The 60,948-nt window shown below is 41.2% G+C and overlaps 3 protein-coding genes across 4 annotated transcripts in view; all 3 read left to right on the top strand.

Annotated features, from left to right (window-relative positions):
- The first annotated feature begins 10,498 nt into the window (after positions 1–10,498).
- Positions 10,499–34,608, top strand: LOC106653644 (trichohyalin). 2 transcript variants are annotated; one of them, XM_014373167.2, is made up of 15 exons: positions 10,499–10,988; positions 15,507–15,656; positions 16,573–16,669; positions 17,049–17,104; positions 23,040–23,207; positions 23,326–23,493; positions 23,560–23,823; positions 23,947–24,660; positions 24,740–24,892; positions 25,070–25,258; positions 25,346–26,547; positions 26,612–27,866; positions 27,944–28,131; positions 28,216–28,267; positions 28,347–34,608. In XM_014373167.2, exons 1-15 carry the CDS (start codon positions 10,536–10,538, stop codon positions 28,380–28,382), a joined length of 5,145 nt encoding a protein of 1,714 aa, XP_014228653.1. In that variant the 5' UTR covers positions 10,499–10,535; the 3' UTR covers positions 28,383–34,608. The 2 variants fall into 2 exon arrangements, with proteins under 2 accessions (XP_014228653.1, XP_014228652.1); XM_014373166.2 differs by having other exon boundaries at positions 22,863–23,207.
- Positions 20,004–22,864, top strand: LOC106653645. The gene has a single exon (XM_014373168.2). It carries the CDS (start codon positions 21,366–21,368, stop codon positions 21,780–21,782), a length of 417 nt encoding a protein of 138 aa, XP_014228654.1. The 5' UTR covers positions 20,004–21,365; the 3' UTR covers positions 21,783–22,864.
- An 11,554-nt stretch (positions 34,609–46,162) lies between the features above and the next one.
- Positions 46,163–60,948, top strand: part of LOC106653571 (MDS1 and EVI1 complex locus protein EVI1-like) — a 23,055-nt gene continuing 8,269 nt past the window's right edge. Inside the window, exons 1-3 of the mRNA XM_014373069.2 lie at positions 46,163–46,340; positions 46,398–46,509; positions 46,579–47,334. Coding sequence (XP_014228555.1) covers positions 46,315–46,340; positions 46,398–46,509; positions 46,579–47,334 — 894 coding nt within the window. The 5' untranslated portion in view covers positions 46,163–46,314. The remainder of the gene's footprint in view (positions 46,341–46,397; positions 46,510–46,578; positions 47,335–60,948) is intronic.

The following is a 60,948-nucleotide window of genomic DNA, read 5'->3' as shown; positions in this document are numbered from 1 at the left end:
GCGGCTGGACGGACGTGGCCGAATTTCTGCTGAGCAACGGGGCCGATCCAAATTTGGCCAGCGCCAACGGATCGACTCCTCTGCACGTAATGTGCCAGCAATACCTCGACCGCGATGAAGCGGAGGAGATGTTATTTGACTTCTGCCAGGACAGATATAAGCCGGTGACGTTTGACGCCCGGGATCAATTGGGCAACACGCCACTGCACTTTGCTCTCCGCTACGATTATCAGAAGATGGCTGAACTGCTGCTGAGAAAAGGTGTGGATCCAAATTCAGCCAATGCCAAAGGAGCGACTCTTTTGCATTTTATTTGCTTCGGAGACGACAATGTTGATCTGATTGAGCGGTTCTTCAAGATCAACGATGAGCTTCAGCAGACCGTGCAGGTTGATGCCAGAGACGAGAAAGGCCGGACACCGTTGCAATATGCCGTGGCGAATTTTTGTCCACGCGTGATCGAGTTTCTGTTGGATCATGGTGCTGATCTATCGAGCTTCGTTTTTCCTTCTGAGAGTGACTTCGAGGAGGAATTTGAAGAGCGGAAACATACCGTTTTGGGTGATTTTAAATTGACAGTAGCATCTGGCGCGCTGGCCTGCGTCGAATGTCTAGAGAAAAGAGGATACCAACTGAAACGAAGCGACGCCCTGACAATCATGAATGTATTCGCCAAGCAGAATGTGTTCGAGACGCCAACGGATCTCGACGAATCCTGGTATGATGACGAGAGATTTGCGAGACGAGCGGCAAAGATAGATATACGTAAGAATCTGACGCTCTACGATTTCATCCGATTACGACCCGAAAGGAAGGAAAAGCTACTCACATTTATGGAATACTTCGAGTTAGCACGTGTGAATTACGCTCGAAGAATTCCTGAAAAACCCAGGGAGGCTTGTACTGCGCACCTTTGCGAGATTCTTTCGAAACGATTTTTCCGACGATGGGCTCTGGATCCTCTCATAGAACTGATGTGCCACCGACTGCCGATTCTCTGCTGTGCCATGATCATCCAGCTGTTGATGAACGAAGATTTACGGCGTGTTTGCTTGACGTCTGCTGGCCCAAGCTCGGGATGACTAAATTTCATTTTCGTAAACATTACTTTTAATGACGAAACTATTTTAAACAGTACAATGTAGCTGCTATTGAATGTAATCATAAATATATGGAAACATAAACTTTAATATTATAGTTATTAATACAGGATCAGTTATAACTTTGTAATATTCTTTGTTAACAATATGCCTTACAATCGAAATGAATAAAGAAAATTGAGTTCATTAATTTGTGTAGATTTTCATTTTTTTATTCAAGTTGTCTTCAATAATCTATTCACATTACTTCTTAGATAATCATACATTTGGAGTATTCAAATTTAATACACAATTAAGAATATGTTAACAATTATTGAATGATCAAACATTTGTAATTTTATGTCCTAAGCAAACCAGTATACCTGTAATCTTGAACATTTTCTTCCTTCATTTTAAAACATGATTTTCTTAAATGAATTTTCCATCAGATACATAATGTAGTGGTAATGTAATGGTAACCATCACAACCAATATAATATATTTAGTTGCAAGTTTGCAAAGAATCTTCTTTGCGCCTTAGTGACATACCACAGTCTTTAACTGTGTGTAAAATATGTTTTTTTCGAATTTTTCAGTTTCACAAAAGCCTTGTCTTGCAAGAAATGTAAAAATATAACTTACAATAAAAGCAAAGATGACTCTCTGCACCCTCGCTTTGCTTGAGTTCAAGCAAATCCTTGTTATATAATATACTTCAATGCTCTTGACAAAGAAATCCTTAACATCCTTTCCTAGAAAAAAGGACACAGAAACTTAAAAAATTATATAAAAAAGCATCATTTCAAATCTAAAAATGAAAAAAAATGAAAACACCTTGATGCAGCAAACAGTATCACATGCTTTGACTCTGTTGGTTTGTCACGATATCTACTGCCAGGCATATCCTTAACAAATCCTCGTTTATCAACATCTTGATGATTTTTTCACAGCAGAGAATTGGCAATTTGTAGTAAGTCAGCTCCAAGAATAATTCCAATGCCCATGTCAGTAAAAATTCTCTTGACTCAATCTTGCCTAAGTACTGAGCGAACAGTTTCATGATTGTTAGAGCGTCGCTTCGGTCTAATTCGTATCCTCCTTTTTCAAGACGTTCGACGACGGCCAACGCGCGATTGGAAGCTCGTTCCAAATTCACCTCCTTATGCTCAATTTGTATTTCAAAAATACATAAATACTCGGCGAAGTGGCTTTTTGTGGGGAAAATGAAGTTTGCCAAATCAGCACCACGATCCAACAGGAACTCAACCAATCCTGGAGCAAGACGCATTACAGCATATTGTAGCGGTGTCCGGCCTAACTCGTCCCGGGCGTCAACCTGCACGGTCTGCTGAAGCTCATCGTTGATCTCGAAGAATAGCTCAACAAAGTCCTTGCAGTTGTGTTTCTGGCAAATATAGTGCAAAGGAGTCCGATTCAGAATATCGTCAGTCAAATTCGGATCTGCGCCGCTTCTTAGCAGCAATTCGATGTGTTTCTTTTTGCCAAGGCACAAAGCCATGTGCAGCGCTGTCATTCCGTTGTTCTTGACGTCTACTGGATGATGTTTATCGTTGATGAGCTTGAACACTGTAGTGATAAAGTCGTCTTTGACTCTAGAGATAATCTGGTGCAAAGGTGCTAATCCCTGAACGTTGAGCAAACTTGGATTGGCACCATTTCTCAGCAACAATTCGACCGTCTTCGGGTTGTTGGATACGGTGGCAAGAGCCAAGTGTAACGGTGATTCATCCGTTTCTGGCAAAAGAAGATTAGGATCGTAGCCGAACTCGAGAAATTTCTCGACTGCGTCATGACAATCAAACTTGCAAGCTATGTGAAAATGAGTTAATCCAGATTCATCGGTGTAATTCACGTCAAATCTGTCGTATATTTTAAAAAGATTATCGATGATGTTGTAATAACCCGCGTGTTTAGCCGCCCAGTGCACTGGCGTGCTGCGACGCAACAGTGGCTTGCCGTCTTCATCGAAGTCAGGCTCGTCCTTGTAGACGGTGCGGATCACGAACTCGATGAGCGGACTTCTCCAACCACAGTATTTGCGTGAGTTCTCCGCGTCCTCGGTAAGAAGCCAATCAATTTCTTCGCGACGAAAAATGTCACGCAAGTTAGGAAGTTGACTCTCCCAATTGCTGATTAAAGAATATAGTTGACGAAGAAATTCACCTCGCTCTTCGTTTATCTCCCAACTGAACTTTTCACGCATACTCTTCAATTTATCAGGTTTATCTACAAGTTCGAAATCATTGTCGGGGATTTTGTCGCCTGCGTCACTTCCTCCACCATTCAAAATTTCGTCGAATTCGTCGTTGGACGCCATGTTTATTGTTCGACTGACCCACACACAACACAGACAAAATTAAGTCACTTATGAAATAAAATATTTTCTTTACTTTTGAAAAATCAAGAATTATTCGCTGCAATCAATGCGATCTTTTTTACGTTGTGGCGTGTAACGTGTACTGGAACTATATGTGCACTAAGATCTATCAAGTGTAAACACGTACCGTGAGCTACGTTACGTAACGATTCACTAAGCAGCTTACGCAGGAACACTATACCTACTGCGAAACGCACAGCGCGATGGAGGCCAATACAGCACAGTGACTTTCGGTTAACCTACAGCGCCGACCAACCGCAGCGCTAGAAGTAGACAATATCGAACTCTATTGGGGATTAAACGATAATCAGAGCCCTCTGTAAATGCAATGCGACCATCCCAGAAGAACCTTCGAGCCATCTGAAACTCGACTAAAACCATTTTCGGGTGATATGAAGCGGGCGAACCGACTCTCGAGTCTTGCAGATTCTAAACTTACAAACTTACACGGCACTATGATTATCGCCTGGGCTCGTTTTTGGCAGGCACGACAGCAGCAACGAGTTTCCAATTGACAAAATCGACGAGCACGCGACGTAACGACGATGACGGTGCTGCTATATTTTTTTATATAGTTAAAAAAATCCTGGAAAAGTACGTACATATACATTATTATCAGCTGTCGTCGCATCGCGTTAATAGTCTGTGCAAGTAATTCTCCCGTTTCCTTCATGACCAGCACAGCAACCGTCGCCCGATCCGATCAGTACGTTTAATCCATACGATTACCTATTGCACTTGCTCGTTCATTTTTCACTGGTCAAGTCCTCATACCCAACACGCCCACGAAGAAATTTTATTTCGAAAAAGTATCGTTCAACTACTTACGCCATCATGTTGAACTCCGGCCGTCCAGAATAAAATTGATATGCTATAACGAAGATAATGCAGTTTTAGTTAGCTTGAATTTTGAAAACAGCGTTTTTCGGCATTTTAACAAGCAATAACTTCTTTCACTATAAGTTTACTAAATGAGACATATCTTCAAGTTTTTTATTTTAGTACAGATGCATACTGCATAGTACAGTGGATTATGTCTAATCCAAATTCTCATCACTCAATTACTTGTTTAAAAGTTCTGTAACCGAGAACAAGCTTGTGAAAATTGGAGAATTTGACTTTCACATAAAATGATTAGTTTTTTTATGGCTTGAAAAAAGTACAATAACAAGAAATCATAAATTTTCGATTAAACTTTCCGAAAAAAATAGCAGCTACAAGGTGAAATAAAACAGATAAAATTCTATCAAATTTATGAATTAAATTTTTTAAAAGTTTATTTACTTGACTGATATAGAAAATCTGTTACATTAAATAACAATAGGCATATAAAAATATTGAAAATATGCTGATCAACGTCGAGTAAAATTTGGCTCAATTATTGCTAGTTAATAGCAAAAGAGCATCAAAAAGGAAACTTCGTTAAATAATAATTAAATACATTTTTTGATAATTTCCATAACAAGAATGAAAAAGAACCTTATGATTATACATAATCTTTAAGTTTTTTTGGAGCTCTCTTAGCCCTTACAGGTCTTTCGTTATTACATGTGGTCACATTTGTTTCTTTGTTTACTGTATTGTTGATTACATTTGTTACTTTGTTATGTGCATTGTTGCTTACGTTTGATGCATTTTTTTTATTGTCCTCAAGAGTTTGGAAAAAAGCCGCCAAACAAATATGCCACAAATCTTTGTTAATAAGCTGAGCGATGATTATTTCGCAGCAGAGAATCGGCAGTCGGTAGCGCATCAGCTCCACGAACGAGTCCAGTGCCCATCGTTGGAAGAATCTTCTCGATACTTTCTCGCACAGATGCACACCACAGAGTTGATTAAGCCTATGGGGCAATTTATTCGCGTTCTCAAGCTCGATGTAGTCCTTGTATGCGAGTAGTTTCGCCGACTCTTCGGGTCGTAACCGAACTAAATCGTAGAACGTCAGATTTGGAATTAAGATGATCTCTTTGGCTTCGCGCACAAAATCCTCGTCATCGTACCAACAGTTTTCAAGATCCTCCGACTTTTGGAACAATTCATATTTGGCGAACAGCGACATGATTGTCAGGGCATTGAATCGGTTGAATTGGTATCCTCTTTTTTCTAGATGCTCGACGACGGCCAACGAGCCAGATGCCAGTTTTAATTTCAAACTACCATAAGATCTATAAGGACACGATTCATGTAACTCGTTGAATTGTTTTAAATTAGGAAAAACGAAGTTGGACAAATCGGCGCCATTATCCAATAACAGATCGACTATACTAGGCAAGAATTTCGTCACGGCCCATCGCAGCGGTGTCCAACCCTTCTTGTCGCGGGCATCGACTTGAACAGTTTGCTGTAGGTCATCGTTGATCTTGAAAAATAATTTTACCATTTCATCTTCGTCGTCTTTGCGGCAAATATAGTGCAGGGGAGTCAATCCATCTGCATCGGCCACATTTGGACTGGCGCCTCTTCTCAGCAGTATTTCGGTCACTTTCTTGTATTTCCAGATCACAGCCCAGTGTAGCGGTGTCCGGCCCATACAGTCCACGGCATCGATTTGTAGCGTCTTCTGCGCGTCGTCGCAGGCCTTGAATAAACCTTCCACTTCATCGTAGTCGCTGCATCTCTGGCTAATGAGGTGCAGAGCTGTCATTCCGTTTGCATCGGTCAGATTCGGATCTGCGCCCTTTCTAATCAGCAATTCGGCCACTTCTAATTCTTCATATTGCAGAGCGAAGTGCAGCGGCGGATCTGCAGCTGTTCTTCGCTCGATGCAATTGGGATCCTGGCCGTGTTCGAGGAATTTCTCGACGACGTCGTAGCAGCCAAACTTGCAGGCCACATGAAAATGCGTCATGCCCGACTGGTGGATGTAATTCGCGTCGTATCTGTCGTAAATCTCAAAGAGCTGGGGGAAGAAGTCGACGTCCTTCTTCAATGCATGGAACACTGCGGTGTTTCGATGCAACAACGGTTGGCCGCTTTTGCCGATTTCGGGCTCGTCTTTGTAACCGGTGCGAACTAGGAATTTATAGAATATTAAACCTGAATTACCTTTTGTAATCATGTCATCTATGGCATTCGAAAGAAGACGATCAATTTCTTTTGGAAGAAATAAGTCACGTAGGTTAGGAAGTTTGACTTTCCAATTTTTGATCAACGGAGACAGTTGTTCGAGAAATCGTCTTCGCTTTCCTTCGGTCTTTAAGTTAAACTCCTTACGCATACTTGTCAATTTATCTAATCTGATTTTGCCAAGTTGATTCGCATGCTCGGAATCATCGTCGTCGATTTCGTCACTCGAGCTATGAGAACTTTCATTGGATTCGTCACTCGAGCTATCAGAACTTTCATTGGATTCGTGGTCGGACATGTTTATTGTTCAACGCACTCAAACACACAACACAAAGTCACTTGTTAGAACAACAATTTTTTATTTTTTCGAGAATCAATTAATCACTTTGACTGCAGTCGATGTGATACTTCTTCGATGTTAACGCAGCGGCGTCGTCACGTGTACTGAACAATCAGCAACTGTAAAAATGTGCGCGAGCTACGTATACGTCGACTGTCTACTGTCGATTATCTTAAAGCAATAACACGCAGGAACACGCACGACAGCCCGTAGGCGAGATGAATGCGGCAGGCAATGAGCGCGAGAGAGCAACGTTACATCGACGTATATATTTAAGCGCAGTCATAAACGACGGTTAGCAAGAGACGCCGCAGCAGAAGCGATCGAGTGGACTCTTGGATCTCGCGCTTAAACTAATCGCAGCGCCTGAAACGCTTCGTTTCTGAGAAATCTATATGCTCGCTCCTGCCTCCTCCGACGATGGCACGCCCGTTTACTTTTCGCGGGATGACTCCTTTTTGCAGCGCTTCTAACAGAGACAATTAAATCGCACGGAACTTTTTAATATTGCGTTTCTTTGACGTCAACTGTATCTATCGACAACTTAAACATTTTATTTCGATAGTCACAACGGAATTTTCGACGTATGAAACTGGTGTACCAACATTATTTTAGCGCTATTATATAAAGTTTTTAGTCTTTTATTGGTATGCAGTGTCGTGCAACGAGGATTTTTTTGCAAACAAGTTATAATAAACGAGTTATGACAGTGCCGAAAAACGTTGGTGAATTCACTCGATATATCGATATAATGAAGTTAAGTCGACAATAGTACAGCCTACGCGATGACATCGGACGGATACGCTGAAAAATTCCCTGTAGAATCTCCCCGAAGAAGTTGTACTTCAAAAATAGAACACTTTTTGACGCGCGCAACCAACAAAACTCGACAAAAAAAAAGACTAATGCACAAAGCAGCAGCAGCAGCAACAGCAGAGCATTTGCAAAAAGCTCGTCTCCCCTCTTTTTTGTTTTTGTTTTCATTCCACATATTTTCGATATTATTTTCTCATAGGCGGACGGGCACGCTATACAGTAGCCTCGTGTACAACACACGTAGGAAACAAAACGGACAAAAGCGCAGCACAGGCATGGCAGGCAACAACGAGGCTCCAATTAGCGAAATCGACGAGCGCATGACATGACATGACGACGACGACGACGCGCTGCTCATATATAGACTAGTATGCTGCACGAGAGCTACTGGCGACTTTACGTACGTGGAATTCGAAAACAATCGCCGCGCGCGACAGATAGAAATCTTCGATCGATAATTTGCCATTGTCGAGAGGTTTCGGGTGTGCGACACGACGAAACAAAAATAAAAGAAACAGGAAACGATATTTATTAACGTTGTATCGGCAATAAGATATTCCATTATAGGATCAATCTCGCCGAACGTCGATTACGATAAGCTCGTACGTTATATTGTATTAATTAACGTCCCGAGAAAATCCCTGCTTATAATAAACATCGTCATCGTCGTCGTCATCAGTCAGGGGAGGCGTTATTTGCCTGCGCTCGCGATTGATTCTCTCGTTTCCTGCTACCAGCCAACCAACCAACCAGCCAACCAACGAGCAGCAAACCGTCGAGCGCGCGCGATCCGATCGGTTCGCAATAATATATTTAAACGTGTGTGCACACGGGCGCGCGCATGGGGCGGTAATTGAGACGGTAGCGAAAGAAACTCTCCACCACCCCCCGCCTGTGTCATGCCTGTGCCATGCATGTGTGCTCCGAAGTTGTATGTAATATATATCGAGCTTGACTAATGGTTTTTCGGAAAAAGCCGTGGGCTCCCGGCGTACGTACCCACACACACACACATGCATGTGACATTTTATTATTATTACATGTATGTATGTGTGTGTATGTGGAATGGAAGAGGCGCTCAGCTACGTTCTACCCCCATTGACGATCGACCCACTTATAATATGTATACACACACGTATACACAGAGATATGTAATCCAGCAATTTTCTCTCGTTGCGCTCGCTTGCGACGTCGCGGCAACGACACATGCACTGCTGTGCGCACACACATGCGTGCATAGGTAAGGTGGACTGCCATGCACGATCGAAGGTCGTTTTTCCTTGGCTGGAGAGAGAGAGATCGGACTTTGCACTCGACTGCCTATATACATGTGTATAATAATAAGGTATGCCGCACATATGTGTGTGTGTGTCTGTGCTTGCGTTAGACAATCTCCGTACATACATCTCTCTCTCTCTTTCTCATTACTATATATGTATGTACCGTCGAGGGCAACGAGCGAGCGAGCTTGTGAGCAGCAGCGCAGACACATACTCACGCACACACGTAGACGACGATGGGGCGGCTTTCGCTCGTGGCATACACTCGACACACCACCCACACATACAGACGCGCATGGCACACATCGCCGCCACTATAAGAGGGAGCGAAAAAGACAGACACACACACACAGAGTACGAGTGTACGGCTACGGGCTTTACGGGGGGTTGTAGATAGGTTGCGCGCGCGCGGCGCAAAGCTCTCGCTCCATCTCGCTCGCTCTCTGTCTCGCTCTGCTCGCAACGCCGCTAGATCGATCGCGTTGTTGAAGCGCAGCAGCAAGCAGCAGCAGCAACGCGAGGAAAGAGCGCGCGGCCAGTGCTCTCTTCGGTCTCGAGTCAGAACGGCCACCAACAACACACAAGTACTGTGGAACGGCCGTTCCGTCCTCGCACGGTGTGCATGCATATTATAACAAGCGACGACGAAGACACGCGGGCACGAGAAGGGAGAACTTGCAACGAGAGAAAAGCACACCGCGGAGCTTTTTTTTTTGTATTTTTTGAAGTAATATAGTGTCAATTGTGTGTGAGTGCGTGTATATGGTGGTGCTGGTGCGCGAATGGCGTTTTTGTACGAGGTGTAAAACAAGTGCGGCGACGATGACGCTCGTCGGGTCGTAGTAGATAGTCAAGCTCGCGAGAGAGATAGAGAGGATCGAAAGCTCGCGCGCGCGCTGACCGGAGCGCCTCTTATCCCTCGCGACGCGCGCGATTGATACGCGACGGCCAAAAACAGAAAAGAAGCAGAACAGAGTCTCGGTGTTAATAAGCCCACGTTATTATCGTAGACAAGACGGAGGGCTGGGGGGCCCTTAGTCAGGTGGGAGGGGGGCGGAGGAGGGCAGATGGCCGGCAGAGACGCTTACGGGGGTGCTCGTTCGCCGCGCGCTGGCGGCCGGCGCCTCGGCGAGCTGCCCACCGTCGACCGTAGTCCCTCGCGAGGCGGCTACGGCCAGCAGGCGCCCCAGCACCAGATGGCTGGCTACGGGACTTCGGGCCGCGGCTCGCCCCTGCTGCAGCACATGAGCAGCAACAGCATGATGATGGGCTCGCGCGCCAAGCTCCGGGCCAGCCGCTCGGGCAACAACTCGCCGACGGGCGGCGAGCACGCGCTCTACTACGGCGGTCCGCCGCCGCCGCAGACGCTTATCGGCGGCGGCGGCGGCGGCGGCGGCAGTCCCTACTACGGCCTGTCGTCGACTGGTGGCGTTCGCGGCGCTGGCGGTGGTGTCTGCTTGGACGACGAGCTCGGCAGCCCGGTGCTGCTGCTTGAGGAGCGCGGCCGCAGCATGTCGCAGGGCGCGGGCCAGCACAGATCGCGCTCGAGGCCCCTCATGTCGTCGGCGGGCCCGCGATACTCGAGCCTCGATCGGGCCTCGGTCGGCCTGCTCGATCACGACCGCGAGTTCGTCCCCATAAGGGAACCGTCGTCGCTGTCGCGATCGCGCTACCTCGAAGACGAAGTGCTTTACGGGGCTGGGGCTGGGGCGGGCATGGGCATGCGGCCAGTCATGTCGGCCCGCCAGAGCCCGAATCCGCACCTGCTGCGAGACGGCACCGGCGGCTACATCGGCGAGCTCCAGCACCAGAACAACGATCTGCAGCGCGAGCTGGGCAATCTCAAGAAGGAGCTCGAACTGACGAACCAGAAGCTGGGCAGCTCGATGCACAGCATCAAGACCTTCTGGAGCCCCGAGCTCAAGAAGGAGCGGGCGCTGCGCAAGGAGGAGAGCACCAAGTACAGCCTCATCAACGAGCAGCTCAAGCTGCTCAACTCGGAGAACCAGGTGAGCTTTTTCTCGTGAACCGATGATTGACACAAAAAAGTGATTGTGCCTTTCCAACAAAAAAAAAGCTCTCCCCCGCAAGCTCGAGCATTGTCGTTGGCATTATTTTACGAGCCATCCCACGTGCATTGCCCAGTAAATGTGTGTGTCTCTCTCTCTCCCTGTTCCATCCGTTATATTCAACTCGTCTGCTTTGCAGCTCTCCCACCTACATCCTACATCCATATCTCGCTTTAACTCGCTTGTGCATGTTGTGTGTTGTATGCCAAAAGCTCCTCTCGCCTCGTCCCTCCTTGCCTCTCGTGCTTGCACAGCTTTGATAAACCTGCGCGTCTCTCTCTTTTTGTTTTTATGCCATAGCATAATAATAATCATCTTTTGTTTCATACTATATAATACTTGCTCGCTCATTCGCTTGCTCATCATCGTGTATACGTGTGTACACGCACACATTCCGCGTATATAATAGTATACACACGTACACACATAGCCGTGTGAGTGTGTATTATACACACATGAGGCAGTCGCGCGACGATTCGACGCAAGCGAGAGACGACGACGACGAGTTCATGTAATGCATCTTCTCGTTTCGGATTGGACTATACGCACGCGTACATGTACGAACACATACACACACGGATACAGAGTACAGTTGAAAAAAAAGAGGCAAAGCAGAGAGGAAAAAAGCAGCAGCAGCAGCAGCAACAGCAGAAGAACAAGAAGAATGTATACACGAAGGAAGAAACGAATCGACGTTAAAGTAAGGGTGGAAAAAAGCGTTGGCGCCGCGCGCGCCAGTGGTGGTGGTGGTGGTGGTAGTAGTAGTAGCAGCAGTCAGGCAGTCAGTAGTAGTAGCAGCAGTAGTATAGTATACAGAAGCGCAGACCGAGTGCGCCGCAAGCGACTCGTTGCTGCTCCCTCTCTATCTCTCTTTCTCTCTCTCTCGCAAGCTTATATTTAGGCCGATCGATATACGTACGTCCTCCTCGACTACCACTGCTGCTGCTGCTGCTGCTGCTGCTGCTGCTGCTCTGTTCAGCCCCGCTGCCACACATATTCATCGTCGACGTCGTCTGTATTATACACGCATACAGAGACGCGAAGGCAGACACATGCGCTCGCCTCGCTCACTCGCGCGCGCGCCAGAGAGTAAAGCAGCAAAAAGTAGCGCGGAGAGAGCTTTAACGTGTATCGTATACATGTATATACAGGCCAGCCGTTTCACACAGACGTTTCAACCGATCTTCTCTCTCTTACTCACACACATACACACACGCATACATAGCTTCAACCTATACCCCATTTCAGCGTGTGTGTGGGAGAATGCGCGTCGCCTTCGCTGCCGCCGAGAGTGCGAGCGAGAAAGAGAGTCGTCTAATGATGCAGCAGCAGCAGCCTTCGGGCAACTGTGTGAATTCCTGCGATTGTATCCCCCGCGCTCGTACGGTAGCGGCAATAGCAGCAGCACACAGAGAGATATCCGAGGCCCCCCTCAACACGTGCAACTTCGTGACCCACTCTACATCGTGTGTGCGCGGCACAGCAGCAGTAGCAGCAGCCCCTCGCATGTATTCACCCACACACACACACACACACACACACACACACACATTCCGCTATACCCTTCGCGAGCAGCGCTATCTCTTATATACTTTAGCCCAGCGACGACGACGACGACACATACATCCATCCCGACAAATAAAAATCCAAAGCTTTCATGCTTTACCGACTTTCTCTCGCTCGCAACGATGCCGCCGCACGTACATATCGTTGGGAGTCGTGTCGATGCTGTATACATACATCCATGCGAGCGAAAAGCGGAGCGCCCTACCCAACGAGCGAGGCTCGAGCTTTTTTTTCTATTTCTCTCTCTCTCCTTTGCTCGCTCGATAGATGGAGAGCCGGCGTGTACAAAATCGAGCGATTGCCAGCCGTTTGTTGTACAAATAAGCCGTGCTGCTGCTGCTCGGGCGGGTGGACGCGGGCGCGCGCGCGCGCTAAGTGCTCGAAAGTAGAGAAGCAAAAGAGAGAATAAGAAATAAAAAAAGAAAGAAAGGAGTGAACTAGACGCGATTTCGTGAGGAGGATTACCGTGTCCCTCTCTCACTCGCTTTACTCGCTGGCTGACTCTCGGGACGGCTGATCGACGAGCTGTGCAAGCTCTCTCCCCGCCGTTCGATAAATGCTACTACTACTACTGCTGCTACTACTGCTACTACTACAACTACTACTGCTGCTGCTGCTGTGCCTGGCTCTCTTGCCTTTCATGCCACTTAAACTGCCTATCCGCTCTCTCTCTCTCTCTCTCTCTCTCTCTCTCGTGCCCGAGTCAGAGAGGCTCACCGCGGCTATCGCTAAATATATTGGACTTGCTTTGTGAAAGCTGATCATCCCTCGTTGGCTTCGCTCCTCGGTACTGCTGCGGTCTGCTGCTGCGGGGAATAAACGGCGGAAGCTTTCGATAGTTATAGTCCCGGCATGGGTATATAGTAGCGATTTCGGGAATTCAAAATGGTGGCGTGTATGAGTTTCCACGGCGGCAAACTTTGCATACACACACATGCGCATCTACAAGAGAGAATCGCATACACTCTGTGTATGGCGTACGTGTGAGAGCACACGGGCGAAAAAGCTGCGCGGGGGGATGATTTATTCGACGAGGAATGACCTGCATAAAAACGGCAGACACACACACACACACAGGGAGATGATAATATATTCCAGGCATGAGCGTCAAATTGTGATGCCGTGTTTGAGCGCGAGTAGTATAAGAGCGAGAAAGAGATGTGCTGCTGCAGCTGCGAGGAAGTATTTTTTATCTAGAAAGAGAAAAGTAAAAAAAAGAGGATGAGAAGAAGAAGAAGAAGAAAAGAAAGAGGAGGAAATGACTGTGAGCGATATTCAATCGAAATCAATATATCTCGTAGCAGAAGTAGCAGCAGCAGCGGAATTTTTTTCTCTCAACGACGCCAAAAGAAGGACATTTTATAATATAAATCCGCGCCCACGCGTTATCGTAGATTAGCTATATACATACAGCACGTTAAACTCTAATGAATAATTTAAAGTTTCTATTAAAAAAGCGAGAGAATAAGAGAAAATAAAAGAAGTATTCGTGAGCATATCGATCACGTTTAACGCTGGATAATGTATGTATACGTTTGTGTGTGCTTGCGGCGACTCAGCAGCGCTGTGTGTGTGTGTGCTCATGTGCGGCGACTGAAAGCTCGGATCATAACATCCTACGTGCATGCGACGCGCGCATTATTTAAACTGTAATGGGGGAAAAAAAAACATACATACATACATAAATTACGAATGCGGTATATATTATATGCATTCATGCGGCTACGAGAAATGTTGGGTGTACATAAACGTACACAATAACCGATATTAATTTTACATGCGTCAACCGACACACTAGGCGTCGTGTCTAGATCCGCGCATAATACGTAATAATGCACGTACACACAAACGCATAGAACACTCGACAGACAAAACACCGCGACGTGTGTGCATGCGCCGCCAGCACCTTCGTATACAGTATAGCCTCTCTTTGAGCAAGATAATCCGACGTTCGAGGCCGACACGACGACGACGACGATGAAGCTTCGTGGCTCGCGCGTCAGACAACTACTCCGTGGAGGAGGATTATAAGCGCCCATGCGGGGGAATTTTTCTAATCGCGTAATACCAACCAGTTGATTCGGATGCTATAGCCAGAAAGCGAGAGAAAAAAGAGGGAGGGGTTGGGGGGTTGTATGTGTGTGCGAAGGGATTATCATACGTATAATTATAAACTCGGGCTTTGCGAAGAGTCTGAAAAGTCGCACTGTATTATGCATTCCTACACACAGACACAGGTATATGTACGAGCGTGTAACAATCACGCAAACAGCCGACCGAACGTGTGAACGATAGTTTATCATCCGTATCACGCGACGAAACGGTACGACGGCGGCATCGGCGGCGGCATGCCACGAGTCAATAAACCTATCCCCGGGAGCGTGTAAACGACGTTCCACCACTACTACCGCCACCGCCGCTGCTACTGCCACTGCCAGGCCAAGTTCTCCGCTTGTGCATACACACGATTATTATGATTATTATTAAAAAAACATGGAAAATCTTGGATTTATCAAAACACGTAGATCGCCAACTATGTACTATGCTCACCCTCGCACAACCACTCTCTACATACACATCTCTCTGTAATATTATATATATCTCTGCGTATGCGTGATGTAATACTCGTGGTTGTGACTAAGCTCTGTAAATATTATATCTACATTCTGCTCCTGTCTCTTCAACCTCTGTACATATTATACAAATATAATGTAACGTCACTCACCGGGGCTAGAGCTACTACTACAACTACTCGCACTTCTTCTGTCCACAATTACGGCCACACTCTCACTCTTCTCTCTCTCTCCTCTCTATCTCTGTCCACGAAGAAATTTGTGTAATTCTGACGCTATCCTCGTCGATGGGGGTGTGTTTGGCTTTGTATGATTACAGAAGCAGAGCATGATGGTGCGCCAGCTGGAGGAGGAGCTGCGATTGCGTATGCGTGGCCCCAGCGTCGAGATGCAGCAGCAAATGGAAGTCCTGTACAGCGAGAACGAGCACTTGACTCGCGAGATCGCTATACTGCGAGACACGATAAAGGTTTCCGCATTAATCAAAAAAAAAAAAAANCGATAAAGGTTTCCGCATTAATAAAAAAAAAAAAAAAAAAAAAAATATGCCAACAACAGTCAACAACAAAATCCTCTCACGACAATATCAACAACGACCACAATCTATTAATTATGTATTAATCCACAACACGCACCATCATCATTCAACAATTATATACACTCAAGCTCTCATCACTCAATCTTGAATATAAATATGTAATATTTATAGTTACCCTCGTTCCGTCATCGGCTCGTCATTTTTTCATTCATCATGTATACATACCACTCCGCAACGTTTACACACACACACCCACGCGCTCGCGTACACCCACGCATGCAAGCTCGAAACGATGTGTGCGAGCGCGTGCGACGGCGGCGGCACACAGCCTTACCGTGTTCGCAATCGGGAATTGTCGACGAACCCTGATTTATTCCTTTTCATAAAAATGTTGCCTGGTAGCCCTGTAACAATGGCTCTGATGATTTTTTCCACCCCCCCACTACCCCCGGCCTGTTCTCGATCAATCTTTTTTCTCTTTTGCTCTCGATTTTTATGAATAACAATAAATTATACAGTTATTTTTACCTGCATACACCAGCGAATGGCAGATATCCAACGGAGAAAACTTATTATTCCATTAGCGTTGTTGATGTGGCATCGCATCCAGGCCATATATTTTGTACCCCCTCAGTCAATTAAATTATTACTTTTACAGAAAAAACAAAACTATAACGATCACGATCCTACTTATTATCTTGTCTATTCTATTTTCCTTAAAAAAAAGCATATCTACACTTAAACTACTCCATAAACTAATAAACGAAAACTGTTATGATATGTACTGTGTGCCTGTGTATTACACGTGATTATACCAACCAAGCGGGTTTTCAATTTTTAATTTCAGGAGCTGGAGCTTCGAATAGAAACGCAAAAGCAGACTCTGCAAGCTCGGGATGAAAGTATTAAGAAGCTTTTGGAAATGCTTCAAAACAAGGGCATGGGTGAGTCAAACATTTTCTTTTATCATTTTACCAGCTCTCCGAGCCTCCCTCCACTCGACCGCCCGTGACTTTATATCGCATCTGTCTCTCTCGCGTTGTATCATCGTGGCGCATAAAACTTACAAAAGTCTAATTTATCACGAGAGAAATTACAACGTTTTAGAAAAGCTCGTACCGCACTAGCTGATGTTAACTGTGAGCGCGCGAAAATTATCTATTATTTACGAAGGAACTTGCTGAAACATTCACGAGAGAGCGCAAAACAACTTGCGAATGCGAATTAGCTCGTTGATTATAAAAAGGAGGGAAAACATCCTCTATTCTTTATTTTTCTTTTAATTTCGTTTTTTATGATAATAAATAATTAATTTTTGCCTAGGTAAAGAGGAAGAACGTATCATGTTCCAGCAGATGCAGTCTATGGCTCAGAAGCAGGTTCATATAATATTTACATTATTTATTGACTTTGCCGTTGGAGGTTGTGCATGTTTTAAAATATTTCCTGTATATATTTTCATTTCTCTGGTAGCACACGAAGAGTCGTTACAACGATGCAAAAAAAAGAAAATTATTTTTTTCCTCTTCAACTCTTTTTTAACTATAACGCTCTTGCAGTAGCAAAAAATCGATATTTTATCTTGCCGCTTAACTACATGCCTACCTATCGTAATTGCAGCGTAGTAAAATCTTGGATTTTATTTAATATTAGCATTTTCTTATCGAGACTTGAAAATTGTTATTTTTTTCCGCGTACGCATCGAGAGTTTTTTGCGGAAAATTTTTTTACATTGAGCTTGAAATATTTTTCACTTTAAAACTTGCAATTATGCGCGACTGGGGCTTGAAAAATTTTTTACCAACGCTCCCAGTCGCGAAGTAAACTTGATATATAATGCGTCAACCTTTTTATTGAAAGGTAACAATGGATTCAAGTTGTGTTCTCTGAAATGAAAAAAATTGTATAATAGCACAATATTGGAAAGTAAATTGAATCCTTGGCGATCCTTATCAGCTTATTATCTTATATACATAGTAAATTTTAGATTGTTAGTTAAGTTTTTTTTTACATGTAGAGAGCTTATTAGATTATAAGTATCAGAAGTGGCAATTTATTCTAAAATAATTATAAGCAACAAGATTTTTTACATTAAAAGTTTATATTATCGCTGCTTTTTTACATAATAATTAGAGCAGAATTTTTCTAAAGATAAAGTTATGGCTTGAATTTTGTAATTGGCTTATTTAGCGTTGATTGAAATTGTAGACTGTTATTTTCATTAACAGTTTTAGTGCTTCTACAGAGGCACAAAATATGATTCGAAAATAATGTAATTATTTTGAATCATGATTAAAAATTGATCACGAGTACAATAATGTGTCTTCAATAAAAGCCATTAATAAGTGATAATATAGTTTTATTTGAATATTTTTAATGAATATCAGATTATCTGTGTCAACGAGCATTTTGTTCGTTGTTGAAAAAATTTGCAGTTATTTCATATGGAATTGATTGCTTCGGATGTATACAAAACCGTAGTTGAACAACAGTAACACTAAAACATTCTCAGTCTTGATCGAATCTTTTTTTTTTACTCTCTTCTCTTCTCTCTCTTTCTCTCTACCTCTGTCTCTCTTCTACCTCATTACATTTTCTCACGTTATATGACAACCTATCGCCATCATTAGCCATGAACACAATTAAAAACCAAATCTTGCAAATATTGTAAATAAGCCATAATCATCTTTCAAATCTAACCATCTGTATGTGTATTTCTCATCCCATCGCAACGGCTAATAAACGTTGTATAGGTTCATCCAAGCAATTATCTGCAAAAAAGCTTGAGCAGATTTCCAGTTCGGGACAATCAGGTACTCTCGGTTAATTTCAGTGACGAAAAAAAATTTCATGCATTTTTTTTTTACTTCAAAAACGATCGCCAACACTTTAATGAATATTTTATGACTTTGAATTGTTCGCAATTATCGCAAAAAATTTAATTACCATTTTTTAACGATAACAAGATTGACAAAGTTTTATACAAATGGACAGATTCACGATTTCAGATTCTGTTTCGTTTCTTTATTTTATGATTTCATATCATTCTGATTTAAAGGCACCATGCGATTTGTAAATATGGTAAAGATTTTCATGACAAGCATATCGACATCAATATGTTCCATTAAATTCATTCTTGGCAAATAATTTTATTATATTTCATCCTGGTTTCATTCTTTGTTTTGATTGATGCGAACCCGAACGTATTTTTTAGAAAATCAAAGACTCGTTGTAAAATAGTAGTAGTATATTTACTGCTTGTCAATATTTTTCCTTCAAATACTTATTTTGTGAGAATTTCAAGGGCTGTACAGCCACTTAAATTTTTCTCTGACTATAAAACGAAGTGTAAATAAGCTAAGTAGGTTTCAAATATAACTAAAAATTATTTTCATTATTTCGCCCACAAAAAAAGCAAATAACGAATTTATTGCTCGAACAATATTCAAACAGCCGTATATTTACGAAATATTCGACGGAAGAAAAGCATTTCAAGAAAATTACTTTTCCAACACAAATAACAAGTTTATTACGTTTTAAATATGACTGCTCACCTCAATTTGGATATGGTGAGAAAAGTTTGCCAGTGCCAAAGATTGAATAGTTAATTCGAGCAATTTGTCATAGTATTTGAAGAGCTATGAGAGTTGAAAAGTTGTATAACTTCAAAAGAGCAACGCACATAGTCGAGGCACACGCCTAAAGACACCCCACTGAAGAATCCAAGATAAATTTTCAGTGCATTTACGTAGAGAATGGATATAACAATTTCTCAAATAGACAATGCCTCGATTGAAAAAAACTTCCTCGAGATCATGAGAGAGAAAAAAAGTTTATTCTCACAGTTTATACTGCTCCAGTAAATTGAGTAACGAGGAATGAAAAAGAAAAAGGGAAAGATATAATATACAGAAGCCAACGAGGGACGAGAAATTGAAAGCGACTCGTTTTAGTTAGTTCAGACGCAGGATGGATTGGTAATTTGTGCTGACGGTTGGAAATTCCAAAGAGAACGTTCAGAAGTAGTTAAAAAAAAGTTGTGCTTCGCCCACCCGCGGGTCAGTTTATATTATATGTCAGGCTGAGGAGTGAGAGTGAACTATCACGTCTCTCCCGATCGCGATCATTAGTTAATTGAGACACATTCGATTGCCGAACATTTGCCAAGCAAATCCACAGTCTGGTCATGCCTATCCGGAGCTAATACATTTGAAAATTGACATTTGCTTCTGTATAGGTTTTGTTAATTATTTATTTTCTCTTTTATTTTTAACTTATGTGCGCATCTGAGAGAGTTGATTATTTTTTGCTCTGACTGTTTTTCTTCCTCGGTTATATTTTAATTTTTGAATTACCATGTGCATAAAACTTTGTAACTCGCGTATCACTTGGAGAAATATTTTGATTCGATTTTGTTGGTAAAATATAATACAGTCATAAAATATCAATTGCCCCCTCAGGAAACACCACAATTTATTATGTAAAATCAATCAGCCACGATGAATAAAAGAATAAAGAATAATCCGAGATAAGAGCTTTTTTGGAAACAATTAGACCGCTCCAATGGCGTCGGATGAAATATTCAAGTACAGCGAGGCGTTAGATTCTGAGTGATTGCGAATCGCCCTTCGCGCGGTTCTTTTGAAGAATTCCGTGTGTTGTTGTTTTTTTCTTTTTTTTTTTTTACGTTAGTCTCTTTTATCGATCGTGGCTGCTACCGAATTCCGCTGGCTTTGTATCGCAAACTATAACTGTGAAATATTCACGTTTCAAAGTAGAGTATGGAATTTTCAAAATTTATATAGCAAATATGTCAATCGACAAAAAAAGAATAAACTTTGAAATATTAGCTCCGGTACAGGCACGCGGGCAAAAGTTGAAAAACGTTGATGGAGATTATTATACGCAAAATTATTGCAAAGTTAAAGCTATTTCGCAAAGTTAGCTCGTAGTGTGTGAGAAAGAGAGAGAGGTGAGACAAAAAGCAGCGGCACAGCCGTCGCACGAGGGGATGATGAGGGTGCTCTCAAGTCTCTCGAATGTTTGCCAAGTTTAAGTCTATAAAGTTAAAGTCGTTTACCATGAAAGTTCGTAATCGTCCTCAAGAGGTTTGCGAGAATAAAAATAATAATAGTAAAAAAAATTAAAAAAAAAAGAAAAAGAAAAGAAGGATGTGACTCATGGCTCGTTCGATGAATAAATTACGTATACTTGAGAATAAAAAACTTTGCATTCCACCGTTGACCCAAGTATTTATACCGAGTAAATATTTCGAAAAATTGGATTTGAGGGAAAAACGTCAGCAATGCCAGCAGATCATGTACGACACAACCCACTTTCAAAAAAAAAAAACTTTTAATAACAGAAAAAATGCACCAACACTGAACCAGCACAACCACACAAGCTCTCACGCGGGTTAAATATTAAAGCAAACCTAAAGCAAAAAATATGACCATCATGATGTCTTCTGTCCGGCGGCGGCGGCGGCGGCGTCTATGCATATAGGATCGAATTACCCAGGAGCACTTCAAGAACCTACAGACCCAGCTCGAGCTGGCCTACGCCTCGACGGCCAATTCGAGGACGTGCTTGGCGGGCATACCGGGCCTCGGCACCACCGTCTCGGGCAGCAGCGCCAACATGCTCGGGGCCCTGCTCGAGACCAAGGACGCGCGCATACAGACGCTCGAGCGCCAGGTGCAGATGCTCGAGGCCGAGCTGAGGCGGCTCAAGGACTGCGGCGGTCGACTGAGGGAGCAGCTCGCGAGGGCCGTGCCGGTGCCCAGTGGTGGCTCGGCTCCGCAGCGCAGACACGGAGGTCTCGGTGGCGGTCCCAGCATGATGATCAGGCCGACCTCGACGTCGCCCACCTGGCCGGGCGCCCTCCGAAATCAGCATCAACTCGCACTGGTGCACCAGCAGCACGCACAAATGCTCGCCAGGCACGATACGCACTTCAAACACCAAGTAAGTGTCTCTGATCTCGCTCGCTGCGGAAAGAGACGATGCCGAGGAATTACAGAGCTACACGCACACGTGGGGTGTGTTTGTGTATAATCAAGGTCTATGCGTTGGTGTTGGGTTCTAATTATAACTACACGTCACTTTACACACCGCTAATTAATTACACGCATTCGAGCAAAGAAAAGAAAAAAAAATGAAAAATGTTTTTGACAATTGTCGAATTCCAGGAACGAATATTATATGTGTAAACTATACTGTTGTTTGAATATTGAAAAAGCTTCATAATTGTCCTGAAAATAATTCCTATATATCTTCTTTTCTCTATCGTCATTCCGGAAAGAAAAAAAAACAACAACGTACACTCGCAACCCCTATAACTGGGCAAGAGTGCGGCGGTAATTTTTTCATTCCCCCGCAGTTTAAATATTGATTTACCTGAGAATATTTTATGATGCTAAAAGAGACATACTGCTGCCTTGTACTACTACTACCTTCGCATTGAAATAACCCGTTTCTCTCCTCTTATTATATAATATATTGTACAATCCATTATAAGCAGAGTAAAATATAGTACATAGAAGCTTCTCGCTATATTTATATACGCCAAGTGCTAATTAAAATTGATTCGATGCAAAACTGGAATTTCATAATGGTTAACGCTAGAGTATAAGATTACTGAAAGTTATGTCTAACTCGTGAAGTATTTACTGCTACTAATGAAATGAGAAAAAAAAGAAATACAGTAGAGTAATATTAAGCCATTTCCATTGAAAAACGCAATTTTTTTTATTAATATACAAATCATAATCAAATTATTTTCTTTCATTGTAACAAATAACAACCATGGTCAAGCGCTGCATGTTAACACGAGTCCTGCCCGAGTATGGCGACGCAATCATTAAAAAAATATCATCATGCTGGTCGTAATCATTCCTATAACTATATAAATCGACGTTTACGCACCACCAAATCAATCAGTAAAAAAAAATCCATCGACGTAGTCAGCTCATCACAGAAAAACCACAACAAACAACACGAGTAACTAAACGTTTAGAAAAAAAAATGAAATTAATTGATGAAAGATGGTCGCGAGATGCGCGACGTAAAAGCAATTGAGCCTGATGACATGAAAAAAATTCCCCTCCCACAAAAACCAAACGTACGGCACCAAAGGTTTACGGAGGCTATCCGATGGACCCGGAAGAGGAAGAATTGCAGATGATACTCGGGCCCGGCGTCACCATACTTGGGCAGGACGACGAGGGCCATATATTGTACACGACCCAACGCATTGACGCATGGGAACCGCCAAGACTACCGTTTTCCGGACGATCGCATTTTCTTTCGCAGCTCGACGAACTCAGGATGGAGGTGCAGCGACGCGACCAGGAACTGCTGGCGATGGCCGCCAAGATGAAGACACTGGAGGAGCAGAATCAGGATTATCAGCGGCACATTGCCGTGCTCAAAGAGTCGCTCTGCGCCAAAGAGGAGCACTACAACATGCTGCAGGCCGACGTGAGTGCATAGTAGTTTATTTATTTATAGATTCGTATCGCTCGGGTAATCGAACTCTGGGCAGTGTGTATAGAACGTTTTATATCGATTTTTTTTTTGTTTGTTCGAACGCACACAGACGGAGGAGATGCGACAGAGACTGGAGGAAAAGAATCGGCTGATCGAGAAGAAGACCCAGGCGGCACTGCAAGCGCAACAGGAGCGAAATCGTTTCAACACGGAACTGACCGAGCTCAAGGATCACATGGACATCAAGGATCGCAAGATCAACGTGCTTCAACGAAAGGTAATGTCACTGCTTTTGAATAAAAAAGAAGATGAATAAATCGACCTCGAATCGCGATTCCGTCAGATCGAAAATCTCGAGGACCTGCTGAAGGAGAAGGACAATCAGGTGGACATGGCGCGGGCGCGTCTCACGGCCATGCAGGCTCACCACTGCAGCAGCGAGGGCGCCCTGAGCAGCCTCGAGGAGGCCATCGGCGACAAGGAGAAGCAGATGACGCAGCTGCGCGAGCAGCGGGATCGAGCCGAGCAGGAGAAGCAGGAGGAGCGAGAGCTGCACGAGCGAGAGATCGCCGAGTACAAGATGAAGATACACACCCTCGAGTCGGAGGTACGTCTATTCGTAATGTAGCCTTTTTTTGTTGGCATGTCGTCGTGTGCGTGCACGTCTCGATATATCGGTGTACGAACTCCCGATTGGATCGCTCTGAATGTAAAGCGGGATAATTCGCAGGTGGAGAAGCTGAGCGCGAGGATGGAGCGCGCCCAGGCCGAGAAGGACCGGCTCGAGGCCAAACTCGAGAGCTCGCAGTCCGAGCTGGGCAAGAGCAAGGCCGAGCTCGACAAGGCGGCCTCGGAGGTCGGCCGCTCGGGCGCCGACTGGGAGGCGGCCAAGCAGCGCCTGACCCGGCTCGAGCTCGAGAACGAGCGGCTGCGTCACGAGGTGGAGCGCTCGCAGACGCCCTCGTACGGGGGCAGAAGCAGCCGAGCCGCCGACCATCACAGCTCGACGCAGGAGCTCGATCGCATACAGGAGCGCGCCGAGAAGTCCAACTCGGAGTTGAGGAGGTCGCAGGCCGAGCTGCGCGCCACCCAGGCGGACAACGAGCGAGCCCGGGCCGAGGTGACGGCGCTCCAGGAGAAGGTCGAGAAGAGCCAGGGCGAGGTGTATCGACTCAAGGCCCGACTCGAGAACGCGCAGAGCGAGCAGGACAGCCTGCGCGAGGAGTACGACCGGGCCCAGGCGACGGTGGCGCGGCTGCACTCGGAGCGCGACAAGGCCGTGGCCGAGTACGAGAAGGTCCACGAGGAGCTGGAGCGCACTCAGGGCACCCTCGGCAAGGCCCAGCTGCAGCAGGACAAGCTGCAGAATCTGCTCGACAAGACGCAGACCGAGGTCGACAAGCTCCAGGAGAAGCTGGAAAAGGCTCACGCCGAGCTGAGAAGGGTAATTTTAATCGTTTCCATTGGACGAGCTATAAAGCGACGATCTTCGGGATTTCAATATCGCGACCCTTAATTCGCAGATGCAAATGGAGAAGGAGAAGCAAACGTACGACTTCGAGAATCTGCAGACGCAACTGGACAAGACGCACGGCCAGATGTCGCGAATGCAAAAGGACCGAGACTCGGCGCAGCTGGAGATCGACCGCCTCAAGGACAAATACGACAAAGCCCAAGTACGTATTTCTTTCGTTTGAATATAATCATTTTGAAAGTATAAAGTAGCGCTGAGCAGCTCGATGTCGAGCTATATAATTGGCCAGTTCCGGTCCGAGAACTGAAGTCTTAATTTATCGAGTATAATAAAAGGTAGTAGTTGAATGTTTTTACGAGCTTTTGCTTTTGTCCCGAAGAATATCATGGCGAGACTGCAAAAGGAGCGCGACAACTTCCACGAGGAGATGGAGAAGCTGCAGGAGCGATGCGAGTTCCAGCAGAATCAATTGTCCAAGTATCAGAGGGACAAAGAGAACGCCCTGTCAGAGATCGACATGATCAAGGACCGCTGGGAGAAGGCACACAACGCTCAGCAAAAGTTGGCGGTAATTGTCTTTTTTTTTCTTCAAAACACGCATAAGTACATTGTAGAGAAATGAGAAATTTAATAAAAAAAATTTTTTTAAATATAGATGGAACGAGACGACGCACTCACAGAGATCAACATACTGAAGGAGAAGCTGGACAAGGCGCAGTTCACGCTGAGCAAGGCGTTCGAGGACAAGGAGATGGCCGGCAAGGAGTTCGACAAGCTCGTGGAGAAGTACGAGAGATCGCAGAACGAGATCTACCGGCTGCAGAGCAAGATCGACGTGCTCGAGGCGGACAAGGAGCGCTGCGAGCTCGAGGCCGAAAAACAACAGACGCTCGCGGTGAAGGGCCGCGAGGACGCGCGCAAGGCCCAGGAGGAGCTCTCGAGGATCCAGGAGATGTACGAGCGGGCCGCCCTCCAGCTCAGTCGCACCAAGGAGCACGAGGAGAAGTCCAAGGACGAGCTCGATCGGCTCACGGTGGATCTGGACATGGCGCGCGAGCGCTACGAGAAGACGCAGATCGACATGCGCCGGCTGCAGAGCGAGCGCGAGAAGCTCATCTCGGACAACGAGCGGCTGAGCTTCGAGCTGGAGCGCGCCCAGTCGCAGCTTTCCAAAGCCCAGGCCGCCACGGACAAGAGCCAAGAGGAGCTGGCGAGGATGCAGCTCGAGCTCGAGAAGATGTACGAGAAGCACGACCGGCAGCAGGTGGATCTGCGCAAGGCTCAAGCGGAGGCCGAGCGGCTGAGACACGAGGCGGAGAACGCCCGCGAGGAGGGCGAGCGCTACGTGACGCGCTTCGGCAAGTACCAGGAGAGCCAGGAGCGCCAGAAGGAGGACCACGAGCGCCTCAAGCTCGAGTGCGAGCGACTGCGCGACCGACTGGAGAAGGCCCAGGCCGAGCTCGAGCGGGCCCGGCGCAGCGAGCGCGAGTACGAGGCTCGCTCCGAGAGCGTACGCGGCAAGTATCAGCTGGAGCAGGAGTGCGAGAGGCTGCGCGAGCGTCTGGAGAGCCGCGAGCAGGAGCTCAAACGCTACCAGAATCAGAACGCCGAGCTGGAGCAGCGATACCACGAGGCACAGGTGAATCTGGAGCGGGCGCGCGAGGAGGTCGCCAAGATACAGCAGGCCCAGGAGCGCGCCAAGCAGGAGCAGGAGCGAATACGCGTGGACGCGGAGAAGCTGAAGGATCGACACGACAAGCTGAAGAACAAGGCGGATCTGCTGGAGGCCGACAACGAGAAGCTGAGGGTCGAGATAATCAGGCTCGAGAGGCTCATGCAGACCGAGGGCAAGACGAGGTAAGACCGATCGTCTAATGAGTACATCGGAATTGTTTAATCAAACGCAAATCTTTTATTGCAGATCGGAGAGCGCGAGCATCGAGGTGGAGCGATTGCGGGCCAGCCTGGACAAGGCGATCGTGGCGCGCGACCAGGTCGAGCTCGAGGCCGGCCGCCTGGCCAAGGAGCTCGAGAAGAGCCAGATGATGCTGGCCAAGAACGCCGAGCTCATGGAGAGCAACAAGAAGGAGCACGAGCGCCTCTTGGCCGAGGCATCCCTGCTGCGGGAGGAGCGCGACGCCGTCAGGCAGGAGCTGCGTCGAGCCCAGCAGCACCAGCAGATCCAGGGCAGCGAGGAGATCGCCCGTCTGACGCACGAGCTGCAGATAATACAGCGCGAGCGCGACAAGATGGCCGCGATCCTGGAGAACCGGGAGAAGCACGCGATGAACATCGAGGCCGCCAAGCAGAAGCTCGAGGCCGAGGCCAAGCAGCTGCAGGTCGAGCGCGACCAGCTGGTCATACAGCTGGAGAAGTCGCAGGACATGCTGATGAACTTCCAGCAGGAGCTGAACGCCAGCGAGGCCGAGGGCGAGAAGCAGCGCGAGGAGCTGAGGCGGCTGCAGCAGCGGGGCCCGGCGCCACCCAGCGCCGAGTCCATGGCCGAGCTGCACCGGCTCACGCAGCAGGTGCAGGTGCTCACGCAGAATCTCACCAAGGAGCGGCAGCGAGCCGAGATGGCGGAGAAACGGGTGCTCGAGGTGGGCGGACAGTCGCAGCAGGCGCAACAGGCCCAGCTCGAGCAGTGGCAGAAGCAGCTGGAGCTGGAGAAGCAGCGCGCCGACACGGCCGAGAAGCAGCGACAGGCCGTGGAGCGACAGGTTCACGCGCATCAGCAGCAGATACAGCAGATGCAGCAGCAACAGCAGCAACAGCAGCAGGCCCAGGCCGGACACCAGAATCAGATGGCCGCCGCGGAGCTCGCCCGGCTGAAGAAGGAGCTGGAGAAGGCCCAGGAGGAGCTGCAGAAGGCCAACGTGGAGCGAGACCGGTTCCAGACGCAGATCGAGATGCTGTGCCAGGAGCTGCAGCAGGCGCAGCAGCAGTTGGCCAATCAGCAGCAGGGCCAGGCCAAGGACACCAGTGCCCAGCAGCGACAGCTCGAGCAGCAGAGACAGCAACTCGAGCAGCAGAGGCACCAGATCGAGGAGAAGGCCAAGCAAGTCGATGTCAAGGCGAGAAACGTCGACGAGAAGGAGCGTATGTTACAGAACGCCGATCAGGAGCTGAAAAAGCGCAAGGCCAAGATGGATCAGCTCGAGCAGCAGCTGCAAAAGGTGAGTACGGCTCTTGAAAAAATGTGTCAATTTACTCGATTGTATACTGATTTTTTGGCTCTCGTTCAATTTTACAGAGCGGAGGTTCGCCGGACAAGAGGGTGGCCGAGCTCCAGAAGCTCCTCGAGAACGTGGAGAAGGAGCTGGAGAAGGCCAAGGAGGAGGCGAATCGCAGCACTCAGGAGACGGAGCGACTGCTGCAGCTCGTGCAAATGTCACAGGAGGAGCAGAACTCGAAAGAGAAGCAAATACGAGATTTGCAAGAGTGAGTATCGATTCGGACCTTCGTTTTTTATTTTTCGATCGTTCGAATGAGCACTGATCGCAATTCGAAATCTTTTTCTCGCAGAGCACTCAAAGCCGCACAAGCAAAACTCAAAGCAGCAGCTGCACAACAGGATGTGAGTATATAAGAACAATCCTGGTAAAAAAACATAAATAAATAACATTGTGTAACGCTTGAAAAAAAATATTGCACAGGCCGGACCCGCTGGATTCCTGAAAAGCTTCTTCTAAATCTTCGATTCGTCGTTGTCGTCAACCGTACACTTTGTTGCATTTAAACTTCGCATTTTTCGGACGAGGAGCAGCCACAGTCGTCGTCGTCGCCGTCGAGTCGAATTGTTATCGTCGATCGACGCGTCTGTGCAGCTCGTAACACACACAAAATCAAACATCGACATCAATTATAATATATACGAAAAAACAGCAAAAAAAAAAAACAGATTTCAACTACACTTGGACTATACGTTTTTTCGATGTGATGCGCGCGTCCCGCAAAATTGCGATGCGATTATTATGAAAAAAAAAATAATAATAATACGAACATTCGGTTCTATGGACCATTTTTTTAGATTAAGCTGAAAGTTACATTTGAACGATCGAACATTTTTGCGTCAATATTAAATACGAGTCTTAATGTATAAGTATTATAATTATAAATTATTAACCAGAGTAAAGAAAAAAAAATGACGACGAGGCCGTTGTACGAACAAAGTAACGTTTCCAATTGTTAAGCATTTTTCTAGCCTCGTATCTAACTCTTTTCTCTATCTCAACTCTCTCTAACTCTATCTCCGTCTTTCTATTTATCCTCTATTATTCCAACATATTTTATCGCAAATCATCAATCGTATAACAGAATGCCAATTCGTGAAAAAAATAAATAAATTAGGGCCTTCACGATGAAAAGAAACCAAAAGCCATAGTACGATGATATCGAAGTGTAACATAATATTAACAAAAATAATCGTGAACTTTTTCACGTTCCGAGAAGTTAGATAGTTTACGAATTTTTCGAGATATATACGCTAGTCGACATTAAAAATAAACGGCAGAAAGTTTTCGGTTCCGCTCTTACGATTCTTCGTTACGTGCAGCATTAATACATACACTTAGATTTGTTGGCTTTTACTTTTATCACTGCCGATGTATAAGTACGTGTATATTGTGATAAATAATCCAGCACAAGATTTTGCGTTCTCTCTCTCTTTATCTCTCTCGCGTTGAGAGTGTATAAAAAAACAAAAATAGTTGAAACTTGTAAAGAGTATGCGAATTCGTGAGTTGCCCTGAATATTGCGTACCCTTATCGAAATTTCGCGCGCGTAGGATCAATGAATTCCTTTTTATCCTCCTCCCATCCTTTCACCCACACCAGCAAAAGAGAGAAAAAAACTCTTCGTTTTATCAACAGGTTTTGAAAAAAAAAGTTTTATCAAAAGTATTATTTAATCTACGAAAATAATCAGACGTCGCGGGCACGAAACGGAATAATTTGTAACTCGTTCGAGGAAGCGCAAGTTATATTACGGAGCGGAGAGTCAGTTTGATAGGTATTTCGCGGAAGAGAAAGACTGAGAAACCGTATCTTTAATAAGAGTAAGATAAAGTTACTTCGTTGAGACGAACTTTCGGAATAGCATTTAAACTGCATAAAAGTAATTTCAGTACCTGAAGACGATAAAAATCATCACGATGCAGTTCCCTCGTCGTTCGGTTCAGCGTGTTTAATTGTTAACTTATTTCAAAAATTCTTTCTTTTATTCGTTGTTGTTGGTTTTATCAAAAGCGAATCGACAGAGTTTAAAATTTCAGTGCTGCTCTCTTATGAATAAAGCAATTAATTTTTTCGCGTGCACCGTATTGAATCGCTTGAGGTTTTGGCTCGGTGCCAATTTTTTCTTCTTTTATTCGTGGTCCAAAGACAGCAAACACACGGTTTAAAAAAAAAGAAGAAAGCGAATTTAAACAATTAAATCATCAGTAAACGTACGAATCCTGATGAATATCAATCGTGATGACTAAAATCGACATAATAATTTGATGAACAAAAAAAGTGTAAGATGTACTGTAAGATGGCTAATAACAAAATATTGTACTTGTATATAATAATAGCCTACGATATAAAAGTAAACGTAAGAGTTAAAAATTACCCATAGTAAAGAAATGAGCCTAGCTTCAGGTAGTTGAAATTAAACACAATAAACAAGAAAAAAACACGATTGTGAGTTTTGAGATTTCATGCTAAAAGAAAAATAGCTTTTTTTGTATTCTAAAAGATGTCAACGCGTCATTACGTAAAATACATGGATAAACTATTTGTGACAAAACATAATCATGAGTAAAAAAAAAATTAAATTACACTCCCAACGCCATATCAAGTACCCAAATGCCTGCTTTTCTTAAGAAACATGAGAATATATAAAAAAAAATTATGTAATAACTCAATGAGCATAATGAGGAAAAAAAATTAATTAACATACAGCACGAAAAAAACCACTATATTATACACTATACAATGACAATTCTTATAGCCATGTTGTGAATGAGACTTAATTATGGAACCAATTCTACATTCTTACGTTTGATGTGTCTCGATATACGCTTGTACTCGGTAACGCGAATTAATCTTGCTTCAACTGAAAACTTTTTCATGAATAAAAAAAATAATGATAATATTACTATAATTATTGAAAGTAATGTGCGTACTTGGAGCACTTTTCATCATTTCAGGTTACGCGTCGTTGCTACGTTGTATTTTTAATTACTCAAAGTAAAAAATGACAATTCATTTCGTATTACAACAATTACACTTTGAAGTATGCGAGGTAAAATAAAGGCGAAAAAAATCATCCTTCGGTTAAAAGCGGAAATACAAGGGCAGATAGCGTTTGTTTGCCGTAACATTTTTGCATTGTTATAACGAAATATTTTATATATTTTTTAATTTATCTGATCACGGGTCCAAAAAAGTCGTCATTGTACAGTCATTAAAAAAACTATACATAATACGCATCTATATAAATATTAACAAAAAAACATTACGAGGTAAAAAGTAATCTATAATAAACTGTATACATACGATTGAAAGAATATATAAATATTATACATACGTATACATATAAACACATAGTCACACTTAAGTCATATAAATAATTTTACGACACAAAAAAATATAAATATTATACATAATATGCATACGTGAAAGCAAATATAATGCGATTTAGGCTGAAAAATTTTGTATTAGAATGAGTATACATAAAATTAAGCAATATGAAGTATGATTGTTGCAAAACTACACCTGAACTCAGGTGTACATTGTTAGCCCGTTACAATTAAATTATATTAGCATTCCACTGATACTCGATTTATTATATATGGTATATATAGCAGCGCCGAAAACAAACGACAATTTTCAGTGATCATGATGATATGCACATATTGTGGCAAAAATGTATTTACACATTATTAAGACTACATTTCGACGCGCGACGAACAGCAAACAATATGAGAAAAAAAAACGAAAAACTTTCACAGTGTTTGGAAATTGTGTAATACGCGATAAAGAAAAAAACAATTCCAAGGAAAGCTGAATAGGGTTACAAAAAAAAAAACGATCGAGAAGATTTAAAGCTTATATAAATGGCTACTAGTTCTTACGATGACAATAATGAACGTTCATTGAGTTATACCTATTTCTCCGCATCCAGTAAGATCTGTGAAAGTTTGTATTCGAAAAATGACGTTTCCTTTGTCCGGCCCCCTCCCACACTCGTCCCCCCCTCATTGTATGAAAATTCATATAAAGGGTTTTTACTCGTAAAATGTAAAATTTATGAGGAGTCATCATTGTTGTGTAAACAAAATAGCCATCAGATACGATAAAGACAGACTATTATGGGTACTTCAGGGCAGTGGTGTTTATGCATATATCGATGAAAACGAGAAGTTGTCTCATGCATATGCATACACACACGCGCATACACGTTAATTGTTAATGCATAAAGTATGAATGTGTTATGTTGTCGATTTTTTAATTGGAAATGATGTTAAATTTAGAGATAAATCGAATGCCATAAGTCAGTTGATCTGCAACGATGATTTAGAAAAATCGCAAAGATTGATATAATTGTGAATTTGTTTACTAAATAACTCATTACTAGAAGTTTAAATTAATTATTCAATTTAAAAAAGAAATAAATAAAATTATGACTTCCTTATGGTCTCATTACTTGTGCAGAGATCCCGACGAGATCACGCAGGGTTTAACGTAATTTTGAAGCGACGTTTTCCACACGGAAGACACCATTGATCTACAAAATTAAACGAGGCTTTCGGACTTTGGAAAAGTTAATAAGCCTACAAGTCTATTGCATATTGTAAATAAATGTGAAAAAATATTATAATACTAGTCGAGTGTTTTTAATTTTTTGATTGCATATGATACGTATGCATACGTTACATGTTATAGTGCGCAAATTGTGTACAAAAACACACATACACACACTAAATATATTATTATATATATTAAAAAAAACAATCTCATGTATTGTCACACACTATCATATCAAGCCTATATCAGTGCGGTATTAATTATTAAGAATTTATTGATTATACATATAGTTATTAAACTATCAAATTGTTGAAAGATTCAAAGTTTTTGTTGATGCCTTTCACTCTAGTAAGCAGCTGATACATATTATATATATTATATATATATTATATATAAATAAAAAGTATAAAAAATATTTATATGAATATATATAAATATATATTTTCCCTATTACATCTTGCCGCTCAACTTTTTCTCTTTTTGATACATTGCTTTCTTGTATTAACCACGAAAAAAAAACAAATCTTTAACTACGACTTGAATAAATTGTCATTAATTAATTAAAAATAGCTACGACGCCAATAAATTGTGGAATTGTCTATTTGGTAGCTAAATAAGTATTTATTATCTGTCAAAGTAAAAGCAAACACTTCGTCTCCAAGTAATGTAATTCATATTTGTGAAAATGTTAAACTAAAAAGTATTTTGATGTTCGAATCAATATTGATATATATACGTGAAATATAAAAGAAGCCTGATTATATATACATTTAATGAATAAGTCAGTGTTATTCGTGTTCATGGTGGATGCAACTATCACACATACATAAGAAAAAAATTTGACGATGAATTAAATTGATTAATTTTCATTCCTGAAGTATTATTTTTTTTTGTATTCCGCGTGTCGTTGCAAATTTAATTCTCTAACTCACCTCGCCGCAGTGTCGAAACCGCGGACCGATGGCCTATTTCCGAAGCTGAACAATGACATTTGTCTATATGATTTTTTGGAATACATAAAGCGCACGCGTTTGAATTATTCATCAGATTGTACATATCATGTTGTTCAGTAAGACGGTTTGTTCATGGTTATAAAATAATGACGAATTCTTCGATAAAAATGAAACAATGTCAATTTTGTCAAATCCCTGAGTAAAATTAGTGAATCTTGAAAAAAAAATACGAGCTTGATAAAAAATAACAAACGGAAAAGACACGCGCGAATTCGTTGGTAAGCTTTGAAAAACAATTTCATTGAATTAAAACGATTTTGTATACAATTTAATTAGTATGAATAAAAAACTGATAATTGAACGGTGCTTGCTGGTGCAATGAATTCAGGACTGAAAATTACATTTTAATTTATAATTTTTTCTGTTTTCCCGTTTCGCATTAAATGTTATAACGAGGTGCTGGACTCGAAATAATTGAAGCAAAGAGCGTCATTCGAGAATGTTGACATAGTTGATTACATTTAGAGAAGTATTATTATTATTATTATTATTATCATTATTATCATCATACTGTTGATTTTGGGAATTTTCGTTGCATTATTTCATAACTATTAACGATAACTCTTTGAATTTATCAATTCATGTCGCACATCAGTCATATGTAAATGTACATGACGTGTTTGATAGAAATAATGTTTTAGCCAATGCAAAAGCGTGTAATTTTGAAATACCTTTACTGTTTGAAAGTTGATGGTGCAGCTGAATGTTACGAATATAAAAAGTACAGGATGTACCGAGGCAAAAAAAGTTGGGATAGGTTGTCCAAATAGGATCCCTTTTTTTCTAAATAGGGCCCGTTGCTTTTTTCGTCACGAAAGAGAAGTTGCAAAAAAACTCATCGCTGAATTCCATTAGTTCGAGCGAGTTTTTCTTTTTTTTTTTATAAATCGAAGTAAGAAGCGAGGGGTCCCATTTAGAACAAAAATTTCAATTGGGACCACTTTTCCTTACTGAATAAATCTGTTGATTGATTATAGATTGGAGCACAATAAGATTTGGTAGAGGCCATGCACAATGAAATTCGGCCAATTCGTTGTAGATTGTAAAATTTTAGAGCGGCAAGTGATGCAAGTCGTAATAGAGGTTAAATAAACACAAATTGTCTATTGTCAAAGTTGTCGTTTTTTATTTACAAAACTTCTGACCTCTGTTCCATAATGAACTAATTTTTTAAGACAGTCTTCATTGCTTATATGTACGGAATACATGATACATGACTGATCCAATTTTAAGACGATGTATATTTTTTAAAAACTCACTCTAATATAAATGCTCAACATTAATAATGACCTAATGGCCAAAAAATAACCATCTAAAATGTTTTTTTAAATGCATTGCCATTAATTGGCCATTTTTTTACAGATATTTTACAACTGTTGAGCGAAATGAACTGAAAATGATAATTCAATTGTTTTAAAAAATTTAGCCCAGTTTTCAACAACTTTCAAAACAATAATACCACTTTACGCATCCAGATGGTGAATACATTTATCTGTAAATCTGCAAGTGGCAAAGTAAAAATAATTTTATAAACCAAAGCGCGGTAGAAACTAGGACATTGTGTTTTTTCTATGTTTGAGACAAATACGAAATTTTACTCAATGTTATAGTAATCCTTTCGCAATATTGAATATTCGTTTTATCAGTATAAATGTAGCTGATATGTGATTGAATCGAGCCTGAAACACCTAAAAACCATGCTCGACCCGAACGAAAGACGTCGAAACTATGGAAAAACCTGATGAGGAGAAGATACGAATGCTGATCTCTGGGAGATTTTTTGAATCAATAGGCGACACGCTGATGGTTTATGTTGTCCGCACCGCGAGCAAATTTGCTCTATCGGCAGACGTATAACGTTTCAAAAATCATACGAAAGAAAAGAAAGTTCTACTGCATCGGCAGTTGCAATTCAGTAGGTATGAATGTTTCCTTCTTTGCTGACAGAATTTCATTCACGAGAATCAATAATATTGAGCGTTACGACTTTAAAACCAGCAGATTATTGTTCTCGTTCACTTCACTTAATTTGTATATCAAGGAGCGGCTACTAATGTGTACATCTGATGTTAACGACAAGGATAGTCATAGGTTTATTGGCTTCAATTTATATTACATATCCACGTTTGTTTACCAGGAGTTTCTCTAAATGTATCTATGCGCCACCTGTTACTAAAATATGGAACTTGAAACGTACTCGTAAGATTTCAGAGAGCTTTTTGAAAGTTTCGTTGAAACTTTATAAATAACAAAAAAATAACCTTTTTTCTCGCGTTTTTTGTTACTCACAGACTTTTCGTAGCCACTGTCTTACAGGTCCATTACCAAAATTTAGAAGATATTTAGTTGACATCGTAAAAAAGTTTTACGAACTTTTTGGCGTTGAGAGCCCTGATCAAAGTTGATTAGATTTTGCCTTTTTTTCTCAGTTATAGTATGCGAACATATAAGATGCTCACATTTTTTAGGAGTATTTTTTATCCTCAAAGTTTGAACAATTTTCCGACAAAACTGCTTTCTTGCACTTTTTTCTGCAAGTCACTTAGCATTTAGCTAGAATTTTTTAAATTATCAGCAATATCCATGAATTTTGGAAAAAATGCCAATCGTAGATCTCTAAAAAATGGTGATACATAGTTTAGAAAATAGTAATAAAATTTGGGGACATTTACGACATCAAAAGACAACAGAGTTCTCATGCCAAAAGAAAGCAAAATTTTTTTAGATTATCGATTATTTTTATCAAAGTTTCAACGGAAACGAAAGGGACGGAGTTTTTTTTTATTTAATAATTTTAATAAAACAAAAATATCGCATTAAAAAGCTTTTGACAAACACACGCCAAAATATCTCGCTCGAGCTTCGTTAATTATTCTTCAAATATCCTCCGTAGAACTGGTACTCTCGCACCCGCTCGCGCGTATGTAACTACGATATATGTGTTTCTATTCCATCTCTCGCACTGCAATAGTCTTCATTGTGGCTTCAATCCAGACTGCAGCTACACATACATACACACTAACACGGCAGACAGACAAACGATTCTCGCCAGGCAGGGCCTTCTCCCGTATTTACACGACACTCGTAAAACGTTGGTGCTTCGCTCGTGTGTGTGTGCACGCTACGCTGACGCGCGCCCCTGAGCAGCCCGAGTTTGACTAACACTCAAGAAAATCCTATTATCCTTATAGTCCTTGCATATATACGTGTGTGTATACATCCACCTGTGTACGAGCGCATTCTCGTTTCCCATTGCCTTGGCAGTCAATTTCTCACACGAGTGCATACATGCATAATCAAAATATTTACGCCCTTTTTTTGTTACTCTTTTGTGGATGCCACATCAGACATTAGGATTTTAGAATTGATTAAAACGTCATCCTCTTCTCTCTCTAGCTCTTTCTCTCTTTTGCACGTACGTTGTATATAAACAGAGACTCCTCCCGCACGCAGCGTGGCGCGTTATTTCACGGTCTTAGCGATAAATTTTTGTGTGCGCGCGCGAGAATCTCGCTGCGATTTTTGGGTCGGGATCTCGCGAAAGAGCGTAAATAATAAGGCCTGTGTATAAATTGAGTTTAATATAGCTGCGCCTCCTTCAAGCAACTCAGCTATACACGGGCTTTATAAATTCATCCTCTACTATCGCGTTCTTCCTTTGGCGCGCGCAAGTCGTCTTTCTTTCGGTTTGTATTATAAACGTATTTTGCAATGGATTTTGGCGTAGGAAGACGAGTTATATATATAAATTTTACATGCATACAGAGAGAGAGAGAGAGAGAGAGAGAGAGAGAGCTGCACTCCGCGAGGAGGGAGTAAACGACATGAAACTTTATGCCGTACGCATACGAAGCGCGCGCGGAGAGATTCCGGGAAAATGAGAAATAAAAGCATTGTGAGGAGGTTTTGATCCGTTTATTTATGTGACTATGCGTTAGTTATATCGGTGATTTCGCTTATACATAGGCGCGCGCACACACATACACACACTTAGCTAATGCATCCGCAGGCGATAATTCGAATCTTCATAATGCTGCTAATATACAGCCACGTTTCTAATTTATGATTTATTTTTCTTTTTTTCGTGAACGTGCTACCGTATTTGCTTTGATTTTTTAAGGCGCAAAAAAATTTCAATGTTGGTACTAAATCATCACAAAATAATATCGAAGACTTTTAAAACAGCATTTTTTGATTACACTATTTGGCGAGTCAATTTCATTAAAACATTTTTTCGTGTAGGGAATGAAAAATTTTCTTGAACAAACACAATTTAATTCCTCATTTATGAAACTCGGCAGACGTTTTAATTTTGCAATGCCGTGGATTATTTGCTCGAGACTGAAATTCAAACGAAAATTTTTAATATCAAGTCTGGCGTCGATTTTTCTTTTGAAATAAAAAAAAACAAAATCCCACCGTCTTGGAGTCTCGAAATTGTTTACAAAATGCGTGAGATAAAAAAAACAAGAGAGCCGTACAACAACACAAGAAGTTCGTGTAATGCAAATGAATTATGACATCATTTTTTTACGCGGGCGAAGAAATTCAACAAAAGCCATTTAAACGAGCTCGTGCTCTAAAAACACATATTCACAATGTTCATCACGGTACAAAGTCATTCTACTATAATCTTGTGTGCGTGTCGAAATATTCACGTGTATAGGTGCGAGTGTTATCTCATTAGACTCATTCAAAAAATGTTTATAGTCAGTACCTTTCAGTCCTAAGATGTGAAATTTCGCGGGGCAAATATTGTATTTTGGAACATTGCGTTCTTGTGCATTCAGGAAGATTTGTATTTCGAAAAAAACTGAGTCATTTATTTAAATAAGGCGAATAAAAAAAAAGAGCGTAAAATGAAAAAATGGCAAATGAAAAAGACATATTCGAGCAAAAAAAAAAGATATAAATATTGTCATCTGGGGAATTCATAAATGCAGTTCTATTCAATTAAGAAGAAAAATAATTGAAAAAAGATTATGAAAAAATAAAATCATAATTAAATCAGTTTCTCGCGAATGCCGTAAAATCGAAATGGAAATGAATAATTCAACGCGACGCGATAAATATTTAATTAAGAAATATTGAATCGAGTCATTTTGATTCATTTTTTTTTATCAAATTAATCATGTAACGATATCTAGTCGCGAGCCATTGTTCTATACTCCGAATGAAATATGTACGGCGCACAGTGCAATTTGCAATGTACCGATTTCAATGTGGGTTGCGAAATTTATAACGCCGATTAAAAGAGACCGAATTTATTTCGCTACGCGCTCATAAGCGCACTATTATAACATTCAGAATCTTGCGGTTGCATATCCCATAATACAATGTATAGCGGCGTTCGTCGTGCGCGGGATATGTAGGTGGTCCCTCCGCATGCAGACGGACGGAGACCAGGTCCCGTGCGATTTTAATTTAAATTTCGCTGGCCTCGAAGATGTAACTTCGCGCGAACGGCCGCTAGTATCTGGTTTGAATTGCACAACAACGCGCGGTGTATATATAGAGAATAGATCTAAGTAATGGTAATTTTTATAACTAATTATTTTAAACGGGTGACGATCTTCTCGACGATCGTGTGCACCTCGTGCTGTAAATAACGATTTGAACGGCGTACTTGGCTGATCATTATCCCAAAACTAATCTTGCTGCTCTCCTCGTGTCTCTCCAGCAGCACGTGTGAGTGTGTGCCCCATTGAAATCGTATCCGTTCCATCAAGGATGACTAGCGAGACGTGCATCTGCATACACACACAGTCAGGCACCCGCGCATGCATCTCGTGTAAGCCAAATCGTAACACGCTCCCTTGAACCCTAATTAATGTAATTAAAGCAATAAACAACTTGATTAATTGAGCACGATCTCTATGCTTGTAAGGGCATGGCTCTCTGGGTAGGTGTGTGTGCGAGTATATATACGCAGTCGTTTCGAAAAAGCCAAAAAAAATTTCAAGTAAAAAATGACATAAGCTAGCGGGTAAATAATAAATGAAAAAAAAAAAACAGTCCAAGAAAAGTGAAAGCACGTTTTCTGCGCATGGATAAGATTATCGTCTTTATGCAGTTCGAAAAAATATTTTCAACGTTATTAATTCGCGCGCGTGTCATAACGAATTTTGCCTCAATAAATCATTGAAAACTCGAAGATGAAAAAGAAGAAGAAGAGAAAGAAGTCGTTCAACGGGCATGTGAGAATAGTCGCTTGCTGAATTTCGTTAAAAACAAACAAAGTGAAGGAGATGAAGACGATCGTGTGAGATATCTGTAGAGAGGAGATTGGTAGCAAAAATATAACAGCACTTGTTTTTACGAATTTCATCTTTATACTACCTCAACATCTTAAAATGAGTGCGTGATTTGACACTTTGACTTAGCTATATTTACTGAAGATTTCGAGAAGTTAAATACATAAGAAATTTTTGTAAGTGTCAATTATACGTTACAATTACATAGGTTTTCCTCGTAAGTAAAAATTATTTTAATGTCATAACCCAATGGAATGTATTTAACTTCAATTCACAATAACATTCTTTTTGCTTCGCTATGGTCATGCATCGATACGTCGTTGATAATTGGTCCCTTGCGTAACCATTTCTGCCGTTTTTTGGACTGTAGATAATGGTAACGTTTCTCCTCTGCCGAAATTTTTTCCGATTCTACCAGATCATTTGGCTTCATTGCTGAGAGCTCCACCTTCACACTCCATTGGCTGAGAGGGTTCCACCATTGCCCATTGCTTCATTGGCTGAAAGGGTTGCACCATTGCCCATTGCTTCATTGGCTGAAAGGGTTCCACCATTGCCCTTTGCTTCATTAGCTGAGAGGGTAATTCCACTATTGCCCTTTGCTTCATTGTCTGAGAGGGTTCCTCCATTGCCCTTTGCTTCTTCCATACATAGCGGCGTGGCGGAAAAAATATGTCGTTTTCCGAAGGGATTACTTCCCTCATTATCTCGTTAGCACGTGGAATTTTCATTTTCATTTCATAGAGGCAGTTACTTTTCTTCGACTTTTTTTCCATTTTCTATCACGAGTGTCTTTTGCACCTACGATGTTCGAATTGGTCTATACGTGAATTCTTAATGGCCGATAATTGACCGAGGCTCGCACACGTTACACGCACAGACTGGGTTGTTGGGACATCTGACAGTTGCGCGAAGGATGCGCACAACGAGTGCCCGACTCTCGATCTCTTTCAGCTGTGTTTATGTTGAGAACGAGATCGAAATCGACAACAACGAATGAGATCGCACTGGCTCAGGGTTGTGAGCGAACATAAAAATCTGACTTAAAATTTTCAATTGAATGAGCCGAGAAAGTGAAAAATTCGAAGTCTCGATCGAACGCGTTACCGATTTATGAAAAGTTTTCGTTCGAACCACCGGCATAAAAATTTACTTTCAAAGAGTTGACGCAAATGCGTTTGCGAAATCTCATTCACATGATTTTAGACGCTAAATCAGTCGGTAAAGAGTCGGTTTACTGCATTCATCACCAGATGTCCTACTTACGTTTTGGTAAAGTCGCAAAGAGAAAAGATGATCATTTATTCTTAAGAGCTTAAAATTTACAACTTTGTCAACAAAGGTAGTTCCGTGTGATAAATGAACTTTCAAACATATGATACGAACTGTAATTGTAATGCCACTCATCTAATTAATTGGAATCAGCCCTTTCATCATTACGATAAAGTCGATCTAAAATCCTATTTTCTCGATCCTCCCTATTCGGGCTCATATAAATCTCGATTCACCGAGTTTTTTATTCCTGAAATGCTTCATTCTTTAACTGACCTGTACCCAAAGTGCCTAAAGAAGTTTTACTTTATATTAATAATAAAATCACACGTACACGTACGTACGCGCATCGAGGTTAATATATTCGAAGGCTGATTTATTCGTCCAACTCCCCTGGACGCATCACCTGTGCATAAGCTTATATGCACGCGGCCACATTATCTGCTATATGGATACGGAAAAAAGAGAGTCGCAGAAGGCACCGAGTCCTTATTTGCGTCCCGAGATAATATAAATTTCTTACAAGTGCAATAACGATCACCCGACGCGGCGCGACCCTGCGGCCGTGTAACCTATCAATATCAACGAATGAAAAATCTCCGCGCGCCAAGGTATGTAACCTGACTGCGGTGAAAGCGTATGATCATTATTAATATATTCCGTCTTTCCCGATATTTTTTGTTTCTTCCAATTCTTCTTTATTTTTAATTCATACGTAATGAAATTTAGAGTAAAGCAACTCGTTGACTTTATATGTATACGTCAGATTTGTATCTCTTTTGTGCTGGGCTTTGTGCGCGGAGACTTTATCTCGAGAATATACACAAATGCATCGTGTAACGTGATAATGCCCACTCTCTCTCTCATGAGATTTGCCCTTTATACACGCAACTGCACGCGGCGCGCAGGATGATAAAGCACTCGTACGAGCAATTATTGCATCGTCGCCCCGAAACACAGCCGTGCAGGCTAGTTTTCTTTGTATTCCACTACACGATGTACTGCAATGCTACACGTATAGGTATAGGTATACGTCGCACGTGCAGATTGTGCGTCTGTTTATGTGTATCTTATCAACGGCATTTCAACCTGACGCCTGATATATATCGTACGTGTAGGCATTAAGCCAACAGAGAGACGGAGAGAGCTCGAATACGAAAAATATGAATTATGCTATGGGCAGCTGGGCGCAAGATCGATTGCAATAAAAGCAGCAGGAAAATCATGCGTGTATATGCGCGAGCATCGAACACGTTTTCGAGAAGCCGCATGACTCGCCGTGAGTCGCGCGCGCGCGAGGATCAGCAGAAAATCATACTTGCGCGATTGAAAAAAAAAAAACCCGGCGGAATAAAGAATCAACGCGTACACGCGCGTAATGTAAATTCGTCGAGATATACAATAATAATAATGATAACATTCAATTATGTACATACGGTTTCGCGATTATAATACTGCAGTCGTCCGCGCCTCGTATACAGATATATACACATATTGTGCGTGTGCTACATAAGTTTCCACTTTCCAAGCTCTCGCGCGAGAGAGAAAGAGAGAGAGAGACTCAGCTCGCGCGAGACCGAGTAATAATGAGCAGGTCGACTTTTTGAAGAAATAAAATGGGGAAAAAGAAAAAAAAACGAAGCGAGAGAAGGAAGAAGAAGAAGTAAGGAGAGGAGGAGACGCGAGGCGCGTGTGTATAGAAAAGATGGGAGGAGAAGGTTGGCGCGTGGGACCGACACCCACGATATATCCTATATATATAACGTGCAGCCCGAGTCCCTTTCACGTGGCACACACACATACGAGTTTACAAGCCTTTTTGATACTTGCGAGGATCATCGGAAGACCAGGCAGTGGGAATCGAGGGAGAAAAATCCCGAGATGTGCATGCGCTTTTACTCGCGCCTCAATAATAACGCGCGTTATACTGCAGCGGCGAGCGGTAGCGTTTAGTATCGAGAGTGAGCAAAAAAAGAGAACACACTTCGCGTCGAGTTCGCACTTATGCGAGAGATCGACGAACTATAAATTGAACATTATCGCTCGAACCTTTAGCTCGATCGCTCGATGAAGTCATTCGCGGACGCGCGTCGTGTTTAATACGCTCTCCTGGAAGTGCACTTTTTACCGCGATCGCAACCATCGAGCTTCGATACGCACCAAACGCATCGAGATTTTCTTTATTCATAATTATTCGATAAAGGAAAGGAGAAAAAAGGTACACGTGGTTCGAATGCCGCGAAGATATTATTATGCATGTAAAGAAATATTATTTCTTTAAATAATTTAATCCTCGTTACAGCGAGGTGTAGAGTGGGGAGCTCTGCGTATAAATTGTAGAATACAGAGTATTGTATCATTAGTTATACGGTTGTAAGCAAGATCGGCAGTTAACTTTAAATGTCGTTTCTTGTGTTTATCTAGGTAAGAAAGTTTATATGGTAATATAATTGTAAATAGTGAATTTGTTAATAAATACTTGTGTTTATCTAGAAACCATTGAAGAATTGCCGATTTTAAGTTAATACCTTATATGCATATACGTACAAATATGACATTGCAACACGCTTGATTATGAATAACGACGAGTAAATAAGACAACTCGATGAATTATACGAGTCGCGCAAGCGGTGCAGATGTATGTATGTGTGTATACGGATCCTTTGTAGCGCAGCAGCTGCTGAAAAGCCAAAAACTTGCAAAAAAAAAAGGAAAAATCCGCATTGTCGCGCACGCGGCACACGCGCATAATAATGGCTCGGCAATGCAGCCCCAGCGTGCGCATGATTTATTCACTTTTGCGAGCATTATATATACGTGTACGTACGTACGTATGCGCTTCGCGATTCATTAGAAACTATAGCTTTAATGATTTATACTTCGAATTCGTATGTCGTTCATCGTATTTTGTGTTTACCTTCAGCGCAGCGGGATGATCTACGCACGCGTAAATAGCACTAACTCGTAAAGACATCGTAAACGCGACAATTATTAAATTAAAACTTTTTTTCGAAACGCGAATCGAAAGTAAGCCTGCGTAAGAAAGAGTCGAATTGTATAATATAAGTATATGAGCGAGAAGAGCAAACTCGCGCGGCGGAATATAACATCGATAATTCTTTAGTGCGTTAACGTAAAAACGAATGCAAACATCACGTGTGCATACACACGCTGCGTGCGTGCGTGTAGTGGTCGACGTAGTCGTTGCGGCTTATAATACAAGCTGTGTGTGCGCACTGCGCAGCGGCAGCATCGGTAAATCGCATTGGGATCGGCAACGCGTATACGTATATTTATGCAATACCATATCTCTTTCTCTCTTGCTCGGACGCGTATCGATCGCCAAAAGACATTATATGACTCGAATTTCCAGTTTTCATTGTGTCTCCTCGAGTGCGTATATGTACATATACGCGGCAGTCCTCTCTAAAGCATGTCTTACTTATTGCTCGACCTCGTCGTCGTTCTGCACCTCATACGATATGCCATTCGAGCTAACGCCTTTTCTTTTCTTTTCCCCTCCGCCTACCTCCGTCTCTCTCTCTCTCTCTCTCTCTCCTCCTTTTTTTTCGTTATTTTATTTTGTAAAGTGTGCGAGATCCATCCGATTCTAGATTACCCAGGCACACACGCACGCGCGCGCTGATACCTAATACGTTAGTGGGCGGCTGGTCTTTTACGTCTCTCTCTCTCACTTTCTTGGCCCTTGCACGAGAAACAACACGCTCTCGATGATTAGAATCTCTCGCAAGCTCGTTCCTTTTTCTCTCTCTCTCTCGCTCCGATCCCGATCGTGTGTGTGCGCGTGCAGCATTTTTATTGGCGCGATGATGCTCTCCTCTGCACGTGCGTGCGAGTAACCCAAATTTTTCGTTTCACGGTATTTCACGCGTAACGAAAAGACGCGTTCATATGTACGCGGTCCGCAAAGCTTTGATGATAATATAATGCTGCGAACTGGGTGCAGTTCACGTTTTTCGAAGACTCGAAGCTTTTTTGTTTTTATTGTTCCTTAACGAGCTTACCTTACGAAATTCTCGGTAGACGATTTCATGTATTGCGCGCGAGAACGATACCAGAAAAAAAGCCAAAAAGTTTTTTTTACCAATTGCGAGTCTTAATTATGATAAATCAGTCGTTGCCATCTGTGCTTTCTGCACGCAGCGCATCCCCTTTCTCTCGCTCCATACGCGAACACACATTATACGCGAACGAGATGAAAGATCACGCGGAGAGATGGACAAGCCTACATACGTGTATACACACGCATGATTAATGTATCTGATCGGCTCTCGAACTTTTATGTATTAATGTCTCTTTTTCGCGCTGCGCAGCCTTTTTATATATATCAGCATGTACTACACCGCGCGTGGAACTCTATACGCGAGCAGCAGCACTTCTTGCATTATATATACGCGAGAGTCTTTTATTTTTCGTTTTTACTTCAATTTTTTTTTCAACGTTATATGCTTTAACTCGTGCGGGGTTTGTTGTGATTGATCGGCGACTGTGCAGCAGCGACGTCGGCGATCGTCGTGTGGCTCTCGTCGATGGAAAATGTTTGTGCGCGCCCGCAAGAAGAGACAGAGCGAGAGAGAGAGAGGGCTTGGCGATGACAGCGTAAGATGTATGACTGGCTTAGGACGAGTTAATTTTATTGAAATTTTTTCCCCTTTTTTTTTGATGGGAAACTTCTTATGGAACGTTTGGCAGGGTAACAGGTCCGTCAAAAAATCGTAGAATAACATCTAATCTGTAAAATTCCTAAAATTTTCTAGCGTCTAATTAAAATTTTGGGCATTAAAGGATTAAAAGCCCCTAAAACCTGTGAGACGTTAATTGATTTTTTCGCGTTTTTAAATGTCCTCGGATTTTTTGTGTCTGTCAAACAGGAAGATACTTTTTGTGTAGATGTTTCTCCGCACTTATCCCGCGTTAGTGTGAGCTAATTGTGCGCCTGAATGAATGACATTTTCATTATGATTTTGGTGTAGTTTTAATACGTCAGTGCTTACTCATCGTAGAACATAACTGCTAATGTTTAGTCGACGGTAGGGGGAAAAGTGTCGCCAAGGAGCTATCACAATCGGGGGACCACCTTGCTAATATTACAAGTAGTACGCTCAGTCGCTATTAATGAGTTCCTACGGTAAGCAAGTGTTTACGAATGATATTCGTAAAAGTATATAAGTGAAAGTAAGGACCGCTGTTGGCAACTCAAGAGATCTAACTTTGATTGATTTCTCAGTGAATATCGTAAAAGTTCGCAGTAAATTACTACAACCAAGCGAGTGATGGAAAGTAGAAAGGATTCAGTAAGGTATACAATTTTTTATGCATGCCAAAGATATTTTTTTAAACAATCGCTTCTCTATAGTGTTAAAGAGGAGCCGTTTGATAATTGGACAGATGTAGGCAACGATTATGCTGATCCAATGGACTCGTGCAAAGCCGAAAACTTTAAAGAATCATCGTTCGATGAATTATCGGTGAGTTCTATTTTTTGAATTCTGTTCAGATTTCTACTATCAAAAACTATAGCAACATTTCACTTTCAGGCAAATCACACGTATAAACCAGTGGCGTTGCAGGAAAGGTCAGATAAAAAAATACTTGTAGATTTCGTGAGCGATGATGTAAAACCTGAACTCAAGTCTTCATCTGCATCCATCTGCCAAACTGAATATCAAAGTTTTCAACCTATTGTGAAATTCGAAAACGAGATTCAGACCTATGACATCAATGACGATATATACAGCGATTTTGAGTGCAGGGATGTTAAACCTGAACTAAAGTCATCATCTAAATTGATCTGCAAAACTGAGTATCAAATTTGTCAACCTATTGTGAAATTAGAAAACGAAACTCAGACCCATAACAACAATGACGATATATACATCGATTTTGAGTGCAGGGATGTTAAATCTGAACTAAAGCCCTCATTGGCAACCACCTGTCAACCCACTGTAAAGATAGAAAATCAAAATCGGGCAAATAATTTGAAGAGAAAAAGACTGATAGTTTTGATAAACAAAGAATACGATTACGATAATAACTGTCGATTCCAAAAAAAATTTCGATTGAAGAAGCATAATGAATCGAAAATAAGAGAATCGAGTCTAAAAACACACCTCAGCACGACACAAAAAAACAGTAGATCATATGAATGTGAACTCTGTCATAAGTCACTTAGGTGCAAGCGTGCTCTAAATAACCACATAAATGCCGTACATAATCGCAGCAAACCTTTCGAGTGTGAGATTTGTCACAAATTATTTGGACAAAACGGCAACCTCAAAACTCACATTAATGCAGTACACGTTCTGAGCAAACCCTTTGAATGTTATATTTGTCACAAATCATTTGGATATAAAGCATACCTCAAAACTCACATTAATGCAGTACATAATCGGAGCAAACCCTTCGAATGTGAGACTTGTCATAAATCATTTGGAAAAAAAGTAGCCTTAAAACTCACTTGAATACAATACACGATCGAAGCAAACCCTTTGAATGTGAGATTTGTCACAAATCATTTGGAACTAAAAGTAATCTCAACAAACACATAAATACAGTACATAATTGTATCAAACCCTTTGAATGTGACATTTGTCACAAATCATTTGGACAAAAAATTCACTTGATATCTCATAAAAATGCAGTACATGGTCATAGCAAACCCTTCGAATGTAGCATATGTCACAAATCATTTGGACATAAAAATACTCTCAATACTCATATAAATGCAGTACATAATCTAATCAAACCCTTTGAATGTGACATTTGTCACAAATCATTTGGATACAAGAGTCATTGCAAGAAGCACATAATGACGGTACATAATGGAGGCCGATCTTAAGAGTGTGATTCGAAGACATTTGAACCCGAAGAAGACTTTTGCGATCAAACGTGTTTTACGCTACGTAATTTTTGACAATGTTTCTCATAAACAATAAAGCATTTTAAATTGTAATTAATTTGGTCGTAACTGGGAAAACCTATTGCTCACCTTTCAAACATAAACTCAAATATCAACACTGTTTCGTCGTCAATTCGTTCTTTGAAATACCGTTGTTGAAACAAACTTTCAACATCCCATTTATCAACTGAACTTTTTTTCAAGTTATTGCTCCTTATTGGTAGGTTAATAAAAAATCCTTTCCTCGTAACTAGAAGTCTTCTGATTCCTCATACCGACCTTCCACATTTGATCCAATGTACACAAAGATTTAATAGTTGCAACAGTGCGATTTAAAAGGTTGAATATTGATCTCAATTTTTCGAAATAATTACACTTCTAATAGCTGTTCTTAATCAGTTATTTATTTATTCAAAAATGAAATACATTTTCGTTGGTAAATGTAAGGATTTATATTCCAGAATTTGATATGTATCGTAATCAAAGGTATCAAAAATTCAATTTGTAGCTTTTGCATTGCATCAACAGATGGAGCATTATAAATTCGCAAGTGGTAAAAAAATTTCCAATTAGTGTATATATAGAAACAATAGTGTGTGATTGATAAACATAAGAACTTTATATATTTCCGAGAATTTTATAAAGAGGGAAAACGAAGCAACACTTGTTATTTAATCGGTTACATGGTGAGAAACAATCGGCCGTTATAACAGCTCTTTGTGGATTTGTACGTATGAATATTCATGCGATAATTGTTGTCTCGAAAAATATCATCCACTCATATTATACACTACAAAGACGATCCGGGTCGTGTACATACGTTATTATGTGGTATGAACGAGATCGCGGAATCGGATAGATTGAATACGCTGAGTATTATTCGGTACACTACGCATGTTGCGCCGCGCGCTCCTGAATTTCTTTCCGAGTCATGTCATATTTCGCTTCTAATACGTCTATTTCTACGAGACGTGTCACGGAGTCTGAATCAGATAAAGAATATAATATTCATATTCGCCGTTCGATAGTCTGCCGCCGCGCGAAACTCAATTTAGACGTCCACCTTATAACGTAGGCGCTGCGGTGAACACCTATATTGCGTTTTCACCTTTACCCGAAAAAAAGGCTTATTCCGGCTGCCGCACGATGTACTATGATTAAAGTTACGAAACCCAAACACCAAATACACAATCGTCGAATATTATTACGGCATTTTTATGCATAATATTATATAGCTGTATTTAATAAGAAGTGGGATCCGCGATCAGATGACGCGTGCGTTAATTTTTTATTTTCTATCCGAGAGAATTTCATTTGATTTTTAGTGCACACGAACGACAGACCGAGTGCAATCAAGAATTAATATCGCGAGCACTCAGTATTCTCATCAACTATGTAGATTATCATTTTAAAACGATAAATTTTGCACGTATAGAAATTTGACATTTTCGCAGACGAGATTCTGTTTGTCTTTTGTTGATTTTTTTTTTATTTTTTTTAGTTTGCATTAGACTCGAAGTATGACTTTATTCTAGGCAAACATCGATGCTACAAGTTTCATCGAATTAAGCACAGAAGCAACATTTTGCCTATAGCCATTCTCATCTCAAGAGTACATAAACGGCTTAAATTGTTTGTTTTATAATTAAGAGAATAAATTTTCATGCTGCCAGCGAATAAAAAAATTCGCATTTTTATAAATTCGTCGTTGGGTATATACTTGCATGTACGCGCATTAACCCGTTGAAAACATACTCGAGTCACTCGTATAGTAGTACGAGCACACGCATGACACACGAATGTGTATATAATATAAAAGCAACTTCTGCAGTTGTATACGCCGCGAATACAATCGGGGCCCGTAATACGTATAGCCTACCAGTTTTGCCACCCACGTTTCGCATACGTACACACGTCCGATCTTGTACGGCCTTTCATCCGTATTTTTTCGAGCTCGATTTTTTATCTGTTATTTTTAAACCTTTTTTTTTTTTGGTTGCGCACATGTATGCATGTGTGTGTGTATGTGTGAAGCGGCGGCGGGCTTGCAGGTAGGCAGGGACCGGCGTTGCCGTGCCGAAGATATGTTTAACTTTTTATTGTTGCATTACCTCGACTTGGCGGAATGCACACATACTTATGTACACTAAAAAATACGTAACTGTAACGTGTCTCTTAAAATTTTACGTTATCTTTCATTATTCGCGTTCGTGAAAAAAGACTGGAAATGAACTTTTCTGATGAAAAGCCTCCGGCGGAACGCATTTGGGTGTGTGAATTTCAACGAAAAATTTTAATTCGATCAACTTTTCAACGTAAGTGTCATGTTCAAATTAATGGTATTGTTGTGCAGCGCATTGATTCACCTCGAGATATTTCGATGTCAGTTAAACATTTTGTCGAAATCCAAAGGTAATAATTATATAAAATCGTACAAAGAAAGTCGAGCATGATTTCGAATGTCTTGAAGCTCAACGTTTTATAAGAAAAAAAAATTCTCGAACGATATTTTCACATCCTATGATAAATTTGATTTTGTAAATTACCTCGACAATTTATCAAGCGTTTCAATGTTGCGAAGAACGAGAAGTAGAGAGGATCCGCCCGAGTGAATTAAATAAAATCCCGTCGAGATGCTGCGTAATTCATTCCGTCGCATAATATTTATGTTATAATATACATCAAGTGCGCATAGCCTCCTACTTGGCGCCGTTGCACGTATCGTACGTTTTTCCTTTCTTCGACTTTGCCAAGTAAATTCGCAGCGACTGAATAGCGAATATGGCACTGTACCACCAATGTTATCTCGTATAAGATGTTCGTTAGTGCATCAACTGATAGGCAATGTCAAGGGCCAGTGTAGAAGAAACACATACGTACGCACACATATAGACACGCACTTTAGAACTGTACACAAATGTAACCGTCGCTGTTTCGAACGACTATTCTACGCATTGTTCAACACATTCACAGCATTGGTAATGTAATCGCATTTGCTGCATATCACATATGAATGTTTATACAAGCAGCTAAGAGCAGCAAAATCGCAGTATGACAGTTTTTTAGAACGGTGATCGAAAATTCGAACCTCAAATACAGCAGTGTGCGCTGTGGCCTGTGCATAGGAGTTAGCTCGGCAGATGGCGTAACTTCCCGGTGACTCCAGCCCTCGTCAAGTTGCTCTCGCCTCTCGTGCAGAAGGGAACTAAAAATCTAATCTGCCACTCGGAGTTATTGCTGCCATAGTTAACTTTTGTTGCATTTATTGTTATAATTGATATAGTGCTTTTCGTCAATGCCGTAAATGTGATTGTTTTTTGCTTCCATTTATCGAAACAACGGTTATTCAAGATAAAACGAAGGCTCAATTGTGAGTTCGAATTTTTGAACGTCGAAAACTAAAAAAAACCGTCTCTCCGTTGCTACCACTGTTGCGTTTAATGCAATGGCGTGCAACAGTGCCGTGAACGCATTTGAAATTAAATATCTTTTTTAACATTAATGCTTTCAGTAAATTATTAGTGACGGTTTGACTACAAAGTTGTAACAAATGCAAACCAAAGGATTTAGGATCCCGTTTTACTCTTTTATCACACACACAACTAATTAGAACAACGGCTACTCGAAGATGCGGCGAAGAATCGATATAGGTTTGAATTCTCGAGTATTGAAGGTTAACGGTCAGTCCGTCGCCACTCGCCGGCCGCCGCTACCGTTGCTGACTTTTTTGCATTTCAATAAAATTGCGCGTTATCATCAGTGCCGTGAACGTGGATAGGTTATTTTCACTGTGTAAAAAATGTGTTTTTTGAAATGATTATTGTTCTTTGAAATAATTTTATAATAATACTTCGTGTGAGGCTGCGACATTCTTTTTTTTTGGCCAGTCGCGACGATTAATCAAAGCAACAACGGTTATTTGAGATGCAAGAAAAGATTCACAGATTCGAATTCGCGAACGTTGAAAATTAACAAAACAGTCTCGCCCCCGCTGCTACTGTGGCGTTATAATAATATTCGTAATATAGTAGTCGTATAGGTATTATATTATCATCAGTGCCGTGAACGTGTTTGGGAATATTTTCACTGATTTCTAGCGATCAGTGACGGTTTGATTTTTAACGTTTAAACAAAAGCGATCGAGAGGTGTGCCGTTGCATTTTTGGTCAACGGCGACACTTCGTCAAAGCTACGCGTCACGACGGTTACAAAGCGGAGCAACGGCTTCGCAGTGGTACGACGGCTATTCAGAGAAGGATCGTAGCAATTCGAAATGGAGCTTCGAAATGTAACGTCTGTGCACTCTGTGCATCGACTGTCGTCGTGTAGTGTAAGGTAAGAATCATTTGTAACTTTGAAAATATCAACGTGATTAATGAACCCATTGATATCGGTAACCATGCGTGAAAATTTATAATATATTTACACACACGCGTGCGCGAGTGCACATAAACACACACACATAAGCTCGATTATATTATCCGTCCTCCCGCAGCAGCCACAATATAGAAACGCGAGAAATTTCCGGCTATTGTCTTTATAATAAAGTCTAGACACTGCGGGGTACGTACATGTGTGTGTGTATATCGTCGAGCGCGAGGAAAACTATACGTATCACATAATACGAAATTGCACTTCCGGATCTCCTTCTTTCTTTTTATTACTTTTGAATCTCCGGCTGTGATTTTCGCTCGCTGGCGAATGTATACCGTATGCACGAAGAAAGGTGCAATACGAGAAGAGGTCATCATCGTGAAGAAATTTTCCTAGAACGTCGTGCGTAATTATGCACAGGTTATGGCTTCGTCTTTCTTTCTTGGACGTTATAAGCATCGATTTTTGGGCGTATGTAACATCTTGTACTTTAACGATATTATTAATTCCTTTTTTTTAAGTGATTTATCGACCCCACCTCGTATGAATCCTGTGCTTTTGATTTCCCCACCGCGACGTTGTACATGTGCCGCACAATTATCATTATCACGGTCATTCAAAGGAAACGGGGTACTGCTCGCAGATTCCCGGGACGATACGCGAGAAAGAAATCAACATCATTTACGTACACTCGTACGGGCGGGTTATATCTCTTAATCGTTTTCAACGGCCGCCTAGATAAATTAACCGATAAACCGAAGACACTATAGCCCAAGCGAACGCACACATATATGCATGCACACGCGTACGCATAATCGAGATGGAGAAAAGATACCGAGGCTTAATGGTGCGTACAACACGTGCTCATTTTCTCGTATTTGTACATTATTACATGGATGGACATAGCTGTGGAGGGCAGTTTATTGCTTATCAAGTGAATTTTCGCGACTATTTTAGCGCGCTCTCGAGCAACGATGTCTGTAAACTACGACAATTAAACGAAGGATTTTTCTCTTGTCTCGCCTCGTCGGATTATGTGTACTTTTAATTTTCCATCGGATGAATACATTTTGGACTTTATTCGACTCGCATAAAGGCCCATACGTCGTGTTCCTTTACGTGTAAAATCACTTAACCCACAGGTATATTATACGAGTTTTGTACAAAAATTTTTACGACTACGCTGTAGTCGCGCAATGTGCAACACTATGTGTACGACACAACACGTATAATATTCGCGATTACTCGCGTATCAAATGCGAAAATCCTGATTTACAATTTCAAATGCGCGTGTGCGTGTACTCCACATCGGAGAAGAAAAAAATTTCAATTTACTCTCCCTTATGCACTACTCCTCGTGCGCGCGCGCCTGGATCCCGTAATCTATATATTATTCGCATTCATATTTACACTGCGGCACGGAGCAGCAGCAAGTTTATACGCAATTATACGCGTCGCTATTTATACATATGTGCGTGCGATATTTAATAATTCCTTATATTCGTTAAGGCTGATTCGCTATGTGTACGTGTGGGTAAAGCGTCTCTGATTCATTTTCATTGACTAGAATTACTGCTCTACGTTTGGTCTTTTTCTGCTTCACTTTTACCTTCTTCTTCCTTTTTTCCGATTGAATTAAAAACTGCGCATCGACTGCACTATAGTCGCTCATTTAAATATTAAAGATATGCACTTTGGTAATTGAAAAAGAGCAAATATCTGTATCGTTTTCGATGGAATAAATAAGTATTATTATCGCTACCGCAGGAGTACCAGTACATCTATTAGTACAAATGGACTCCTTGCTTCAATATTCTTAGAATGATATTTCATGCGATATAACGTACGAACGAGATTTTCATCGGTTTTTTTTTCATACATTCTTTGCTCGCATTCAAAGATCTTAAATTTTCGATAAGCGACGCGTCCTAGAAAAATATAAAAAGGAACGATTAATGTTTCGCGGATCTCGAGCGAGCGATTTATAGATTTCCTTGACCGCTAGCAAAATTATGTCGCAATAATTTCCCCCTTTTCCCATTCACTCCGCGCGATTATCAATGCTCTTGTAGAAGTAAGCCTCGGATCGTAAGTTAATCTAATCAACAATGAGGCTCGAACGTGTAAGCAACGAGATATGCATCGAAGCTGGCGCATATAATAGCTGAACTTTTTGATTCAATCAAGCCACCTTTTCTCCTTCTCTCTCTTGTTTTTTTTGCATCTTTTCTTCGATCGTTGTGCCATTATAAATTCAATAAAAAGACATATAAACCCGAGACCAATAAATCCACACTCGATTATTCATGAGCCCTTGATATAAACTCTCGTGCAGCGCCGGTTAGTCAGTGTGCACTCGGCGCGCTTTTCTCGTCGTATATACAACTTCGAGCTCGATGCATATACGCACGTGGATAGGTGTACACTCCGTATATATACACATTCTCGACTTTCTGCGTCGTCTCTTTTTCGCCTATACATATAACTCGTGACATTTCAATATATGTTTCGCGATGCAACGACAAAAATCCCTAACCAATAATACCTTCGTCTCTTTGCTCGTACGCGCTTTTATGTATACATTCTCGTCACCGCTGAAGAACGTGTCGTTTCTCTATTATATATAGGTTTTCTATATGGAGAATTTAACGATTTGCCGACAAGTTATTATTAACGTATAGACACACTGGTCGGGAATATGTTTCGAAATTCGAGAAAATTGAAGTTTATACAGTGTGTGTGCAGTCGGCAGGGGGGCTGTAACATTGACACATTACGGAGGTGCACTACTCCGAGTTCTGATGGATTTATGAGCTCGCGCCGATCTTTCATATTGCTATTATTATTTTAACACCCGAGGAAATCTAATTGCTGGAATGAATGCGGACTCGTGTGAGAAATCTACGGCTGGATTTTACAAATGTAACGAAAACGTAGGCAATTTTATATGTCGCACCTCATTATTGATAGATCGCGCGCACACACACACACATTCATACACACAAACACACATATTTCGCTTTTTGAGCTTATTTACAAATGAAATATGACATATGCACGGCTTATGGTAATTTCTGTGTGCGTATAACGCAACGCTCGCGACGCTAATTGGCTGGGCAATATACCTGTCCACCGCGAACGCGCAGTAAAATCGCCAGAGCATAGATTTTCGAGACTTTTCGTCGTACTTCTTCGACGTGCGCTTATGAAGATGTCTCGCTCGCGCTCGATGACTCGAAGCATAATTCAATTTGCCTCACAAAAATTATTAAAATTATACATTTTCTGCAAAAGCATTAATATTTATTGAAATTGAAATTTTTTTTACCCGTGCCTTGCGCGTGCGAGCTCGTTTCGCTACATTATAAGTAGTGATTACCATAGTATTTTATCAAAATGAAAAAAATCAAAGTATTAAACGCGACGTCGCGGCAGGGATCGGCGAGGGTAGACCAGAGCGAGAGAAAATTTTCGCATTTATTAATTCAAAGGTCCATTGTGATGGCGCGTCCGATCGATATAATTATTAATCAAAGCCTATAATTATTCTCTTCTCTCGATGGCGCATCGAGGCGGTACATTCGCATTACAGGTTTTACGCGCGCCTCTGCCCCATGCGTGAGTCGCGCTCTCGTGTCCCTATACGTACGAATGCCTATGCGTGTACATGCAGCGTGTGTACCTTTTTGCGGCTTTTTTTCTCGCATTTTATTTATTTCTCCACGCGCATCCGCAAATCAAAAAATAAGCATTGAAATGCTTCGATGCTTCTGCAGATGGGCTTCAATATGATACTCATAAACGCACGTAAAGGCCAGGCCCTTATGCATTCGTCTAAATAAAAGTATGTTGTTCCTTCATAAAAGATTTGGATATTCAAATATTTAATTTACTGGTACAATTTTTATTGAAATTATAGAAAAACACCTATATAAGTATTTGTACCAATTTACAATTGTCAAGAATAAAATCAGCGCTCATTCTGTAATTTACTATTAGTACATATTGTTTAAGAAACTTTATGTTTTTCAATGAATTTGAGACTTGATGAAATGGAATCAAGTATGCTAATTTGTTATTAGGTGCATATTATCATAAATCAAAGTTTTCACATTTTTCATGAACAGCTCGTTTATGATCAGTCAAATTGTTTCTAATTTTTAACATCTTTTCGCACATTTGAATGGAAAAACTTTGCCCTCGTGAGCTAATCATATGTGGCAAATTTAATTGCGTTTAATGCAACAATTTTATCGCATTTATCACATTTGCAATCTTGACAAAGTTCGAGAACTGTCCGATAGCTGAATTTTATGGACTTTCTTTTGGTGAGAGAGCAAAATGGATTTTTGACCAAATTTCTTCTGGCATTTTTCGCATGCATAATCTTTGCGACCTTCGTGGACTGTTTTCATGTGTCTGTTCAAAGTACCTTGATTCACAAATTTTTTCTCACACTTGTCACATAAAAAATCTTTGCGACCTTCGTGTACTGTTCTTATGTGCAAGAGAAAATGAGATTGATATCCGAATTTCTTCCCGCAATTATCACATGAGTAACCTTCCTGGATTCCATGGACCATTTCTTGATGACTAAGCAAATGTGATTTGTAGCCAAACTTTTTCTTGCACTTATTGCATGCAAAATCTTTGCGGCCTTCATGGACTGTCTTTTTGTGTATGTTCAAATTGCTCTGATTCACAAATTTCTTCGCGCACTTGTCACATACGAAATTTTTGTAATCTTGATGGTCTGTTTTTTGGTGAGAGCGAAAATTTGATTTTAGTTGAAATTTTTTTCTGTGCTCATCATGTAAGTAAACTTTGCAACCGTCCGCGTTGTGTCCTGTCTTTATGTGCAGGAGTAAATTCTGTTTATTTACAAATCTCTTTGCACATTTTTCACATAAGTAATCTTTGAAAACTTCATGAAATATTTTTTTATGTTTGAGTAAAGTTGATTTATTTTCAAATTTCCTTTCACACTTGTTGCATGAGAAATCTTTTCGATTTTTGTGTACTAATTTTTGGTGCATGACGCGGCCTTTGTGTACCGATATTTGGTGTCTACTTAAATGACTTCGGAACTCAAATTTCTCTTCACATTTGTCGCATGCGAAATCTGTTTTTATATTGTGATTCGTGTCTCGATGTATTATCATCTTTGATTCTAGTGTAAATGCCTCTGGACAAATTTCACGAATGTGTTGTTTGTCGTCTGATACAACGTCGTGTTCATTTAAATTATTTTCTGAGGCAAATTCCTCCGTTTTTTTCTCACTTTTATCCATTTTAGAGCCGAAAGAAGATGGATTGTTCTATTTAGTGCTGTGGAAATTGAATGAGTAAAATTTACATGACTTGTTTCATCGAGGAAGACAACATTCAAACTAATTTGTTTACGCTATAAATATGATCAATGTGTCGAGGAACGATGTCAAAATCGTTTATGATCATATTATTTACAATTCAATTACCGATTTATCTGTTAATATATTGTCCTCCCAAATTCTTCCTTTTGAATCAGTTTGAAATTCTATCTTGTCAACGATTCCTTCTAGGCATTTTTTTGGTCTTCTAAAATTACGAATTAACTCAAGATTTTGAACAATCTTCAGTTAAAAAGGCGAGTAGGAGTCGATTTTGACGACGGTGGCCCCACGGAAACGTATATTCCAAGCTCAGATAATTAAATTTTGAAAAATCGTAATATTTTATTCAAAGATTATCATTCACAGCTCCAATCCAGACGTGAAAAAACCTCTAGGTTGATCTTGACATAAATAGCTGCTGGAACCAAGTTGAGGAAAAATTTATGGAGAGTAGTAAATTGTAGTTCATGAAATTTCGTTGAGTTTAATAATAAAGCATCATTGCGACAGAAAACGAAGGTACAATAAAAGTTTAATGCCCGAGTTTTAGGTAATACAGAATCATTTCGGCAACTTTTTTATTGAAATTTTAGAAAAACATATGTATAAATAACTATATGTATTTACAATTGTCAATCATCATTTTTATCGAATTTGTCGCATGCATAATCTTAGCAAGCTACATGTATTTTTCGTTGGTGTATGAACAATAGCACTTTTAGTCTAAATTTATTCTCGCATTTCTCGCGTGCGTAGTCTTTGCGTGAACTGTTTTTTGGTGTTGTATCATATTACACTTTTCTGCACATTTATTTCCGCATCTGTCACATATAAAATCTTTGCGACCTTCGTGCACTGATTTTTGGTCTCTATTCAACTGGCGTTTCGCCCCAAATTTCTCATGGGATCTGTCACATGCGAAATCTTTGCGATCTTCGTGGACTGTTTTTATGTGCAAAAGCAAATTACATTTATGTCCAAATTTTTTTTCGCATTTGTCGCATGCAAAATCTTTACGACCTTCATGCACTATCCTTAGGTGGGTAAGCAAACTCCATTTCCGTCCAAATTTTTTCTCGCATTTGTCGCATGCAAAATCTTTACGACCTTCATGTGCTGTTTTTTGGTGGAAAAGCAAATGCTCTTTTCGTCCAAATTTTTTTTCGCACTCGTCGCAAGCGAAATCTTTGCAACCTTCGTGTACTGTCTTTTGATGAACAATCAAGTTTGATTTTTGTGAAAATTTCTTCTCACATTTGTCACATGCGAATTCTTTGCGACCTTCATGTACTGATTTTTCATGCTTCAACCAATCTGATTTAGTTCCAAATTTCTTCTCGCATTGGTTGCATGCAAAATCTTTGTGTTCCGCATGTACTGTCTTTTGGTGTGTAAGTAAATGTGATTTGGCCCCAAATTTCTTTTCGCATTTGTCGCATGCGAAATCTTTGCGACCTTCGTGTAGTGTCCTTTGGTGGAAGAGTAAACTCGAGTTTTGGTTAAATTTCTTCTGGCACTGTTCGCAAACATAATCTTTGCGTCCTTCATGGATTATTTTTTGATGGGCGAGCAAATACGGTTTTTGAGTATATTTTTTTTCACACTTGTCGCATGCGTAATCCTTGCGACCTTCATGAACTGCAACTCGGTGTCTGAGCAATTGCATTTTTTGTCCGAATTTCTGTTTGCACTTGTCACATGCGAAGTCCTTCAGACCTTCATGGACTGTCTTTTGGTGGAAGAGCAAATAACGTTTGGTTCGGAATTCCTTTTCGCATTTGTCACATACAAAATCTTTACGACCTTCGTGTATGAACTTTTGGTGCTTCAACAAATCTGATTTAGTTCCGAATTTTTTCTCACACTCGTTGCATGCGTAATCTTTACGACCTTCGTGTGCTGTCCTTTGGTGTGTAAGTAAATGTGATTTGGCCCCAAATTTCTTTTCGCATTTGTCGCATGCGAAATCTTTGCGACCTTCGTGTACTGTCCTTTGGTGGAAGAGTAAACTCGAGTTTTGGGTAAATTTCTTCTGGCACTGTTCGCAAACATAATTTTTGCGTCCTTCGTGTAGTGTTTTTTGATGGAAGAGCAAACTAGATTTTCGTTTAAATTTCTTCCCGCATTCGTCGAATATGTAATCTTTATGACCTTCGTTTACTGTCTCCAGGTGAGTGAGAAAATTGGATTTTTTTCCACATTTCTTCTTGCATTTGTCACCTATGTTATCTGTGAAGACTTCGAAGGCTAAATTTTTTCGACCTGTGTGCACTGACTTCAGGTGAAATAGCAAATGGGTTTTTTTTATAAATTTCTCTCCGCACTTATGACATAGGAAATTTTGTCGATCATCGTGTATCATCTTTATATGTATTAGCAAACTGTGTTTATTCCCAAATCTCTTGGCGCACTTTTCACATAAATAATCTCTGAAAACTTCGTGGAAAATTTTTCTGTGCTTCAGTAAAGTTGATTTACTGTCAAATTTCCTTGCACACTTGTTGCATGAGAATACTTTTCGATCTTTATGTACTAATTTTTGGTGAGTAAGCAAACTCGATTTTTTTACAAATTTCTTTTCGCACTCATCGCACGCAAAATCTTTGCGGCCTTTGTGTTCTGATATTTGGTGTCTACTCAAATGACTTCGGTACTCAAATTTTTCTTCGCACTTGTCGCAAGCATAACTGTTTAGTTCTTTATGAATTGTATCTCGGTGTGTTATCATGCTTGATTCTAGTGTAAATGCCTCTTTACAAATTTCACAAATGTGTTGTTTGTCGTCTGAAACAGTGTCATGTTCACCTTTGGAGACAATTTGTTCGATTTTGTTTTCACTCTTATCCATGGTGGTGCTTAAATTAAACTTTGGATCTTTTAGTTATCTATTTAGTGCTACAGAAATTGATTAAATAAAATTTATCTTTTGGTTTTTTGGCTTGTTTCATCGGTAAAGACAACATTCAAACTAATTTGATTTTACAGTAAACGATCAGTGTGCCGACGGACGATGTCAAAATCGTTCATAATCATATTGTTTAATATTAAGTTACCGATTTGTTTGTTTATAAATTTTAAACCGTTTGAACTAGTTTAAAATTTTAACTTGACGACAATTTCTTCGAGGAATTTGTTTTGCCTTCTAAAACTAAGTATTTGGAAATAACTTCCTGTAATATCGTTTCAGCAGATCTATACAATACAACATATTATAAATAAAAAATGTTTTAATATTTATTCCAAAATTTGTCACCCTTATACGC

Source organism: Trichogramma pretiosum, unplaced genomic scaffold (genome assembly GCF_000599845.2).
Source record: "Trichogramma pretiosum strain Unisexual culture from Peru unplaced genomic scaffold, Tpre_2.0 scaffold73, whole genome shotgun sequence".
In the NCBI taxonomy this organism is placed as follows: Eukaryota; Metazoa; Arthropoda; class Insecta; order Hymenoptera; family Trichogrammatidae; genus Trichogramma; species Trichogramma pretiosum.
Note: the sequence above shows the minus strand (reverse complement) of the source record. Positions and strands in the feature narration are given on the sequence as shown.

What these genes read in the sequence shown, in the direction of transcription:
- LOC106653644 (XM_014373166.2), top strand. Translation starts at nt 10,536, where the DNA reads ATGTCGTCGGCGGGCCCGCGATACTCGAGCCTCGATCGGGCCTCGGTC. An exon ending in ACAACATGCTGCAGGCCGAC is followed by an intron (nt 23,208 to 23,325) that starts GTGAGTGCATAG and finishes GAACGCACACAG; the next exon opens with ACGGAGGAGATGCGACAGAG. An exon ending in TCAACGTGCTTCAACGAAAG is followed by an intron (nt 23,494 to 23,559) that starts GTAATGTCACTG and finishes CGATTCCGTCAG; the next exon opens with ATCGAAAATCTCGAGGACCT.
- LOC106653645 (XM_014373168.2), top strand. Translation starts at nt 21,366, where the DNA reads ATGCTCGGGGCCCTGCTCGAGACCAAGGACGCGCGCATACAGACGCTC.